Source organism: Muscardinus avellanarius (genome assembly GCF_963383645.1).
Source record: "Muscardinus avellanarius genome assembly, chromosome: 3".
NCBI lineage: Eukaryota > Metazoa > Chordata > Mammalia > Rodentia > Gliridae > Muscardinus > Muscardinus avellanarius.
Window position 1 is genome coordinate 33,197,284 of NC_137788.1, and position 69,559 is coordinate 33,266,842.

Below are 69,559 nucleotides of genomic sequence, written 5' to 3' on the forward strand. Positions count from 1 at the left end.
TGGGAGTGTAGCCCGGAGGTAGAAGGGCTTCCAGGAACCCCAGTACCACCAAAAAAAAAAAAAAAGAGGTGATAGCTGGGTGTGGTGGCACACGCTTGTAATCCCAGCATTTGGGAGGCTGAGACAGGAGGATCAAGGTTCGCAGACAGCATCAGCTACTTAGTGAGGCCCTTTGTAACTCTGTGAGATCCTGTGTCAAAATTAAGAATAAAAAATAGGACTGGGGGTGTAGCTCAGATGTAGAATGCCTTTGGGTTCAATCCCCAGTATTCTCCCCCAAACACACGCATGTGATAATCTCTACTTCTAAACACACGTGAGGTGCAGTGTGGTGGTGCACAGGAGGCTGAGGCAGGAGGATCACTGGGTCACTTAAGCCCAGGAACTGGGACCAGCCCTGGGTAACACAGCAAGACTATCTCAACAACAAAAAAAGTATGTATAGTCTGTGGAGATGTATTTCCAGCACAAAGGCTGATGAGTGTTTTGTATGGGTTCATTTTACCCACCTCCCCTTTCTAGTTGTACTACATCTTTTTAGTGTGTGTGTGTGTGTGTGTGTGTGTGTGTGTGGTGCTGGAGATTGAACCCAGGGGCACTCTACCTCTGAGGTACACCCCCAGCCCGATTTTTTATTCTTTATTTTGAAACAGGGTCTTACTAAATTGCAGAGGGCTTCACTAAGTAGCCGCAGGGAGGCTAGCCGCAAACCCGGATCCTCCTGTCTCAGCCTCCCAAGTTCTGGGATTGCAAGCGTGCACCACCACACCCAGCTGTGCACTGCCTCTTTCTATACATATGAATATATGTGGGACTCTCTATGGTTTTACATCACCACCACTCCCCCACCGTGGACTGAATGTGGTCAGGAACTATTGCCTTTTCTCCGCTTGCCCTGCCATTCTGAATGGGACCATTCGGGTGTCGGGGAGTTGGACTATCCTAACCTCAACACCATCAAGGATCCTTCCCTCGGTGTTATCCCATTGGCTCTCTAGGCTCCCAGGCACCCCAGCCCATGGTCCAAGTGCAGGGACAGTTGAACCTCTGACCACCTCCATGCTGGCCTTAGCACACCCTGAAGAACAGAAGTGGGAGCTAAGTGAGCTTCCCACATGATCCAGGGGAAGGAGAACCAGAACCTGGTGCCCACCTGGTCGCCAGTGTTCACTCTTTAGTGGCAGTTGACTGGTGTTTTATTAACTGCCCTGCCTCCAGGGAACATTTTATTTCTGCTCATCTAAATAAAGCACCTAAGCCTGGCTGGAAATATCACAGGGATGCCGCTGGAGAGCAACAGCTCCAACCTGCTGCACCTGCTGGGGTCCCTTGAGTCTCTCTGCTCCCAAGTGAGCTGCTTCCCAGACTCTGTGCTTTCAGCTCTCAGTTCTGAAGGAGAGGAAGGAAACTTGGATACCCAGGTACAACAGAGAGAGGTACAAAGGTACCTTTGTGCCCTACCTGTCATCTGGAGTCAATAAGAAGAAAGCAGGGCCTGTGGACAGACAGCAGTTTCCCACTGTGTTTCTCTCTGATGCCAATCAATTCTACAACTTTCTGACACCAACTGAATATCCATCAATTCAATTCAACTCAATTCTACGCTAACCAAGACTCTACAGGTTAAGGGCTCAGCCCACGAGACTGCTCCCATGTCAGACGCCAGCCATAAACACCACCCACCCTTCTGCCCAGCCAATCGCAAATTTGGGAGAGCCTACGACCCTACCCTCCTCAGGTTTCATCATTCTCCAGAACAACTCACAGAGCTCAAGAAAGAGTTATATCATGCCAAGAGTTTATTCTGAAGGATACAACCGAGGAACAGCCAAATGGAAGAGATGCATAGTGCAAGATGGGGGTGACGAGGGGGATGCCGAGCTCCCATGCCCTCCAAGCATGGCCAAACGGGCCATCCTCCAGTGCATCAATGCGTTCATCAACCTGAAACCCCCGAACCTCATTTAGAGTTCTTATATGGGGTTTCATTACCTAGGTTGTTCATTAAATCACTGAGCAATTGTGCTAGAACTGTTTCCAACCCATCTCCTCTCCCTGGGGGACAGGGGGTGGAGCTAAAAGTCCCAGCCCTCTAACCACGATGCTGGTTCCTCTGGTGCTCAGCCCTCATCTTGAAGCTATCTAGGGTCCCCACCATTGACTTTATGCTTAGCATAAAGTCAGGTGTGGCCAAAATGGGCCTACTCTAAGAGATACTCATATCACTCAGGAAATTCTAAGGGTTTTAGGAGTGTGTGTGTATGTGTGTGTGTGTGTGTGTGTGTGTGTGTGTGTGTGTGTGTTATACCATACCCACATAAAGAATACCTGATCAGATTCTCCTTGAGAGTGATCTTGTTCACTTGGAATAGTGTTGGGTATGCAAAGAATTCTCCTAATCAGATCTCAAAGCCTCATTCCTATGAGCATCATCTCCCTGGTGTGCCATGAGGCTGATGAAGTCAGCCATGTGTAGCCACTTCCTAGCTCTGGGAATATGAGGGGCGCAAGCATTGGTGTCCAAGACCTGGATCTCATGGGAAAGAGACACACCTGTCACAGGCTATGGTCTGATCAACTTCTGGACTTAGAGACCATGGACTGTGTAGGGGCTCGGTTGAGTGAGGGTAACTAGGACCTCTGACAAGGACTGATGGTACCTCCAGAAAGGAGAGAGAATGCACTGGGCAAGGGTAGAATGAGCCCCTTACAAAGGTGAAGAGTCTGTGCGTGCATGTGTGTCTGTCTGTGTGTGACTTGGGATATGCATGATGCATGGGCCCCTTTGCCAAGGGCCTCATTATTAGCAGCAGTGATTTAAGCTGGGAATTCCAGAGAATTCTGGTTTATCGTGAAGAAAGATCACCCTGTGAACAAGCTGGAGAGTGAGAGCGTTGGAGAGAGAACACCACTACTACCTCTTCCCTAGTCCCCTGCACTAACCTCCTGGTCTCCAGGGCTCCCCTCAGTCTATCCCAGGTACGGTGGTCACAGCACTGGGGCTTTTGTTTCGTGTATTAGTGCTGGGGATTGAGCCCAGGGACATTCTACCTCTGAGATATATCCTCAGCCCTAGTTTTTATATTTTATTTTGAAATAGGGTCTAAGTTGTGGAGGATCTTGCTAACTAGTTGAGGTTGAGTGTGAACCTGCGATCCTCCTGTCTCAGTCTCTCAAGTACTGAGATTACAAGCATATGCCACTGTTTTAAGACATAAATATGAAGTCAGGCATGATGGTGCACACCTCAGAAACTTAGTGTGACCCTGTTTTATAATAAAAAATAAAAATAGGGCAGGGGTTAGCTCAGAAGTAGAAGCCCCTGGCTTCAATTCCCAGTACCCAAACAACAATAACAACAAACAAACAAAACCATAAATGTGACCATGTAACTTCTCGGTTACAACTTCAGTAGCTTCTCAAAGCTCCATATCTTCCACAAAGCTTCTGAGGCCCAGCTGGTGTGGGCTCTTGCCCACCTTTCCTGCTAGATTTCTGTGTTAACCCCAACACACCCAGTTCTGATCTTTCAGTTCCTTGAGTGTGCAGAAGCTTTCTCCTCCTAGAAATGTTTTCCCTGCTTCCTCTTCTGTCTGGCTCCTTTTCCTTCAGGTGTCAACTTAAATACCACTTCAGGGAGGTTTTATCTCCCTGCTCTATCTAAAACAGATGCCCCCAATATTTTCTACTACTCAGCACAGCATGTGATTTTGTGTATTGGTTTAGTCCAAAAGGTAGCCGGCTTTCTTTCTGACGGGCCAAATGGTAAATACTATAGGCTTTGTGGGCTATAACTCTCCTAATCTTGTAGCATGAACGCAGCCATATTTAATGGAATGAGTGTGTCTGCGTCTCAATAAAACTTTATTTATGGACACTAATTTTTTTTTTTTTTTTTTGTGGTACTGGGGCTCCTGGAAGCCCTTCTACCTCCGGGTTACACTCCCAGACCTATTTTATACTTTTTTATTTTTGGAAACAGGGTCTCTTAAGCCGTCGCGGCTGGCTTTGAACCTGCGCGATCCTCCTGTCTCCGCCTCCCAAGCGCGGGGATTACAAGCGTGAGCCACCACGCCCGGCTTGGGCACTGAAATTTTAATTTCGTATAATTTTCACCTGTCAAGAAATTCTTGCTTTGACTCCTCTCCCCACCCTCAACTATTTCAAAATGTAAAAACCATACTCAGCTACCGAATTGTCCAAAACAAGTGTGGCTGGATGGCCGGGGGTCAGTGGACATTTCTTCCTCGGCTGATTAGGCGATTAGGTCAAAATTTATATCCCCATCACGCCTCCAGCACTGGGTGTGCCCTGTTTACAAGCCCGCTCGCATTAAGGAGCACCTCTCGGCGAAAGGGATGCTAAGCAGGAGCCGGGATTGGCCGGCCGAGGCGCGAGTGGGCGGGGCCTGAGAGCCCCGCGCGGGGCGGGGCCGGGGCGGCGGGAGTGGGCGGGGCGAAGGCCGGCTTCCGGCGGAAAGGCGCGGGAGCAAGATGGCCACCTCCAAGCGTGTGTTGTACGTGGGTGAGCAGGCGGGCGCGAGGCGGAGTCCTGGGCGAAGAGCCCCCGGGTGGGTCTGGACGTGGGGAGTACACGTTTCGGGTGGGGAGGGCGACGAGCAGCCCTCCAGGCCGGGTCTGTGGCGGGGTTGCTTCAGGCCGTTCTCGGCCTGTGAGCCCGGGACGTTGCGATGATTCCCGCTTCCTTCTTTCTCCGCTAAGCTCCATCAGTGCCTAGAGGAGTGTTGGAGATGTTTATGGTCTTCCACATCTTCGCGCCCATTCACTTTACATTCACAGCAGTGAAAGCTCAGCCCCAGCCCTAAAGGAAGGAGTTTCTGGACTAGTTAGAAAAAGGAATAACCTCAGTACCACGGTTTGATAAGCGCTGTGGTGGGAACGACGCGATGACAGGGGCTTGGGTGCAAGAAGAAATAAGCCATTCTTCTGGATGGGTTAGGACAAACTTTCGGGATGCGGTGACGCCGGAGCTGATGAGCAGGAGGAGTTAGCGGGATAGCCAAAGTAGAGGAAAAGTTGTTTACTACGAAGGAGCGGCAACAGCAGAAGCCCAGAAGCATTAAATAGCTGACACCTTGAAGCAAGTGGGCCATTTTTTTTGGAAACCCAGGGAATTGGAGGAAGTTAGACAGGTGGGCAAGGTTCGGGTAAGAACCTTGTGTAAATTACGTAAGAGTTTGCATTTTGTCCCGAGGTCAGTGGAGAAACTTTTGAAGGGCTTTAGGCAGAAAAGTGACGGATTCAAATCGACAGTTCCCAAGGTCTTGTGCGCTTGACAGAAGGAATGGAGGTGGGGAGATTGCTTATGAAGCTATTACAGGAATCTTGGAGTTAGATGAGGGTCTGAGGAAAGATGAAGACTTTCATCTTATGGAGTGTGCTTCATAAGTGCGGGGGGTAATAGAAGAGAGAGGGGTGTTTATGTAACCAGAGGACTGGCTGGAAACACCTCTTTCCTTGGTTAACATGCTACCTGGCTGCAAAGACTTCTGCAAGAGTATTGAGAACAGTGGCTCAAAGGACAGGTGGCTTATTTGCAGGTGGGCTGGCAGAGGAGGTGGACGACAAGGTTCTTCATGCTGCCTTTATTCCTTTTGGAGACATCACAGATATTCAGATTCCTCTAGATTACGAAACAGGTGAGTTTTTCCCCCCACGTTCAGATTACTCCTATTAAGAAAATAATTAGAAAAAAAGTCACATCACAATTCCAAACGTGCATTCTTAGGCTAGATACGTAGCTCAGCAATAGAATGCTTGCCTAACAAGCATTCTAGGGATTCCATCCCTAGCACTGCTCCCCTCAAAAAGATTATTCTAAATAATGGTTGGTATATAGGGAAGTTCATGAGGGTGCCTCAGTCAGAATGACAGTGTGTGGGGGGAGTTGAACTAAAGGGCATCCTACCTCTGAGCTACACTCGCAACCCTGTGTTGCACCTCCTTCTTTCTTTCCTTCTCTCTTTCTTTCTTTTTGTGGTACTAAGGATGGAACCCATAAGCATTCTACCTCTGGACTGCACTTCCAGAACTGTTTTATTAATTTATTTATTCATTTATTTATCTGTTTATTTTGCGGTACTGGGGATGAGCCCAGGGCCATTCTACCTCCAAGCTATACCCCCAGCCCTATTTTTTTATTCTTCATTTTTGAAATAGGGTCTCACTGAGTTGCAAAGGGCCTCCCTAAGTAACTGAGGTTGGCGGTGAACTGAGATCCTCCTGTCTCAGCCTCCCAAATGGTTGGATTACAAATGTGCGTCACCATGTTTGACTTGTTTTGTTTTTTTATATGAAAAAAAGGTCTTGCTGTGTTACTGAGAGCCTCACTAAGTTGCTGAGGCTGGCTTCAAACCTGTGATCCTCCTGTCTAAGCCTCTCAAATACTAGGATTACAAGCATGCACCATCATGCCCAGCTTGCATTTTGTATTTTGAAGTTTCTGGGGGCCTTGCTAAGTTGCCAAGGCTGTCCTCAAGCCTGCAATCCTCCTGTGTTAGTCTCCCAAGTACTGGGATTACAGGCATGCGCCACTGCACCTCACTTTGGCAGTGATCTTGATGCAAAAAGAATATTCTGAAGCCATGTGGTTGTGGGATAAGACAAAGTTTTCAATAAACCAATAGGAATGAACTACATTGAGATCTGAACTTTGTTTCAAACTATCTGCTGGCTACATCATCACTTCTTCCTTGACAGCTGTGCTATTAAATAAGGTAGCAGGAAAGCTTGGTCCTAAAATGGGGCCTCTGCTTCTGCACACCTGGATAGGTTTTCCTTCAGTTTGTATTACGGTTACAGTTCACTTTTCTACTGTACCCCCCCCCCCCGCCTCGGAACTGGTGATTGAACCCAGGAGCATTCTACCGTCAAGCTACACCTCAGCCTTTTTATTTTTATTTTGAAATGGTCTCACTAAGTTGCTGAGGTTCTTGATAAGTTGAATGGTCCTCTTAAATACTGGGATTACAAATGTATACCACCATACCCAGCTCTACTATATCTTTATTGTTTTTTGTTTTTGTTTTTGTTTTTTCCATTTTGAGATGCTAGGAATCAAACCCAGGATCTCACACAGGTTAAGCAAGTGCTCTATTAGTGAGCTATTTCCCCAGCCCAAGAACACAACCCCCACCCTTGCCTTTCTCTGAGGATAGAACCTAGGGTCTCCTGCATGCTAGGCAGGTGCTTTATTGCTGAGTTAAGCCCCCAGCCCTGTTGTAGTCTTTAGGCTGGAGTTTTAGGCTCAGTTCTGTTGGCTTTGCATATGATTGTTAGCAAGGTCTTTAAACTCTCTGGACCTGGGGAATCTTTCTTTGCAATAACCATAAGTTTGTATTAATTTTCTAGTCCCTAGCCCTCTAGTCTCTGAACTCTGTAATGAATACCATTGTGTTTGGCTTTTCTAGTTTGATCAGCATTTGCCTGACATTCCTTATCGGGTTTTAGGATTCATGTTTTATACACAGTTGATGCTGAAATTACATATTTGGATGAGTAATTTAAGGGTTACATGACTATTTTAGTGTCCGTGCATGCAAAGATTAAAGTTTAAGTTTGACTTTGGCAGAAGAATTAAATGCTCACTTTTTTTTTCCTTATGTGGCACTGGGGATGGAACCTAGGGGCATTCTACTTTCCAAACCACACACCCCCAGCCCTATCTTATTTTTATTTTGAAACAGGATCTCGCTAGGTATTGAGAGTCTCACTACTTGCTGAGGCTGTCCTCAAACCTGTGATCCTTGTGTCTCAGCCTCCTAAGTACTGGGATTACAAGCATGCACCACCACACTGGCTTAAATACTCACTTTAAAGATTACAAATATAGCTCATTATTTACCTATGCTCACTAAAGTTTATTTTTGCTTAAAATGTTGTTTAAAAGGAATTAAAGAATGAAATTTTTTCTCCTTAAATAGTGATTGGGCAGAATTTCTGGTGTTAGGAGATGGCATGTAACTCACTTCGCTTTCTTTGTGACCGACCATTCTGTTTCTCCTTTTGCCCCACATGGTAATAACTTGTTTTTGACTTTCCTTTTTGTAGAAAAGCACCGAGGATTTGCTTTTGTTGAGTTTGAGTTGGCGGAGGTGAGAAAATTCTGTGCCTACCTATGTTTAGTAGTTGCTTTGTGTTATTGTAACTGATTACAAAGAAAGCTCTTATCCATTTGGGTAGGTTTCTGGCTTTGGCTGATAATTCCAGAGGATAAGAAATGCTATTTGACCAGGCGTGGTGGTGCACGCTTGTAATCCCAGCATTTGGGAGGCTGAGACAGGAGGATCATGGTTCGCAGATGGCCTCAGCTACTTAGTGAGGCCTTTTGCAATGCAGTGAGACCCTGTTTCAAAATGAAGAATAAAAAATAGGGCTGGGGGTATAACTCGGAGGTAGAATGCTCCTGGGTTCCATCCCCAGTACCACAAAAAAGAAAGAAGGAAAAAGAAAGAAAGAAAGAAAGAAAGTTATTTGAAGGAAAGCTTTTCTCATTTAATGTATTTTGTCTCATTGTCCCAGATATGAAATCCCTATAAAAACTTAAGTATATCAAAATAACACATAATATAATCATAGAATAACAATATGGTTATATTTTAATAACTATAATATTAAATAGTAATGTAACATATACATATATGCTCTGGATTATGATTTCTGACCAATTTTAACACACCTGTGTCACTTTCATTGAGATAACCCCAGAATTGAAAATGTGGGACTTAATGGGTTAATTAGACTGTGAAGTGTGAATAACATCTCAGACCTTCTGCCAAGGCCCAGCTCCTCTGGCTTTGCAGGTCTCTCCTACCACCTGTTCATTAAGGGTCCTTGTCTGGCAGTGCGATTACTTCTGATGCCTTTAGCTAGATGGCAGATTGGGGCACCAATAGCTCAAACGCTAGCCAAGATGTGGTCTTTCTTAGACGCACAGCCTAGGCAGGCGGTATAGAAGTGACTTTTTCCTGTGTCATGTGTTTAGACACAAAAAAGAATTCAGCTGCAAGCCTAACTTACACCTTGTCTTTCCCTGGCAGGATGCTGCAGCAGCTATCGATAACATGGTATGGCTGGGAATCCTCATTCTATCTGAAGATGCTTTTTGGTGGTACAGAGGGTCCTTGTGCATATAATTTTTTTATGAAACTCAGGGTTGTATGGAGAGGTAAAGATTGTCTTCATGTAGAAGTATTCACTGTGAATCAATCACTTGTAAAATTTTTCCTTGCTCAGAGAAATCTTTCCCCATAGAACAATAGTAGAAGTCCTAATTATTGTTGTTGGCCTCTCTCACTTGCTGCCCCATGTCTAGGATAACAAATTATGAACATAGTGCCAACTGATTGCACAGTAAAACTGCATATTTTGCAAAAGAGGCAGGATTTCATGAAGAGAAATTCAATGAGGATAATGCCAGTATGCCACAGTGCCAGTGACTAGAATGTCCTGGAAGAGACCTGGGGAACGACGATGCTGCCCAGTCTGTGTGCTCTCCTTCAAAGCCTGTACATCATTTTCATGTCAGATACGATGTGCAAATATGTCTTATACTGTTGATAGGATTTTGTTGGAAAAAATACTTCAAACTAATTGGCTGTTGTTATTTGTTTGTAGTATAAATCAGTACATACGTAAGCCTGAACAGTAATTGTAAGGAACTTATATTTCTATTACTTCTAGTTTCATCACAAAGTCCCAGTCAAATTTTTTTCACTTCTTAGCTTGAAATTTTCATCACTGCCTCAGTGGATTCACACATTAAGTGACCTTTCTTTGAGTAGTGAAGTTCTCCTTTATTCTTTGTTCTCTCTTGTTCACTGAACATAGTCCATAGCTCTCAGAGAGCAATGGCTTTTTTACCATTTCAAAGGTCATCTTGGCTTTTGACAGTAAACCTGGGTTCTGGGAAATATGACAACAGTTTAAGCAGCTGGATTTTCAATCTTTTCAGAATGAATCTGAGCTCTTTGGACGAACAATTCGGGTCAATTTGGCAAAACCAATGAGAATTAAGGAGGGCTCTTCCCGACCAGGTGAGTGGTGGCCACTTGCAGGTTCCCTGTTCTGACCTCCAGTTTGACCTTAGTTGCATTTTGTCCCAGTTCACTCTGAAGTAGGTGCTAAATGCTGCTTCCCGATGGACAAGGAAAGAGGATCATTCATATTGGTGAGGGTTATACTACCATGTCTGTGAGGAAACTTGGAACTTAGCAGCAAATCCAGAGTAATTGTTTCTGTTATGAGAGAAACTGTGCCTGGTCTCTTACCTTCCCGGTTTTCTCAGCACTCCATCCTGAGGTGCTTTGCTTTGGAACCAGCAAAGGCTTATTTTATTTTCCTCTGGCATAGTGTTTTTTACTTAGTTCTACTAAGAGCTGGACCTCGGGGCATTTCAAGTGGGAACTTTTCTTTTACACTTGGGGAGCCTCACAGGGGACTTCTCTGGCCAAAAGGGCTACATAGAATCATACCTTGTTGACCAGAACAGGGCTTAGCATTGGCTAATAGTTTGAATTTCTTCCTCCCTCCCTCCGCATCTCCATCCTCCCCCACCCCTTCTTTTTTTCAATATTGGGGATTGAACTCAGGGGCATTCTACCTCTGAGCAACATCCTCAGCCCTTTTTTATTTTTTTATTTTGAAATGGGGTCTCACTCAGTTGCTGAGGCTAACCTCCAACCTGTAATCCTCCTGTCTCGACCTCCCAAGTGCTGGGATCACAATGTGCACCACCATACCTGGGTAGTTTGAATTTCTTAATATCAGTTTGCATCTTTTCTTTCAGTGTGGTCAGATGATGACTGGTTGAAGAAGTTTTCTGGGAAGACTCTTGAAGAGAGTAAAGAGGAAGAAGGAGCAGAGCCTCCCAAAGCAGAAACCCAGGAGGTGAGAACAAGGGCTTTACTTCCAGAGCAGAGATTGGTGCTTCTTATAAGTGTCTTATATTTTTTTATGGAGATTTGCAAATATACAGCTACTAAAGCAGAGAGCATGGGTATTAAACTTGGTTCTTTGCCAAAGGAAGTGTTGAATGAAAGAAAAGGAGAAGCTGTGCGTTCCTAATCCCTGTGCTCTGCTCATGAACATCCTGGCAATGCTGGCTGATAGGGGGAACCCTGAGGTGTTCCTCTGTCCCCTGCCTGGCAGCCCCTCCTGCACCGAGCAGTCTGGTACCAGGCTCTCTGCCCTCACACAAGGGAGACAGGACACAGTAGTGGTACCTCCCCTTCAGCCTGTGCACAGGTTCAGGATTCTTCTTTCTTAAGAGTCCTGCCCTGGCACTTTCCCTGGTTCTTAGCACACCTCCTGACCAGTGTTTCTTGGACTTCCCCTTCTATGCGTTCTTGGTAAACATTGTCATTCTTCCTGCTTCCTTCTTATCTCAGTTTTTGTCTTTTCTTTCACCTGAATCAGTAGCAGTCACTCTGATTGTGTGCAGCCGTCCTGTGCCATTGTCTTATGTTATGATTCTAATGCTGAGCTTCAGAGATTTCCGCCTGCAAATCTGGGTGGTAAAGTTGCTGAAAATGGATTCCTCTGTTTTCTAACCATGTCTTCCTGTGTTCTCCATCTTGGTAATTTGCCACCACCCATCTACACATGACTCAAGACAGAAATTTGGTTGCAAAGCAGAATGCCTAATGTGGTCCCTTAGGTCTTCCCAGATCCTCTTCTAAGATAGAGAAAATACACTGTCATAGTTGCTAAGTGTGTCTCTGGAATCTCCCTTGAAGTTCTCCTTTTGCACCAACACTGCGGTCTAGCCCCTTGGTCCTCACTGGATGACTGCAGCAGCTTCTTCAGTTGTCTGTGTGCAGCCTTGCTGTCCTCCAGCCTTTCCTAAGGAGAGCTAAAGTGACCCACACACTGGCGCAGTTATTAACTCGGGCACACAGGCCCTCCCACTTCTCCCCAACACCTGTTTCACAGGCGCGTGCAGGAGGGCTTCTCCAGGTTCCCTAGCTACTTGTCTCTTCAGTCTGGTTTCCCACCTCTCAACAGAGCAGTCCCCACCAGCTGCTCTTAGTAAATGTAAACTGTTCTTTGTATTTCCATGAATATCTTTGCTTTTGTGCAGGCTACTTAATTGCCAATTGCCCTTTTCTAGGCATTAATTTCCATGAAGGTAGGGGCCTTGTTTTATGTATCCTGTTAGTAAAAATGTAAAGTAGGGTCATACGGTTACTAGCATGGATTTGAGGGGAAAGGTTGTTTAAAGTTTTAGCTTACTGCCAGCCACCTTGGTGGCCTTGGACTAGTTACACACTCAGTGCTGCTGTTACTGTGCTGCTGCTCTTAGCAGACACCAGTAGCAGTATCCAGTGCCCACATGATGCTCAGTGCATGTTTGTTCAGCTGGACCAAAAGCAAGGTAATGTTTGATTTTTCTCTTTGGAACAAATGTGGTGGTTATATTAAATAGCCACTTGTTATCTGCTTGTTCCTACCTACTTGGAGCACAAATCAAGGCCCAGGCCACCTCTATTGTCCTGTGCGAACTTAGGCCCGAGCAAGAAGGCTCCCTCTTGCTTCCATGTACCCAGCCTGTGAGAGTGCATACTAGGTGTGGAGGAGAGCTGTTGGTACCTGCAGCTCTCAGACCTTTGTCTAGCCTGCTCCCTGGAGTTGTGTTCTGGGTGCTCTCCTAGTTGTGGGGGCAGGCAGGGAGCTCTGTCTAACTAGCAGTTTCCTCTACACCTAGGGAGAGCCCCCTGCAAAAAAGGCCCGGTCAAATCCTCAGGTATACATGGACATCAAGATCGGGAACAAACCAGCTGGCCGCATCCAGATGCTCCTGCGTTCTGATGTCGTGCCCATGACGGCAGGTGAGTGGGGCCCGTGGCCATGTTGGCGGGAAGCTGAGCAGTGAGCCTCTCCAAGGTTTTCACTACCTCAGTTTTTGTCAGTGTTTCTTACCTGAGTGAATTGAGGTACATCAGACCCCAAGGTCTAATAACAGAATAGTCCGGCAGGCAGGAAGCTATTTTAAGTGCTGGCTTACTATTTTTTAATAATAGTTTTCTTAAATACAAGCAAATTATATATTTACAGTTAAAGAATAGAATACCAGCCAGGTGTGGTAGGTAGTGCACACCTGTAATCTCAGTACTTGGGAGGCTGAGACAGGAGGATCACAGGTTTGAGGCCACCCTCAGCAAATTAGTGAGACCCTATTTCAAAATAAAAAATAAAAAGGTCTGGGGGTGTGGTTCAGAGGTAGAAAGCCCCTGAGTTAAATCCCTCCCCCAAAACAAAAGAGAAAAAGCAGAGAAAAAAGAATACCAGAATACATATATCTCAAAAATAATTACATCTAGTCCTATGCTGTAGAAATGACTAGTGTTATTTTAACAACTTCCTCATTTGTTAAATATTGACTTTTATTTACTTTTTAATGCAAATTTTTGTTGTTTTCAAGACATATAAAGTCAGTGTCTCAAAGCTTATTTTGAAAACTAGCAGCCCTGGTGCTGCCTCCGTGCCCTGCCTCAGGCAGCATCACTTGCTGCTCTGTAGAGGCAGCTGATTTCAGCTCTTCTCAGTTGTTTTGGTTTTGGTTGTTGCTTCTATATTGGTAAATAACAGGTTTCTATTTCTACTTTCTGATTTTTTAATATTAGACATTATATTTTGATTTTCTGCTTCAGAAGATAATTAGCTTTTTTGGGGGGTGCTGAAGTTTGAAGACTCAGTACCTCAATTTTGTGTGTGTGTGTGTGTGTGTGTGTGTGTGTGTGTGTGGTACTGGGAATGGAACCCAAGCACATTCTATCTCCGAGCTATACCCCCAGCTCTATTTTTTATTCTGTATTTTGAAACAGGGTCTCATTGAGTTGCAAAGGCCCTCACTAAGTAGCTGAGGCTGTCTGCGAACCGCAATCCTCAGCCTCCCAAGTGCTGGAATTACAAACATGCACCACCATGCCCTGCTAGTACCTCAGTTTAAAGGTACCCAGTACCAATAAATTTTCTATCTTTGAATTTTGGAACAGAGTCTCTCTCCATTGCTGATGGTGGCCTTGAACCTGCAGTCTTCCTGTTTTAGCTTCCCAAGAACTGGAATTGTAGGTATGGGCCACATGCCTGGCTAGGAATTAACTTTTTATTTTTATTTTTTTGCAGTACTGGGGATGGAACCCAGGGGCATTCTACCTCTGAGCTATAACCCCAGCCCTATTTTTTTTCTGGGTACTGGAGATGGAACCCAGGGGTATTTTACCTCTGAGCTATACCCCAGACCTATTATACTCCCAGACCTATTTTCTATTTTATTTGAAAACAGGGTCTCACTAAGTTGCTGAGAGCCTCACTAAGTAGCTGAGGCTGGCTTCTAACCTGTGTAGTCCTCCTGTCTCAGCCTCCTAAGAGCTTGGATTACAAGCGTGCACCACAACGCCCAGCTTATTCTTTTTTTTTTTTTTTTTTTTTTGAAACAGGGTCTCAACTGAGTTGCAAAGGGCCTCACTAAGTAGTAGCTCAGGCTGTCTGTGAACCGTAATCCTTCTGTCTCAGCCTCCCAAATGCTGGGATTACAAGCGTGTGCCACCACACCTGGCTGTTAACTGGTTGTGTGTGTTACTGCAGATTGAACTAGGGGTATTCTGTCTCCAAGCGTGTGTGTGTGTGTGTGTGTTACTGCAGATTGAACTAGGGGTATTCTGTCTCCAAGCGTGTGTGTGTGTGTGTTACTGCAGATTGAACTAGGGGTATTCTATCTCCTAGCTACTTCCCAGCCCCATTTTTATTTTTAAACAGGGTCTCACTAGGTTACTGTGAGTCCTCAAACTTTCAATCTTCCTGTCTTAGCCTCCCAAATACTGGGATTACTGGCATGTAAACCATGCCCATCTGGATTTAGCTTTTTAAAATCCCCTTCTGAGCCAGGTGTGGTAGCTCAGAAGGATTATAGTATTATAAGTACTCATAATCCTAGTACTTGGGAGGCTGAGAGGAAAATTACAGATTCGAGGCTAGCCTTAGGAACTTAGACACTATTTCAAAATTAAAAAAAAAAGTTGGGGGTATAGTTTGGAGGTAAAATGCCCCTGAGCTCAATCGTCAGTACCAAAAAAAAGAAAAAAACTCCTCTTACAAGTCATGATGGCACATGCCTGTAATCCCACATGAGGGTCACAGGTTCAAGGCCAACCTGAGTAATTTAGTAAGACTCTATCTCAAAGTAAAATTTTAAAAGGCTAGAGATATAGCTCAGTGGCAGAGCACTTGCCTAACGTGTGCGCCTGGGTTCCATCTCCAGTGTCACAAGAAAATGAAATCCCCTTCTGTGCCCCCGTCTTGCCTATGAGGTTACATAATTTTTGTTAGGTCATAGATTCCTTTACCTCTATAAGCATCATGTAACTTCCTTTCATGCCTACCACTTTGTTTGCCTGGAATTGATAATTGCCTGTGTTTATTCCTGATTCTCTCCCAGACTGGAGGCTCTGTGTTCAGCTGTCTGCCATCTTGGTGAGAAGAGATGGAGACAGGCTGAAAGTATTAACGCTTACTCTGTAAACTTCCATTTAATCTTCATTTGTCATTATACCTCAACCTTCAGCCGTGTGTAGGGTGCCCCACTCTAGAAGCCTTCTGCTTCAGCCCATCAGAGAAGGGAACTTTCTTGGCTGCCAGGTCAGAGGAGGGGCAACCCCCAGCTGTAGAGTTAGGAGAAGATCTTAGGGGTTAACTGCTTCCTTAAGCAAGGTTCAACCAGATTTTCCTTTTTTGGGGGAGGAGGATAATGGGGATTTGGCCCAAGGGCATTCTACTTCTGAGGTACACCCCCCCCCCATTATTTATTTATTTAGTGGTACTGGGGATTGAACCCAGGGGCCTTTACCTCCCAGCTACTCCCTCAGCCCTATTTTATTTTTATTTGGAAACAGAGTCTCACTAGGTTGATGAGGGTCTCAATACTTGCTGAGGCTGTCTTTGAACCTGTGATCCTCCTGTCTCAGCTTTACAAGTACTGGGATTTCAGGAGTGTGCCACCATGCCCAACTTTTTTACTTTGAAATGATCTCACTAAGTTGCCGAGGGTCTGCTAAATTGCTGAGACTGGCCTCAAACCTGGGATCCTCCTCTCTCAGCCGCTCAAGTACTGGGATCACAGGTGTGGGCCACGGTGCCTGAATAGATTATTTTTAGAATTACCATCACACTTGTATCAGAGCTTTTGGAGTGTAAATTGAGTTGAGTTGCTTTTTGGCTTTTAGCAGCTGAGGATTCAGCTTTCTCAGGGTTGCTTTATTTTAGTTGTGACTCATCTGTATTCTAGTTTTCAAGATTTTGTTGCTATCATCTTTCCCTTCCTCCTTTATTTTTTGGGCATTTTAAAGTATCGTAAGCAGCATTCCCAGTAGTAATGTGTGAGGGTTCCAGTTCTCCACATCTTTAGCAGTTGTGAAGTGATCTCATTGTAGTTTTGATTTCCATTTCCCTGATGACTAATGTTGTTGAGCATCTTTTTATAAGCTTATTGGTCATTTGTGTATCTTACTTGGGTTTTGCCATTTAGTAACTGGGATATTTGGTCCTTTTGTTGTTATAGAGGTTTGTTATATATGTGAATATTGAACCTTTATCAAATATGCCTTGCACATACTTTCTCCCATTCTTTGGGTCGCCTTTTACTCTGTTAATAGTGTCCTTTGAAGCCGGGCATGGTGGTGCACACTTGTAATCCCAGTACTTTGGGAGGCAGAGACAGGAGGATTGCGGGTTTGTAGCTAGCCTCAGCTACCTATGCCCTCTGAAATATAGTGAGACACTGTTTCAAAATAAAAGAATAAAAAGTAGGCCTGAGGGTGTAACATAGAGGTAGAGTGCCCCTGGGTAAGTGTCCTTTGATGCACATAAGTTTGTTTGGTGTGTGTGTGTGTTATTGGAGACTGAACCCAGGGACATTCTACCTCTGAGCTACACCTCCAGCCCTTGTATTTTTTTTTTTTTTGAAACAGGGTCTCACGAAGTTATGAAAGGCCTCACTAAGTTGCTGAGGCTGGTCACGAACCCGTTATCCTCCTGTCTCAGCCTCCCAAGTACTGAGATTACAAATGTGAGCCCCAGTGAGCCCCACACCTGGCCAAGTTTTTAATTTTTATAATATCTAATTTATCTCTTGTTCTTTTGTTACCTATGTATTCAGTGTTGTATTTAAGAAACCATTGCTGCCAGGCATGGTGGCATATACTTGTAATCCTAGTACTTAGGAAGCTGAGAAAGAAGGATCACAGGTTCGAGGCCAGCCTCAGCAACTTAGGTCTCTCAGAAACTTAGTGAGACCTGTTTCAAAATAAAGAATAAAATAGTGATGGGGGTGAAGCTCAGGGCTAGAATGCCTCTGGGTTCAACCTCCTGTACTAAAAACAAAATCATTGCCAAATCCAAAGTCATGAAGATTTGCCCTGTGCTTTTTTTGTACGATCCTTGGGTTTTCTTTTCAGAGATCACTTTGCCACCAATTTAGTGTGGTCTGGGGAAGCAGCAGAGCTATAATACATGCATCCACTTCTCCTTATCTGCTGAGAATGCCCGCTATTTCTTTATGAGATGACTATCACAAAGGTTTATAATGAACATTTATTTAAAAAAAAAATACAGGTGGACACAGTGGCACAAAGCCTGTAATCCCAGTAATTGGGAAGCTGAAACAGGTTCAAGGATAGCCTTAGCAATATAGCAAGACTCTCAGCAACCTATCAACACCCTGCTTAAAAACAAAAAATTTAATAATGGGGTGAGAGTGTAGCTCAGATTTAGAATGCCCTTAGGTTCAATCCCCATTACCACCAAAAAATAAATACAGTGACCCTTCCTATCCATAGGTTCTATATCTGTGATTCAACCATCCCAGATAAAAATTATTTGGGGAAAAAAATTGCATCTCTACTAAACATATTCAGACTTTTTGTCTTATTTTTATTCCATGGGCCTAAACAATATAATTTAACAACCATTTACATAGCATTTATGTTGTATTAAGCATTATAAATACTCTAGAGATAATTTAGGTATGCAGGAGGATGTGGATAGGTTATGAGGGATGTGAGCATCTCCAGATTTTGATATCCACAAAGGGTCCTGGAAGCAAGCCCATGTGGATACCAAGAGATAACTGTATTAGACCAAACACTGATTTTCAGAGGTTTTGTTTGTTGTCTTATTTTGTCTTGTCTTTTAACCTCAGCACCCTTTCCTTTCTCAACCCCAGAGAATTTCCGCTGCCTGTGCACCCACGAGAAGGGCTTTGGCTTCAAGGGCAGCAGCTTCCACCGCATCATCCCCCAGTTTATGTGCCAGGGCGGCGATTTCACAAACCACAACGGCACTGGGGGCAAGTCCATCTACGGGAAGAAGTTTGATGATGAAAACTTTATCCTCAAACACACGGGCCCAGGTAGGGCCGCCGGGGGCTTGGTGAGGCATGAGGCTGGGCCAGGGCGGATGGCTGCGCTGGCTGAGGGGCCTGCCCTGCTAGGGTGACTTTGCTTGCCTACATTCGTGTAATAGCCATCCCCGTGTCCACACCTATTAGCTTAGCTTAGATTCGGTGGTCTGCCAATGTCGGCTCTGATGCCTTCAACATGTCAGACTAACCTGTTAAAATCTCAGTGATTGTCCCCGTACAGCTAGAGGAAAACAGAATTCTACTTATTGGTTCCGCTTGAGATTTGTGACTGCATTCTGACCACACCTCCTTAGCTGGTGCTCAGTTGCCATCAGGGATGGCCATCCCACATCCGTCTTCACTCACAAGGCTTCTGCTGATATCATACGTACCTCATCTGACGCCTCGCTCCCTGCCGAGGCCACGCAGCCTGTTGCCAAGGCCAGCCCGCCACTGTGGCTGGAGCCCGTCCCTCTCTCCTGCTGAGGCTGCAGTGGCGGGCTGCTGGCTTTTTAGATGGATGCTGGTTCCTATAGGAAAGCTTCATCCTTGGACTCTTGTTTTCCAGGTTTCTGGTTTGTTCTTTGGCATTTTACCTCCAAGCGACACCCCCAGCACTGTTTTTTATTCTCTATTTTGAAACAGGGTCTCACTGAGTTCAAAGGTCCTCACTAAGTAGCTGAGGGTGTCCGTGAACTCTGATCCTCCTGTCTCAGCCTCCCAAATGCTGGCATTACAAGTGTGCACCACCACGCTTGGCCTTAGCAAAGCTTCTTGAAAAAGTGGCACAGACTTCTGCCTTCGTTCTCTCTGAGCCCTTGAGCGGGGCTGTGACCCAACCTCGTCAGTGAAGCCACTCTTACCAGAGACCACAGCAGCCTCCATCTTGCTGGTGGCCAGTTTGGGGGCCTCAGCCTCTTCTATCCCCTGCAGCATTTCATAGTGCCATCCCTGTGCTGTTTCAATCTTTCTTTGCTTTGTTGGCAGGACTTCTCCCTCTTACAGGTTTCTTTTTACCTGATTTTTTTTCTGTCTTTGCCATCTCTGTGTCCTGACCCTTAAAGGTTGAAGAGGCTCAGAGCTCAATCTTTATTTTTCCATAGAAACCTGTTCCTCCAAGGCCTTCTTTTTCTTGCTTGCTTGCTTTTTTATTTTATTCTATTTTTGTGATACTGGGGATTGAACTGAGAGGCATTCTACTTCCAAGCTATACCCCCAGACCTTTTTGTTTTGTTTTGAAACAAGGTCTCACTAGGTTGCTGAGAGTCTCATTACTTGCTGAGGTTTTCCTTGAACTTGGGATCCTCCTGTCTCAGGCTCCCAAGTACTAGAATTATAGGTGTGTACTTCCACGCCTAACCAAGCCTCCTTTTTCTGATAGTTTTTAGTTATCCTCTTCACTGTGCTGTATTGAAGTTCCTAGATGATCTATCCTAACTGCCCACAAAGAGTTATTTTAAAAATCAGTCCAAAACTTTGGACTTATTGTACAATAGAATTAGGGTTGGTTTTTTTTGGTTTTTTGATTTTTGTTTTGTGGTCCTGGGGTTCCTGGAAGCCCTTCTACCTCCAGGCTACACTCCCAGACCTATTTTTACATTTTTATTTGGAAACAGGGTCTCCTAAGCCAGCGCGCGCTGCTGGCTTCGAACCTGCGCGATCCTCCTGTCTCTGCCTCCCAAGCGCAGGGATTACAAGCGTGCGCCACCACGCCCGGCCTTAGAATTAGGTTTTTAGTGCGGGTAATAGTATGTTTTTTCAACTATACCAGTAAACTAGCAGAACATTTGAAATACCAAGAAGATATGAGACAATCCTTGAACAATTCTTTATTACTAGGGGCTTTGCAGAGTTCCAGGCCCCCACTTATAAATGCTAATAGTACCCACAATATTTCTGACACTCAAAAACAAATTCCAATGTATAAATAGTCCCTAGCGACAGAACCAACACCCCCCCACCCCCGAGCTGCTGCCCTGGCAGTCACGGCCTCCCCAGGACTTCCCCCAGATCTCCGAGTTGTTTGTCTACACTTGAGCCTCCAGGCTGATCACTCCTTGCTTCCAGCCCCGTGGCCCGCTGCCTGCCCGAGGCCTTCATGGGCCCCTCACGGCACAGGCAGCTCTCATTCTTCTCTCCCAGACGCTTCCTCCTCATCGTCTCTGTCTGAATCAACGACACCACTGTCCACCTGGCCGCCTGGTCAGAAACACAGGGCTCGTCCTCCACACCCGCTGTGTCACCATATGTTATAGCCATCTGTCTTCAGGTCCCTTCCTGGGTGCACACACAGGTGCACACACATTCTCTTATGTGACTGCTTTCGCTTTCATGCTCGCACAGATGTCCCTGTCACTGGGCTTCACTGTGTCTTAGTTGTCACAGCACAGCACAGTTTTTTGTTTGTTGTTTGTTTTTGTTTGTTTGTTTGTACTGGGGATTGAACCCAGGAGTGTTCTGCCTCTGAGCTACACTTGCAGCCCAATTTTATTTTATTTATTTATTTATTTATTTATTTATTTATTTTGGTGGTACTGGGGATGGACCCCTTCTACCTCTGGGCTACACTCCCAGACCTTTTTTATATTTTTATTGGGAACAGGGTCTCTTAAGCCAGCAAAGCTGGCTTTGAACCTGCCCAATCCTCCTGTCTCCACCTCCCAAGTGTGGGGATTACAAGCGTGTGCCACCACGCCTGGCTTATTTTTATTTTTGAAACAGGGTCTCATTAGGTTGATGAGTGTGTCACTACTTGCTGAGGCTATCCTTAGACCTGTGATCCTCCCATCTCAGCCTCCCAAGTACTGGGATTACAAGCGTGCACCACCATGCCTGGCACAGTCATCTTTTAAATAACGTTTTCCACTGATGATGAGATCCAGCAGGTTGGGACTGTGTTTTGCTCACTAGTTTTTTAGGGTACTATGCACTTAATAGTTGTTGAGTAAGTGAAACAATGGAAGGACACGAGTCTAAAATGATTGACACGGCCCTGCTCCTCTGTCACCAGTGAAGGACGAGGTGGTCACACCCCAAGGCCTGTGTGGCCCAGAGCCTGAACTGCCTGCCGAGGGCTGGCAGCTGCACAGACGTGCTTCAGGGGCCATGAGCCGGGCAGAGGGAGCTGACGTTGTTCTCCCCCACAGGCCTCCTCTCCATGGCCAACTCCGGCCCGAACACTAATGGCTCCCAGTTCTTCCTGACCTGTGACAAGACAGACTGGCTGGATGGCAAGCACGTGGTGTTTGGGGAGGTCACCGAAGGTCTGGATGTCCTGCGGCAGATCGAGGTAGGTGGCCGGAGGGTCCCTCCTCGCGGGCCCTAGGCGCACAGCCCCATGGGAGGGCGGAGAGCACGCTCTGGCGGGGAGGCTGGTAGGACTGCCTCTGCTCAGGCTCCGTGTGTGGTGGTGCCCTCAGCGACTCTCGAGTCTCCTTCCTCCCTTCCTTACGTCTCTTCTGTTCTTCCCGCAAAGGCCCAGGGCAGCAAGGACGGGAAGCCGAAGCAGAAGGTGATCATCTCCGACTGTGGGGAGTACATGTGAGGAGCCTCCTCCCTGCCTGTCTGACCCGCCTGTGTGCCCAGGAAGGAGCCTCAGCAGCGAGGGAGTCTTGTGTGAAGCCAGTGGCAGCACTCGTGGCTGGACCTTTCTCAGGGTCCTCCTCTAGGCTGGTTCCAAGCGTGGCTGTGGGCCTGGAGCCAGCGCAGGTGCCACCTCCCCACCATGCACAGCTGCGCCCGGCCACTGCCTTCCCGCCTGCTGCTGCTGCCAGGGTTGGTGTGGGGCCTCCTGGGGCTCCTGGCTGGGTTCTGTGCCAAAATAAACCCTGGTATCTTATACCACTGCCTCCAATGAGGTTCTGGCAGTTGTCAGAAATTGCATCTATGGCTAAGCTATCCCATGAGGCAGGCAAGTGGACAGGCCTAGCACCAACCCCAAAGCTTTCTTTCCTTCCTTGGGCCAGTTCTTAGATCCTAGGTGATAAGTCTTACCAGATGTCCTTGTCAGACCATGTCAGGAAAGTCAAAATCAAAGGTAGCATAACATTTTCTGTCTTCCGCTGGCCGCAGTGACACATGCCTATTAGCTCAGCTACTTGGGAGGCTGAGGCAGGGGTACCACACATTCCAGGCCTACCTGAGCAACTTATTGATGTCCTGTTTTAAAAAACAGGGCTGAGCATGTAGCTCAGTGGTAGAGCATCCCTGCTTTCAATCCTCAATACAGTAAAATTTTTTTTTTTTTACTGTTTTCTGCTGCCTGTGCTTCTAAACCCTTGCTGCTAGCCTTGTAGCCAGCGGGTTACTGATAAGCCTCAATGGTTCACTTATTACTTCTCACTTTTATTCCATAAATTTTAAAATTATACTTTATAACTCAGTGTTTTCTCTGTGCAAGGTACTCTGCTTATTACTTGTCAGGACACAGCCTATCAGCAAACCATATAGGCCTAATCCAGCCCACTGCCTGTGTTTGCGAGTAAAGTTTTATTGAAACACAACCACATCTATTTGTTTGCATATTGTCTATGGCTGCTTTCTCACTATAGCAGCAGAGTGGAGTAGTTGGTGCAGACACTATGTGGTCCCTATATTTGTTAGAGTTCTCTAGAGAAACAGAATCAATAGGGTATTTGTGTATGTATATAGAGAAAGAGATTAATCTTAAAGGATTTGACTCATGCAACTGTAAGGACTGGCATACCTAAAATCTGCAGGGCAGCCAGTCAGCCTGCAGACCCAAGAAGACATTGATGTTGTAGCTCAAGGTCAGAAGCAGTCAGGAAACAGAATTTCTCTGGTAGCCATAATCTTTTTCCTCTTAAGGCTTTCAGCTGATTAGGTGAGGCCAATACACCTTATAAATATTAATCTGCCTTGCTCCACTGTTTTAAGTTTTCATTCATATAAAAAAAATACCTTCAAAGCAATATCTCTGCTGCTGGGTTCCATGGGTACCATGACCTGGCCAAGCTCCTTATGCACAGGCCAGACACAAGCATTAGGGCAGGCAGTTTTTGTTTTGTTTTGTTTTGTTTTTGTAGTACTGGAAATTGAACCTAGGGGCATTCTACCTCTAAGCTATACCCCCAGCCCTATTTTTCATTCTTTATTTTGAAACAGGGTCTCACTAAGTTGTGGAGGGCTTCAGTAAGTAGCTGAGGCTGGCCAAGAATCTGTGATCCTCCTGTCTGAGTCTTCCAAGTACAGGCTTTACAAGTGTGAGCCACCACACCCTGCTAGGGCAAGTATTTAAAGCTGGGGACGACATCACTGACCTCAGAAACCAAGAGATGCCAGGTGTGGTGCCACATACTATAATCCCTATAACTTAGGGGGCTAAGGCAGGAGGATCATAGGTTGGAAGCCAGCAAGACCCTCAAATTTAGCAAGACTCTCTCAAAAAAAATAAAGGGCTAGGTGTGGTGCACATGCCTGTAATTCCAGTACTTGGGAAGCTGACACAGGAGAATCATAGGTTCAAGGTCAGCCTCAGCAAGTAGTGAGACTTTTAACCTAGTGAGACCCTGTTTCAAAATAAAAATAAATAGATCGGGGGGTGTCATTCAGAGGTAGAATACCCCTGTGTTCAGTCCTCAGTACCACAAAAAATATATATAAAAAATTAAAAGGTGTTGGGGATGTAGCTTGGTGGCAGAGCACTTGCTCAGCATGCACAGCATCCTGTGTTCAATGTTCAGTACAAAAGAAAAGAACCAATGTGTATAAAGAAGTTGGCAGAGGAGCTGGGCATGGTAGCATACATTTGCAATCCCAGTACTCGGGAGGCTGAGACAGAAGGAGTGCAGGTTGGTGGACAGCCTCAGCTACTTAGTGAGGCCCTCTGCAACTTAGTGAGACCCTGTTTTAAAATAATAAGCCAGGCATTGTGGCTCACGCTTGTAATCCCAGCATTCGGAAGGCAGAGATCGGAGGATGGTGGTTTGCGGACAGCCTCAGCTATTTAGGCCCTTTACAACTCAGTGAGATCCTGTTTCAAAATTAAAAAGACTAAAAAATCTAGCGCTGGCAGTGTGGCTTGGAGGTACAATGCTCCTGGGTCCCATCCCCACTACTGATAAAATAATAGCCAGACATGGTGACTCATGCTTGTAATCCAGTACTTGGGAGCCTGAGACAGGAAGATCACAGGTTCATGGCCAGCCTCAGCAACAGGTGGCTCTCCACAACTTAGTGAGAGCCTATTTCAAAATAAACAAAATTGGATTGGGAGTATAGCTCAGAGGTGGAATGCCTCTGCATCCATCCCTAGTAACCACAAAAAAGAAAGGAAAAAAAAGGAATTAGCAGAGCCACCACCAATGAAGGCAAAGACCAGGAGTGTGTGATCCATATCTGCCTGCTGGGGTTTACTCTCCAGTGGTGAGATTGCCACCCCAGACTCGGCTGTAAGTCATAGCAGCCTCACAGCACCCTCCCAGGAAGGAAGCAGGGCACAGGTTTAGTGGTAAAAATGGAGTCTTGTAGCCGGGCATGGTGGCGCACGCTTGTAATCCCAGCATTTGGGAGGCTGAGACAGAAGGATCATGGTTTGAGGACAGCCTCAGCTACTACTTAGGCCCTTTGCAACTCAGACCCTGTTTCAGTATAAAGAATAAAAAATTGGACAGGGACTTTCGCTCAGAGGTAGATGTCCCTGGGTTCCATCCCCAGTACCCCCCCCAAAAAAAAAAGTCTCGTGGAGTTGAGGTGATGGGAACTTAGAGAGACATGTTTTCAAAAAATAGTAACAGGGAAATTCTCACGATGTAAGAGTAAAAATTATATCATTACAATAAAGCAGGAAAGCACATTACAAAGCAACTTATATATTATAGTATGCCCCCAAGTAGTAAAATTGTCTATAATATGTAAATGTATTTATATGTATGTATATATAATTGTATGTGTTTGTGGCACTGGGGATTGACTTTTGGGCATTCTATCTCTTTTTACATTTTTTTTTTTAATTTTGAAAAAGGGTCTTGCTAGGTTGCTGAGTTGTATGTGTATTTTAAGGAAAAGACCTAGAAAAGTGGCCAGAATACTATTGGTATTTATGAGTTAGGACTGGTGATCTGAGCTGTTATTTTAGTTTTTATTTTGTGCACATTCTTCCAAAACTGCATTAATAAATGGGGGGAAAAAATGAAATGGGTCAAGGGCTTGCATGAGGAACCCCTGGATGGGCAGTTCCCCCACTGAAATTCCTGTGTGAGCACCTAGTGGGGGCAGGTGGCCCTTAGCCTGCTGTAGGTTCTTGGTACTTCTGGAAGCACCAGAGCAAAGTTTCAAAGCCCAGCCACCACCCACCTCACGAGATACTTACTGGGCCTTTAAAAATGGTGAAAAAGCCAGGCATAGTGGTGCACACTTGTAATCCCAAGGCCTGGGAAACAGACAGGAAGATCGCAGGTTAGAGGTCAACCTCAACAACTCAGTGAGGCTCTCAGTAACTTAACAAGAGTCTGCTTCCAAACAATAGTATAGATCTGGGAGTGTAGCCTGGAGGTAGAAGGCCCCTGGGTTCCATCCCCAACACACGTGCACGCGTGCACACACAAATAATATTAAAAAATAATAAAGGCGGTGAGAATACGAGTCCCACTCTCCAAGGAATGCCATGTGTAGATTTAGGAGAAAGCATAGCTCCAAAATAAATACACCATCACTTGTAGAACCCACTTTAGTTTAATGGACAGAAGCAGCTCCAAATGAGCAAATTCACTTGTAATAGTAACAGGATTGATTGTTAAGCATTTATGTACCAGATGTCTAATCTTGTATACCTCTGGGAGGCAAGAACCAATACCCTGCTCTACAGAGAAGCAGAGCCTGAACTCAGGCCCTTTTGGTTTCAAAATCTGCACTTGGGCTACTTTCCCTCTTCCATTTCCTAGGGGTTTTCAGGCACCTGTTACTTCCTTGCCCTGGATACAGTGAACACTAGTCCTAACAAGGGGGCTCAAGGCCCGTGTGGCAGGGCAGCCTCAGGACTGCTGGGCGTTTGTGTGTCTTCCCTTCGTGTCAACTGCCGTTTTCCCGTTGCTGTCAGTGGATCTGAAATGAGCACCCTCATTTAGGCCCCTAGTCAGGTGCAACGAGATAAACAGGCCCTGCCCTGGGCAAGGAAAGGGGCAGTGGAGGTGCTGGCGCTGCCAGCCAGGCTCACCCATTTCAGCTGCTGTGCTTAGCAAACAGGTACTCCTGTTTGCTAACTTAACTTTGTGTCCATTCACAATTGTTTTGCCCTTAAGGCCTTTTCCATTTGATGTCATTTGGTGACCATCTGGACGGCAGAAATGGCTGGGAGTCTGACTGGGTGGCCAGGTGATGCCTTTGTGTTTCCAGTTCTTCATAAAGGATGGCAACTGCCATCTGCTCCCGCTGTGCCCGGCCTGATTAACAAGGTGCCTCCACACCTCTGGATGATGTGACAGATGTTCCGGGTGCTCCTAAATATGTCAGATCATTGGCTGGGCACCAAGGATACCAGGAGAAAATTTTTAAATCAGTTGTTAATATAATTGGCCAAGTTAAGATTTACAATTGCCTAAAAGACAATACTTGATATTCAGAAGAAAGAACTGATAAAGAAGTATTAGAATGGCGACTAGGTCCTATGTTCTGTGCCAACTCTTGTTTTCTGACAGCCACCTGGACTCTGAGTCAGGGCTGTGAGGCTGCACCTGGGCCCAGTGTGAGACAGCCCTGCTGGACAGACTCCGTGGCAGATGGCTTTTTGCGAATAAAATCCAATTCCCTCATGTTAAAGAGGGAACACAACCAAGATAAGGCAGCGACCTACAAGTCAGGCCTTACATCTAAGGCTGGAGCTGAGATTCCCACATTGATGAGGCGCTCACACACAGGAGGGTCTCTTCCTCTGCACTTGCCCCAGGACGCCTCCCTGGTCCAGCTGGAGGGGCTGCTGTCCCGCAGCATGGCCCCAGCCTCAGGCCTGCCCTCCGTGAGGTCTGTCCTCAGGGCACAGAGTGTGAACTCCAGAGATGTGCATCCCTGAGCACAGCCACCTCGGCTGGGTGTGCCCAGGGACAGGGCGGGCCCAGGATCTGCTTTTAATGACACAGTTCGGCCAGCTGGACTCTGTCTGTCCCAGCAGGTAAATTACAGGCTTAGCAAGTTCAGAATCAAATAAACACTCTTAACTCCCAGTGGCTGCTCCAGGGAGAACAGTGGTTTCCGGGAATGGTGGAGGCTGAGACAAACCTCCCCACCCCACGCAGCCTAATTACCACCTGTCACTCCCCTGGGACAGGGACCTTTTCTTTGACTCACAGGCCCTAGAAACAGGACAGGGCTGCTGGGACGCAGCCTTCTGTGACCACCCTGTTGATGACAGTGCCACGAGCAGGTGCTGACCAGCCCCTGGCCTCACCCCGGGCCTGGTCACAAGCTGCCCAGCGTTGCAGACATAGCATAGCAGAAGGTGGCAGTTCTCACTTCAAAGACCAATGGATCTGTTGGCAGTGGCTGCCTGGAGACCTGTGCGTTTGGAAATTCAGTCCAGAATTGGGAGAAAAATTGCCGAGACTGGTACTGACGTCTTGCCTTGCAGAGGGGAAAGGAAGATGGTGTTGTGCATGCTGTGCGTTGGTGTTCTGGCCCACCCAGAGCCATGATCGTGCTCACGCAGCATCAGAAGCTTTTACACAAACCAGAGCTCTCGATGTGTGAGCTGGGAGCCCTCGAGATTGTTGTTTCTCCAAAGCAAAATGTCCACAGGCTGCATGTCTTCCCCAGAAAGCAGGGCTGACCCAGGGCAGGTAGATGGGGAGGTGCACCCCATTGGCTGTAGACCTGAGTCACTGTTCATTCGGCTTTCTGCTGAGTTGACTCCACATGGCCATCTGCAGCCTGCAGTTTGGTAATTCAGATCCATAAATATACAATGATAAGGGCAGGTCCATGCGTTTAACTATTATCCAGCAATGCCCAGTTTTGCATCTGAGCGGGGTGGGGGGAGGTAAGCAGGCAACAGGGTTGGACCTGAATCTGTCTGCACTTTCCCCGACCCTTCAGTGGCTAGTAGAGAGCCCAAGGTGATCAGTCGAGGGTCCAGGTGCCTCTCAGGTCATGCCAGCTTGACCATGGCCTGTGTAAGTAATGGGCATGGGTGGGTCCGAAGACGATCCTCAGAGGGAAATGGGCTGGCTGGGGTGTTGCTTAAGGCTTCAGATTACCAGGGGTGGAGGCAGAACCAGCCCTCCATCCTCAGGTGGGAAGAGGAGCAGAGGGGCCTGAAGAGGACCAACGCCTGGCATGAAGGGACATGTGGTTAAAGGCCTTCCTGCCAACCTTGTCTTATCTGGCTAGGTTCGAGGGTCTCCAGCCTCTGGAGAGGGCGCCATCAGATGTGGGGAGCCATAGCAGGGCCTCAGTGGCAGCCGCAGGCCTTGACCACCATGTTGCGGTGCTTGCGCAGGATGACGTTGTTGCTGCTGTCGTAGTAGAGCACGGAGGTGGCGCTCAGCTTGGTGGGCGCGCAGCACGCCTTGGGCACCGCGTCTGGCTTCATCAGGTGCACCTGACCAGGGAGGGGATGCGGAGAGGGGCCTGAGCCTCGGCCTCCTGCGAGGACCCACCCGGCCCAATGCGGCTCCCGCCTGTTGCCCGCCCACCTGCCCCATCTCAGATCTCGGCCCCTTCTCCACCCGAGGCCATTCTCCACCTGCAGCCAGGCAGGACCCACAGGCACATCTGGCTGCCCACCGCCCCCAGGACACAGCCCAGGGGCCAGCATGGCTGTGCAGGTCCTGCCCACCCCAGGCACGAACAACACCACTGCCCCAGCACGCCATGTGCTTGGGCGCGGCCCCCACCACCCGCCTCTGCTTGCCCGCTCTTCCCCGCGCTCCATGCAGCCCAGCGGTCTCCTCATCGGCTGCGGACAGGCCTGTCTCCCCCAGACTGCCAGTCAGGGAAGGTTCAGCCAGTGGATAAGTTCCAGAGCTCTCCCGATGTGCCTCCCGCTCAGAGCAACACCCAAGGCAGAGACTATTCCGTGCAGAAGGTAAACTGAGGCACACAGGCCACGTGCGGGCTACCTGACGACCCTGACCGTGCTGCAGGACTGGAATCAGTGCCAGAAGCTTCTGCCCCTCTCCTAAACAGCTCTTACCCACCAAGGAGCTGAGCTGCACTTGGTGCCGGACTCCTCACAGGCCCACACCAGAGGGCCCCAGGACGGCGCCGCTGCCTCCCAGGGGAAGCCGAGGGAAAGGAACCCGCGTCCATGCCGTGCGTCCTGGCCGCCTGGACGCTCCCAGGCCTCACAGATGTGGCCACCAGGACCTGGGCAAAGCTGTGCGATGGGCGCCCTGTCCGCCTTCTCCCAACCTTTGTGCCAAGTCCCCAGTCGGAGCCAGCCCCCTGATGAGGACTGTCACGTGACGCTGGGCTGGCGTGGGCCACAGGGAGCCGCGTCTGGAGAGGTACACAGTCACGACGGGACCTGAGCTGCTGCCCCAACTTTCCTCCTATGGCCCCACGTGAGAGAAGCCAGGAGACGCGGCCGCCTGTGCAGGCCAGGGCTCAAGTGATGGACGCGGGAGGGCGCTCCCCAGTGGGGACAGAGAGGGCTCGGCGTTCCCCTCTCCTTCCACAGCCCTGAGCTTGCCGCACAGGGAATGGCCTCATCCATCCCGCACCACTGTCGATCTGGGGGCCGTGAGGTGCCGCCATTCAGTACATTTGGGGCCAACACCATGTGGAAGACGGAACCAGAAGCCCCGGTGCTCTCAGGCTGTGCACCCTTGGGGACAAATCCCACTTCTGTGGACCACAGTTTCCTCTGCCAACATGCAGAAGTACATTTCTCATTCCCAATGCAGGTGTGTTCAAGCAGACACGCCAGGAGGGGGCGCCAGGTTGGCCCCAGGCAGCCACGCTCTCTAAGCCTCAGCAGAGGTGGACCCTGGGAAAAGGCGGCCTTTCAGAGGGCACGTGGGATGGTCCAGTGGCAGAAGCGGGCGCAGTGCCCTGGAGCAGGGCCCTGGGGGCCAGTGAGCACAGGAGGACACGTGGCTCGGGACAGGTAGGTGGGATGGCTGAGGAGGGCCGTGTGTCCCAGGCCAAGGGCCAGACTTCCTCTGGGAAGCGGGAAGGGCGCAAGGTCTGGACTGAGCGGCACGGGCAGGCCTGTGTTGTAGGAAGGTCCCGCTGGCTGCTGCGTGGACAGTGGCCCTGGGGGTGGGCCTGGAGGGACCGGCTGCCTCTCCTGGCCTTCAGCCCCAGACCCTCCTCGTCCCCAGGCTCTGCAAGCCCCGCCTGTCCTGGGCCGCCCTTCCTGTGCGGCCTGGTTCTCTCCCAGTCTGTCTACGCTCAGGATTGAAAGACCATCCACATGCTGCATCGCTGAGTCCTACCGTCACCGTGGACCTCTGCACTGCCCGCATGGTGCTGCCCGGCCTCAGCAGGGGCACCGCTGCCCCCATGCCGCCTCTGTCCCACGCCAAGGCCTCCTGTCCTGGTCCTCAGGCTGCGACCAGAGCCTTGTCCTTGGAATTGCTCAGCCCTCTGCCCCTCCACCTGTCCTGAGCGGGATGGTGCTCGTCCCCGTCCACCCCCAGACTGCCCGCACTTCCTGCCCGCCCGTCACTCCTCACCCTGCGCCCTCTACCTGCCCTGCCCCCGCCAGAGCCACCACAGAGGGATGGCTAGACAGGCACCGTCCCGGCACTGCTGCTGTAAAACCCCAACAGCGCCTCAGTTAGAATAAACCCGCCTCCTGATGGGAGTCCGGCCTGCCCAGGGCAGCCGCCCCAGCCTTGTCCTCCACCCCTCTGCCTCCCCCTGGGCTTGGGACCCCGCTTGGCCTGCTCCTGGGCCTCTTTCCTCTAGCTCAGAGCCTGGCTGCTCCCAGGGCAGCAGGAGGTGGGCCCAGCAAAGGGCCTTACCGCAGTCACCCTGAGAACACCCCAGTCACCCTGGCACTGGTTTCCTCTATCACCGCAGCCTCTTAGAGGCAACAGAGCTCTCAGCAGCTGCTTGGCAGGTGGTGCAGGCTCTTTTGCTGAGCTGCTGCAGGCGTGGGGCCAGGCAGTGGCTAGCTGTGGGGGGAGGGGCGAGCCCTGAGAGAAGCAGGTGCACACGCAGCCAAGGGCCTCCCTCACCTGGGGCCGTGAGACCCACGCAGGGCAAAGGCTGGGCCAACCACCCACACACTTCTCATCACCCTGAGCTCCACCCAGGACGCCACAGGGGCTCCAGTTGGCGCTGGTAAACTCGTGACGCTCGCTGTGGGGCATTGCCTTTGAACTGCCTCCTACTAGGAAAACAGAAGGCCGTGGGACCCGGCACCAGGGCTCCAGATAGAAAGCTCTAGAAGGAAGTCTCCACACCAGCATCAACACACACAAATGCTTGCCCACAAGCCAGGCGTGGTGGCACAGGCTTGTAATCCAGCATTTGGGAGGCCGAGACAGGAGGATTGTGGTTCATGGCCAGCCTCAGCTACTTAGTGAGGGCCTTTGCAACTCAGTGAGACCCTATATCAAAATAAAGAATAAAAAATAGGGCAGGGGTGTAGCTTGAAGGTAGAATGCCCCTGGGTTCCATCCCCAGACCTGAAAAAAAAAAAAAAAAAAAAAAAAAGCCTGCTCATAGCCACAGGGCTTCTTCCACCACGGACAGTAGCCTGGACACCAAGGCATCACAGCCCTGCCACCGAGGAAACCAACAGCCAGGAACAAAGGTAGGAAAGGCCAGGGAGCCGCGCCCAAAGGTGCAGAGGACACAGCTGGGGCGCCATCCAACCGGGTGGGGTGGGGGCGCCCACACGTCACACACCAGACATGACTGAGCTCACAGGCACACCCTGGACTGTTGTGTGGCCTGCCTCCCACCAGAGGGACGGAGCCTGTGTCTGTGGGGGCATCCCACTCAGGACCCAGTGTCCCACATGGGGGTGTGCAGGGCAAGGATGCGTATGTGTACGCAGCTGCCCAGCGCAAGGGTGTTCCAGTGCACGCGAGCCCCTGTGTTCCCAGGGGTGTTCCAGTGCATGGGAGCCCATGCACCCAGGAAGGAGCCTGTTTCTAAGAGCTATGGGGACCCCACAAAAAGCTCCTTTCGGCAGCCACCCTCAGCACCCTCCTGGCTCAGCCCCTGGCTTCAAGACCCCATACAAACCAGGGACTGCAGTACTGACCAGGGACTGCAGGATGGCGTGGTTGGTGGCGTTCATGCAGGAGTCCAGCGGGAAGGAGCACTCCCCCTCGCAGTAATAGGCCGAGTAGCCTTGGGGGGCGATGACCCAGTCCTGGGGAAATGGCAGGTGGTGACTTGCGTCCTTGTGCCTCCTCCACCCTCAGGCCAGTGCCTGGCACAGTACACCAGGGCTGCCCCTGACCATCCCTGAGCCTCAGGCCACCACCCATCTCCCCTCCCCGGCAGATGGGCAGACCAGACGGCAGGGCTTGAGCTCTGTCCTGCACACCCCAGCATGCTCGGCCTTCCCCTCCCCACCTGCCCTCCTACCCAGGCCTCCTGGAGCTACAGTCCCAGGCAGCACCTGCCCCCAGCCTCAGTCTCAACTGCATTGTTTTGTTTTGTTTTGTTTATTTTGGTGGTACAGGGGATTGAACCCTTCTACCTCTGGGCTACACTCCCAGATCTATTTTTATATTTTTTTATTTGGAAACAGGGTCTCAAGCCAGCGAGGCTGGCTTCGAACCTGCTCAATCCTCCTGTCTCTGCCTCCCAAGCATGGGGATTACAAGCGTCCGCCACCACGCCCAGCTCAACTGCATTGTTTATATATTTATTTTATTTATTTATTTTTTTTACAGGTCTGCGAATGGAACCCAGGGGCATTTGACCTCTGAGCTACACCCCCTGCCCTATTTTTTATTCTTTATTTTGAAACAGGGTCTCACTGAGTTGCAAAGGGCCTCACTAAGTAGCTGAGGCTGTCCGCAAACGGCGATTCTCTGGTTTCAGCCTCCCGAATGCTGCGATTACAAGCGTGTGCCACCATGCCCAGCTGTTTTTATATATTTATAAAGGACTCTTTCTAGCCACACGTGGTGGCGCACACTTGTAATCCCAGCATTCAGGAGGCTGAGACCAGAGAATCGCCGTTTGCGGACAGCCTCAGCTACTTAGTGAGGCCCTTTGCAACTCAGTGAGACCCTGTTTCAAAAATAAAAAGACTAGAGCTGGGCATGGTACCACACACTTGTAATCCCTGTGCTTGGGAAGCTGAGACAGGAGGATCACACAGATTCAAAGCCAGCCTCAGCTACTTTGTGAGGCTCTCAGCAACGTAGTAAGACCTTGTTTCCAAATAAAGTATAAAATAGGTCTGGGAGTATAGCCCAGAAGTAGAAAAGCCCCTGGGTTCCACTCTCAGTACTACAATAAATAAATAAATAAATAAATAAATAAATAAATAAATAAATAAATAAATAAATAAAATAAAAAAACTAAAACATAGGGCTGGGGGTTTAGGTCAGAGGTGCAATACCCTTGGGTTCCATCCCCTGTACCGCCAAAAAAAAAAAAAAAAAAAAAACACTTTCTGACTATAAAAGAAAGCTTGGAAAACCCAGAAGACACCCTGAGAAGGAAATGGGTAGATGACCCTGCCCCGCCTGGGGAGCCAGGCAGGATCTGCAGATGGGGTCCCAGTCCAGGAGAGTCAGGAATTACCAGCCAGCCGAGGTCCTGGAAGCTGACGTAGAGCTCGTGTCGCCGGCACACCTGCCGGCCATGGGAGCCGTGGGTGTCATCTGCAGGGAGAGACGGTGCAGGTGGCATGGGGTGCTCCCAGGGCAGGGGACACCCCAGGCACACTGGTGGAATAAAGGAATAGCAGGAAACCAAGCCACTGGGTCTTATCAAGCCCCAGCTCAGCTGCCTTCAATGCCTCGTCACTAGAGTCACCTGTGTTCAGCAAGACCCCTCCCGTCTTTCAGCCTGTGGACCCCATGACCTTTAAGCAACTTCCCAGCAGCGCCCTCGGCCACCCATGGCTCTGCCCCCTCCAGGGCACCTCCAGACTCCAGGCCTCCCCACCCTGCTCCCCCATCCCACAGGTTCCAGCTCCACACAGACCAGTGAAGGAGGCCTCACCAAAGATCCCCGGCAGTCTGTTGGGGTGCGGCAGCTCGTTGGTTTTCTTTGGCTGTCTCCTCTTCAGCGGCCTTGCGGCCCGAGGGACACGCAGGGGGCTCGGGCTGGCCCTGAAGAAGGTGACCATGAAAGGCTGTCTGGAGCGTGGTGCCCGTTGCCCCAGCAGACCCGCCAGGCCAGGATCCACGCTGTGTCCTGAGAGAGGAGAGAGGGTCACTCATGGGCAGTGGCCCTGCCAGGGACCCAGCAGGGACCACTCTGCTCCTCAGGGGAGCTGGAGGCTGAGGACCTATGGGACCCCGGAGCCTCAGTTTCCCCATCTGAAGCCAGGTGTCCTAAATCTGGCCCAGCTCCCTGGAGGGCAGGAGTAAGGGGGTGGGGTGGGGGGAAGGGCCTCGGCAACCTCAGTTCCATCCCCAGAGCCACACACACAAAAGAGATCACTGGGGCACGGACATCTGAAGTGTGTGACAGGACTGAAAGGTGTTCTTACCCTACTGATCATCTCATTCCATCTTTACAGGAACCCTGAATTTCGTGTGTATTTGTGTGTGTGTGTGTGTGTGTGTGTGTGTGTGTGTGTGTGTGTGTGTGGTGGCGGTGGTCCTGAGGACAGACCTCAGGGACATTCTTTTTTTTTTTTTTTTTTTTTTTTGCGGGTCTGGGGATGGAACCCAGGGGCATTCAACCTCTGAGCTACACCCCCTGCCCTATTTTTTATTCTTTATTTTGAAACTGGGTCTCACTGAGTTGCAGAGGGCCTCACTAAGTAGCTGAGGCTGTCCGCGAACTGCGATCCTCCAGGTCTCAGCCTCCCGAATGCTGGGATTACAAGCGTGCGCCACCACGCCAAGCTACTTAGGGACATTCTAACTCCAAACTACACTCTATCCTATTTAATTTTTTTAATTGGAAACAGGATCTAAATTGCTAACAGCCTCACTACTCAGCAAAGTCAGTTGCTTAGGCTGACTTTGAAACTGATCATCCTGTCTCAGCCTCCCAAGTACTGGGATTACAGACACACACACCACCACCACACCCAGCTATATTTTTCTTTTCATTTCTCTTCCTCCTCCTTTTTTTTTTTTTTTTTTTTTGGTACTGAAGATTGAACCCAGAGGCTACACCCCAATCCTTATTTTATTCTTTATTTTGAAACAGTATCTCACTGAGTTGTAGAGGGCCTCACAAAGTTGGTGAGGCTGACTTCAAATCTGTGATCCTACTGTCCCAGCCTCCCAAGTACTTGGATTATAGGCCTGTGCCACCATGCCTGGCTCTGGCTCTGTTTCATACTTTACAGAAGATTCCTCAGGGTCCCTCAGAAATGACCAGAGTTCACTGCTGGTGATGCTCAGAGACAGGGCTCCCAAATCAGTGAGGACCAAGTGTACAGTATGGTTTATAAAACCAGCAGCTCCTAGCACGGCCCAAGAACAGGCATTCCCTGTCACCCCGGTGCCCATAAACAAGGCATCAGACTCAGCAGGGCAGAAACAAAGTCCCAGAGAACAAAACCCCAGAGCCGGGGTTCAGCCTGGGCCGCAATAAACAAATTAATTAATTAGTTAATTAATTAATTAAATAAAAGGGACACAGATCTCTCCTTTTTGCCTCTGTGTGAGATTTCTTACATGGAGCCACAGAAGTGTGCCAGGGGCATTCTACCTCCAAGTGACACCCCCAGTCCTATTTTTTATTCTTTATTTTGAAACAGGGTCTCACTGAGTTGCAAGGAGCCTCACTAAGTAGCTGAGGCTGTCCGCGAACCCGGATCCTCCCGTCTCAGCCTCCCGAATGCTGGGATTACAAGCGTGGGCCACCACGCCCAGCCATTTTTTGTCTCTTTAAACATAGTGCCCATGGTCCAGTTGAGAGGAGAGTATGTTTCACCTCCATGTTACCAGCCCGACATGCACACACGCACACACACGTGTGTGCACAAACACATACATACATATTTATATGCACATTATACGGACAGATTTATTCACTTGCAGCCTGCCCGGATCCCCATTACATGCTATGGGTCAAAGACACTGCTCACGCCCCATCCCACCCCAAGCTCAGCCTATATCAGCCAGGCCTTGGACCAGGTGACAATGGCCACTCGACGAAGCCAGACAACTTTGACCTCTGCCATCCCCTGCTCAGATAAATGTACTGCACTTGTCAGGAACATGGCTGAGAACTGCAGAGAAAGTGCTGGCACAGGGATCAGGCCCAGTGAGAAGCCACACGGGGCATGGGTCCCAGCAGTGGAGGCTACGGGAAGAGCCTCACTGTGAGGAGGCCAGGCTGCAGGTGCAGGCGCAAGGTAAGGAAGGGAGGGTCACCACGGGAGCAGATTGACCACCCTGGGGTGGCCCAAGGCTGGCTGACCCAGCGTGCCTCCAACCTGTGTGCCCCTGCACCCTCCCGGAGCCCTGGGCCCTGGCTACCTGGCCATCTTTTGTACAACTGGCTGGGTTCAAGCGTCTTCTGGGGTCTGCTGGGCACAGAAGACAAGACACATTACACTGCTTATTCAGCAGCCCCTGGTGGAGCTGGCCTGGTTCAGGGGTACTGGGGACCTCCAGGCTCTCACGGCCAGGTGCGTGGGACCCAGGGCTTGGAGGCTGCTAATCCAAGGGCTCAATTCACAGAGGCAGAAGTATGGCCCAGAGGGAGCAGCAGGTGCTCAGGGGCCAGAGAAGCAGCTGCAGAGACAGGGTGGGCGACCTCCCCCGCAAGTGGCTGAGGCTGGCTGATGGGCAGCAGGGTGCAGGATCGGCCTTACAGCCCTGCCTCTGGCAGGCCCAGAGAGGCCGCCACTCCAGAGCCCCAGAGCCCTGGTTCCCAGCTCTGCTCTGGGCCCGCCCCCAGGGCCCTGGCTCCAGCTGGCTGCAGGGAAGGCCCAGGCCGGTCAGCTCTGGGTGGATCTCGTCCCAGCAAAGCAGATGTGGGGCAGCAGGTGCCTCTTGGGCCTGAGCCACTGTCTCAGAGCCGACCTCATGAGGTGCTGGGGTCCGCCGCCTGCTGTACACTCGCCCAGATGCCCCGTGAACCCCAGCCTCGCCGCAGGCCTGTCCAGTCTATCGGGGCCACATAGGTTGCAGCTCGCCTGCCGTCTCCCGCCCCCAGGCAGGTGCTCAGGCCCTCATCCATTCCTGCTCCCCAAATGTGCCCTGCCACATTTTGCCCCATCTCTCCACAAGGCTTCTTTCTGCTCTGGTGCCTTTGGCAGCTTCCTGCAGTGCCTCCCCACCTCCACTCATGTGGGAGTGACCCTGGAGCCACAGTGAAGTTCAGTCAGAGGCCTGGAGGGAATCTCAGTTGTGGTCGGGGTCCATTGATCACCTGAGATGCTCACCCCAGGATGGGGAACCCTTGTCCTCCTTGCTGCTCTCCCGTGGCCTTCCCTCCCGCCTCCCTGCCAGCTCCTGGAAGCTCTGCCTTTTCCACATTGCAGCTGGAGGCTTCTCCTGACACCCAGGACAGATGGGATGCCCCAGAAGGTGCTGCCGGTGCCAGCGACTGCCCACCCTACCTTCACCAGGCCCTGGTCCTGCCACATCTGTCACACCCCAGGACGTCCCCCCCCACCTCTCCATTGCAGGGTCTGGCCTTCCATGGGGCAAGGTAGACTGAGGCCCAGGATAGCCACTGCTGCAGCTGGAACCTGCTGTTCTGGTGACTGAGGGACCCCTGGAGCTGCACTTGCCACTGCAGGCTGCAGGGCAGGATCCCCCTGCAAAGCTCAGGCCCCCACTCACACATGTACACTCACACACATTCACACCATGCACACACAGAGACACACACATGCACACTCACACATGTACACTCACACATGCACACAGAGACACACATGCACACACACGTACACTCACACACATGCACACACAGAGACACACACATGCACACACTCACGCATGTACACTCACACGCACATACACTTGTACACTCACACATGTACACTCACACAGAGACACACACATGCACACACTCACGCATATACACTCACACAAATGCATACATGTACACACATGTACACTCACACACATGCACTCACACACACATAGACACACATGCACACTCACATATGTACACACATGCACACAGACAGGCACACACATACATTCACACACATGCACACACACATACACACATGTACACTCACACACATGCACTCACACACATGCACACACTCATATTCACACTCATACACAGGCACACACTCACACACATGGACACACACATTCACACTCACACCTCTATTCATTTTTTTCCCATTTGGCTTGTGCAGTTTTAGATCTAGGTGACACATCCCTGAGTCCCTGCTGGGCCAGGAGGAACCACTGGACATGTGAGCAGAAGGGCGACCTCAGGTCTGGCTGGCCAGCTCGGGACACCGTAGTACATGTGGTGAGAGCCATCTGGGCCATCGAGGAGGCCTGTAGGACCCTCCTGTGATAGCTGTGGCCTTTGGTGGCGCAGAGGGACTTGATATAGGCAGGCTCCTTCCAGGTGGATGCTGGCACTGCCGTCCCCCTCGGTCTCTCCCACCAACAGGTCCGTCCCAGGGAGACGTCCTGCCTCCCCTCTGGGGACCTCTACGAGCCACAGCCAGGAGGATGAGCGAGCGAGGGAGGGCACCGGGTGAACCTGGCCCCGGGCTCGTCTCCCTCTTGGGTTTTTCTGCATGTCATGGGTCCTCTCTGAGGGAGGCGCTGGACTGAAGTCCCACTGCAGGATCCTCTCGGGTGGCGCCTCGGCCACAACATCGCAGAAGGTGGCAGGGCACGCAGTGCCTCAGCGGTCACAGCGGAGCGCACTGCAGCACTAACAGGACACACCAGCTGTGCACAGACGGTTTTTCTTTTCGTTTTAATTAAAGTCGCACAGCTCTTGGGAGGACTCTGCTGGCCGCAGATGGCCGGAGGAGCCACAGCACACTGGTCAGCAGGACCCGGTTTCTGGCTTCCTCTTCCTGGGAGGCTGGCCCCGGAAGCGCACACTCCGCCAGGGTTGCTCTCTAGTCAGGGTGCCACCTGCTGCATGGGCTTGAGGTTCGGGGACACGGCAAAGGAGCAGCCCGTGCTGGCCTGGACCTCGTCCACCGTGCAGCCTTCCCAGAGCTCCACCAGCGTGAGCCCTCGGTTGCTGTGCACGTCGAACACGCCCTTCTCGGTGATGATGCGGTCCACGCAGTTCTTCCCCGTGAGCGGGAAGGTGCATTTGTCCAGGATCTTGGGGCTCTTTGCCTTGGTGCAGTGCTCCATGGTGACCACCACTTTGGTCTTCCCACTGGACACCAGATCCATGGCGCCGCCCATCCCTTTCACCTTCTTTCCGGGTACCATCCAGTTGGCCAGGTCGCCGTATTTGGAAACCTGCATCGCACCCAGCATGGTCAGCTCGATGTGTCCCCCGCGAATCATGGCGAAGGAGTCGTCACTGGCGAAGAAAGAGCCCCCGGGGATCAAGGTGACCGTCTGCTTGCCGGCGTTGATGACATCCGCGTCCACCTTATCTCTGGATGGAAAAGGGCCCAAGCCCAGGATTCCGTTCTCGCTGTGCAGATGGACCGTCATGTCGGGGCTGATGAAGTTGCTGGCCATGAGCGGGATGCCGATGCCCAGGTTGGCATACATGCCGTCCTCAAACTCGAGGGCCGCCCGCTTGATGATGCGCGTCCTGATGTCGTCTCCCTTCAGCGCCTGCTCTTCTCCCTGACCCTGCACCGTCAAGCGCTCGATTCTTTTCTCGTACTTCGGCCCCTGGATCACGCGATCGACATAAATGTTGGGCACGTGGATGTCTTCTGGGGGGAAAGTGCCCACGTCCACGATCTCCTCCACCTCCACCACGGTGACGTCGGCAGCCTTGCACATGGGCACGTTGAAGTTCCTGGCGCTGCCCCTGAAGACCACGTTGCCCGAGCGGTCGGCCTTCCAGCCCTTGACCAGCGCGAAGTCGGCCCTGATGGCGTGCTCCAGGAGGTAGTGCTGGCCCCTGAACTCCCGCACCTCCCGCGGCTGGCTCAGGATGGCCAGGTGGCCGTCGGGGTAGTACCTGATGGGGGCGCCGCCCTCCTGCACCAGCGTGCCGTAGCCCGTGGGCGTGTAGAAGGCGGGCACGCCCGCGCCGCCCGCGCGGATGCGCTCGGCCAGGGTGCCCTGCGGCGTCAGCTCCAGGTCCAGCTCGCCCGCCAGGTACAGCCGCTCGCACAGCGCGTTTTCGCCCAGGTACGAGCAGACGATGCGGCGCACCTGCTTGGCGGCCAGCAGGAGGCCCAGGCCGAAGTCGTCCACGCCCACGTTGCTGCTGACCACCTTCAGGTCCTTCACGCCGGTCCTCAGCAGCGCGGCGATCAGGTTCTCGGGGATCCCGCAGAGCCCGAAGCCCCCGAGCATGACGGTCGCCCCGTTCCCGATGTCGCTCACCGTCTCCACCGGGTCCCGGTAGAACTGGGCGCGGGCCCGGGGGCTGGTGGCGAAGCGGCGGGCGCAGCCCCGGGGCCCGATCGCCCACGCCAGCAGCCGCAGCGCCGCCATCCTCCTGGCTCCAGCCCTCGGCCGGGACCCACGCGGCCCCTGGACGCTGCCCGCGCCTGCGTCACAGAGCGGGGGGCGGCGGCCCTGGGCCCCGCGCCTGGGGGACCCGCACCTGCGCGGGTCCGGGGCACCAGGGCGCCCTGGTGGGGGAGTCAGGAGGTGATGGCCACCGAGGCCAGGCCTGTGCCCTCGTTAACCCTGCTGGCCCTTTAGATGCGGCCGGCCACCGGACAGCTCGGGGAAGGGCTCAGAGTTAAGCTCCCCTCCTTGAGAGCAGCTCTCAGAGGATCTTTTAGGTCAAGCTGGGCGTGGTGGCGCACGCTTGTAATCTCAGCATTTAGGAGGCTGAGACCGGAGGATCGCGGTTCGCGGACAGCCTCAGCTACTTAGGCCCTCTGCAACTCAGTGAGACCCGGTTTCAAAATAAAGAATAAAAAAATAATGCCGGGTGTGGTGGCGCACTTTTGTAATCCCCGCGCTTGGGAGGATGAGACAGGAGGATCGCAGGAGGATCGCACAGGTTTGAAGCCAGCCTCAACTACTTAGTGAGGCTCTCAGCAACTTAGTGAGACCCTGTTTCCAAATAAAAAATATAAAATAGGTCTGGGAGTATAGCCTGGAGGTAGAAAGCCTCTGGGTTCCACCCCCAGTACCACCCCCCCCAAAAAAAAAAATAAAAAAATAGGGCAGGGGGTATAACTCGGAGGTCAAATGCCCCTGGGTTCCACTCCCAGACCCGCAAAAAAAAAAAAAAAAAAAAAAAAGTTAAAAAAAAAACCAGGTCACCCTGGAGTTTGGGTACCCACTGCGTGACATGACCGTGTCCTTTGAAGACTCTTGCTCCCTGTGGTTGTATTCTTAAAATATTTTAATGATGCTTGGTAGTAAAATGTTAAGAAAAAACTAGAAATTATGTAAAAGCAGGCTTCTTGTAATACAGATGATGTTAGCGATTTTATCTTAGGCACCTGTAATAAATAGTTCATACACCTGAACAGATCACCAAACATATTTTAGTGCTCAGAGTTAAGTGAACTGAAAATAGTGTGCCTGATGACAGTGCTCCACTGAGTGGGGTGAAAAATCAATCCCCCCAAAGTACTCTGCTTTCTAGCACTCAGAAACCTTGACAAGAGTCATTCAGGTGACCTGGAAAATACGGGGTCAGTAGAGATAAGTTCTATAGAAGAGCACCTTTTTGGATAACTCATTTTTCAATTTTGAAGACTTGACCTGGTAAATAATTAGCAAAATTGATATTATCTACATTAGTAGTGACAGTATGGAATATAGCTATGGAATGCTTCCTTTCAAATGCATTTTAATGTGCTGTTTTGCCTGTTTGTATATCAATTGCATACTGATAAAAACAGAATTCTGTTTTGTTATTAGGGGACACCTGCTACATGACTGATACTCATGACCAGCTGTATGCTCTGTCTCCCCACCCCACCCTCGTGGCACTGGGGATCGAACTCAGGAGCATGCTCTCTCTAACCTATATCCCCGGCTTTGTTTTATTAATTTTATTGTTTTTTTGTGGTACTGGGGGTGGAACCCATGGGCATTCTACCTTCCAGCTACACTCCCAGCCCTATTTTTTATTCTTTATTTTGCAACAGAGTCTCTCTGCGTTGCAAAGGGCCTAAGTAGCTGAGGCTGGCCACAAACCGTGATCCTCCTGTCTTAGCTTCTCACATGCTGGGATTAAAAGCATGTACCACTGCGCCGGGCCTTATTTTACTATTTTATTTTGATACAGGGCCTCGTCTTGCTGGGTTAATGAGAGTCTCACCACTTGCTGAGGCTGTCCTTGAACTTGCAATCTTCCTGTCTCAACCTCATAAGGATGGGATGACAGGCTTGTGCCATCACACCCGGCTGCTATGTCATGTTGATCTTGTGCACGAGCCTGTGTGGCAGAGGACCACATTCTAGAAAGGAATGTGTGGAGATCGTTTGTCTATATTAAGTTGTATTTCCTCTGCACATACAAGATGTGTGTGTCAATTTTACTTTCACTAGCAGAATTATTATTAGTAGTAGTAATATTAGTATTGTACTAGAGATGGAACCCAGGGACCTTCTGCCTCTGGGCTATACTCCCAGACCTATTTAATATACATATATATATATGTGTGTGTGTGTGTGTGTGTGTGTGTGTGTGTGTGTGTGTGTTTGTGTGTGTTATTTTTGCAGTACTGGGGATGGAACCCTGGGGCATTCTACCTCCAAGGAATACCCCCAACCTTATTTTTTATTCTTTATTTTTAAACAGGGTCTCACTGAGTTACAAAGGGCCTCACTAAGTAGCTGAGGCTAGCTGCAAACTTTCAATCTTCCTGTCTCAGCCTCCCAAGTACTGGAATTACAAGTGTATGCCACTAAGTCTGGCTTCTTATAATATTTTTTTCTTTCCTTTTTTTTGGTACTGGGAATGGAACCTAAGGGCATTCTACCTCTGAGCTCCACCCCCAGCCCTATTTTCTATTCTTTATTTTGAAACAGGGTCTTACTGAGTTGCAAAGGACCTAAGTAGCTGAGGCTGTCCTCAAACCCAGATCCTCCTGTCTCAGCCTCCCAAATGCTATTACAAGCATGTGCCACCACGCCTGGCTTGGCTTCTTCTTCTTCTTCTTATTTTTTTTGGTGGTACTGGGGGTAGAACCCAGAGGCTTTCTATCTCCTGGCTACACTCCCAGACCTATTTTATATTTTATTTGGAAACAGGGTCTCATTAAGTTGCTTAGAGCCTCACTAGGTAGCTGAAGCTGGCTTTGAACCTGTGCAATCCTCCTGTCTCAGGGATTAAAAGTGTCGCGGGGATTAAAAGTGTGCGCCACCACACCAGCTTCCGGCTCAGCTTCTTATAATATTTTAATGATACTTGCTAGAAAATGTTAAGTAAAAAACTAGAGATTATGTAAAAGCAGGATTTTTTATAATACAGAATGATTTTATACATTTTATCTTAGGCATCTGTAATAACTACCACACATATCTGAACAGATCACCAAATGTAATTTAGTGCTCAGAGTTAAGTGAACTGAAAACATGTCTGACGGCAGTGCTGCAGTGAGGGCACCAATCTCTAACAAGTATCTGTTTTCTAGTACTCAAAAACCTCAGCAGGAGTCATTCTAGTGACGTGGAGAACATGTGGTCCGTATAACATGTGGTTCTACGGAAGAACAACTGTTTGGATAACTCACTTTTCAATTTTGAAGAATTGACTTGGTAAAGAATTAACAAAGTTGATATTATTTATATTAGTAATGACAGGATAGAATATAGTTATTGAAATACCTCCTATTTCTCTGAACATTTCAAATACATTTTTTTTTTTTTTTTGGTGGTACTAGGGGTGGAACCCAGAGGCTTTCTACCTCTGAGCTACACTCCCAGACCTATTTTATACTTTATTTGGAAACAGGGTCTCACTAAGGAGCTGAGGCTGGCTTCAAACCTGTGTGATCCTCCTGTCTCAGCCTCCCAAGCGCGGGGATTACAAGCATGCGCCACCACGCCCAGCTCATTTCAAATACATTTTAATGTCCTGTTTTGCCTATTTATATCTCAATTGTATCCTGATAAAAACAGAATTCTATTTTGTTATTGGGCAACACCTGCTACATGACTGATATTCATGATCTCAGCTGTATACTATGTCTTTTTATTTCCCCTGTGGTACTGGGGATCAAACTCAGGGGCATTCTACCTCTGAGCTATACCCCTGGCCCTATTTTATTGCTTATTTTGAAACAGGATCTCATCTCACGAGGTTGATGAGAGTCTCACTTCTTGCTGAGACTGTCCTTGAATCTACAATCTTCCTGTCTCAACTTCTCAAGTACTGGGATTACAGGCATGCGCCACCACACCCCACTTGTATGTTATGTTGATCTTGTGCTGGAGACTTGTACTTTGCGGCAGATGACTACATTCAAGAAACAGAATGTGCTGATATCTGTTTGTTTACATTAAGTTGTATTTCCTCTGCATATACAACTTGTGTGTGTCAGTTTTATTTCACCAGCAGTATTATAATAAAGAAATTTTCTGAACCAAAAAACAAAACAAAAACCCCAGGTCAGATCCTGTCATCCCGCATTTTATTAAATAAACTACCCTGAAAACGCCAGGCACCTTGGTGGGTTTACACTCCCTCGGAGTGACCTGGCTGTGCTCCTTCCCGGCTCTCCCCGCACACTCTGCTCCCCCTGTGTGGCCCTCTTGCTAGACCTCAGGCCAGTCTTCTGCCCACCTCAGCCTTTCTATCCACTGTCTGGAATGAAAGACGCGCTCCCCAAACACCTGTGCATGAGTGAGTGCTTGAACTTCGTCCTGTAGACAAGGGAGTGGAGGCTCAGAAAGGTGAGCAGCCTGTCGAGGTCCCCGGGTTAGGCCATCGAGAGCCAGGGTCTCAACCCAGGGGCTCGGGGTGCAACCAGTTGGCCCTGAGGCCCTTCCAGGTTCAGAAACTGCCAGTGTGGAGGCCGCTGCCAGGGAGGACTGCCCACTTCCTGGGAGCACTGCACGGATGCCCTCCTGCAGCTCGATGGTTTGAGGAAGAGAGGAGGGAAAGCAGCCCTGGCCGAGGGCCTCCTCCTGTCCAGGACCTCATCTCCACCCATCATGTCCTCACGTGGGCACAGCGAGAAGACCAGGCACCAGGGCCAGAGAGGCCACTCCAGGGCCCGCTGGAGGCCTCTGCCCCAGGGGTGCACTCCCAGCACAGCACTGAGCCTCACCGTCCTCAGTCTCCACATAGAGGCGGAGTCCCAGGTCCTTATTACGGTTCAACAGCCAGCGGTCACTGGCTGCCGTGACGTCCAGCACCAGCCAGCCCTCGTCCCCAGCTCGGAGCGTCTGAAGATCCAAAAAGAACAAGTCAGACTCCCTGTGGACATGAAAGAACAATTAACCGGCGGCCGAGGGTGGCACAGCTGCCTCTGTCCCTTGCTGCCCCGGGGCCACTCCTGAAGCGTCTGTCCTACTCTGGCTCTGGGCTGCACTCCTGTCCTTATCTCACTGACAGTCAACCAAAACCACGTGACTGCCCATGTGCTTATGCGGGTGGGGAAGCCAAGACTCCACGGCGTGGTGGCCCATCCAGCTCTCAGCCGTGATGGCAGGGCGAGGACGCTCTGGCCAAGCATCTTTCCCATCTCTGAGGCTCTTTTCCTGGGAAGCTCGCCTTTCCTCCCCTGGGAACTGGGCAGGATACATACTGGAGCCTTTCCCAGGAGACCACTTGGGGCCCGGGCGGGGAGGCACCTGTTGGAGTGCTCCTGCAGCACCTCGAACACGCTGACGTGGAGGCTCGTGTTGAGCGGGCGGCTGCTGGGCACCTTATACATCCGGAACTCCGCAGCTGTGACAGCCTCCCCGGCTGGGATCTGGGTCAGATCAAAGCGGAACTCCTTCCAGTGGGGCTCCTGGTGGCCCAGGGTGCGGTCACGCTCCACTGGAAGACAAGTGGGAGCCAGTCACTGGCGATGGGTCCAGTTCAGGCTCCAGACGCAAAGTCAGCTGCCACACCCATGGTCTCCCAGGGACCTGGGCAGCCTGCGTGGGGCAGACCCAGGCTTTGCCTCAGGGTGGAGACGGAGCTCCCCAAGGTGGTGCAAGGAGGAGCGCCCTGAGCTCAGAGCCTGGACCACCGGCACTCAGCGGGCCCGAAGCCCCAAACTCACCCCTCCTTGGTGCCCTGCTCACCCCAGAGTACTCAGGCCTTCCTCTGGGAGCTCCCAGGGAAAGGGGAGGTGGACATAGGACCCAGGTGGAAAGAGGCTAGAGTCCCTGGGGAAACCGGTGGATAGTGACAGAACTGCATTTCAGTGGGACCGGCCATCCCAGAGTTCACCTTGTGCCTGGATGGCAGGGGTGGAGGGAACTGAGATCAGAGGGCTGAGTCCCACCTGGAGGGCTGGGTGCGATCTGGCCTCCATATCCAAGGCCTGGGGGCAGGGAGGGAGAGCCCAGAGGACAGGAACCAGGTCCCTTCTGGGGACACGGGGAAGCAGGAGGGAAGAAAATGTGAGGAGCAGCAGGTAGGAGCGGTGAGCACCTTGGGAGGCCATTCAGGTGCTGGGGAGTGTCATGGCCCTCCTGGATGGGGAGACCGGGGCAGCCTTCACAGAGACAGTGACATGCAACCAGCCTTGACATGCGATGAGGGGCAGGCTGTGCTCTGGCAGAGAGGAGCTGGCATGCTCTTGTGAGGGGCCGGGAGCTCTGTGGGTGCAGCAGTGGCCTGCCCGTGGGGGCTGGGACGAGGCTCTGCCTCTGGCCAGAGGGAGCAGCGCTCTGAGAGGTGAACTGCAGGGAAAGGTAAAGGGAGAAGGTTGGGCTGGGGCGATGGGGGTTGGCCAAGCTGTCTGGGCAAAAGCCCTAGTTATGGATTCAACCCCACATGTGCCCAGCTGCACAGAACTGCCCAGGACAGTATATTTCTGGGAGCCTCACTTTAGCCTCCTGTCGATTGCAAATGCCAGAAATCTGTGTTTCCGGAAAGCAGAGGCGCGAGCCACCCCGCACCTTCCCCAAAACCCAGCACTGAGATGTTAATGATAGGTTTCTGAGTGTTTCTAAAAATCTCCTCTGCGGCTACTGGGCTCAGTCACCACAGGTCAAATTTTAAAAAGCACCAGGCTTGGCAGCTGGGCGGATGTGGACAGCACTTCCCGTCCCTGCAGTAGGGACCTGGTCCAGGAGTGGATGGGCACACAGCTGTGCTGGGTGGGGCTGGACAGGCATGCTGGGGCAGGAGCAGGTGGAGGCTTCATCCCAGGCCAGGGAGGAGAAGAAATGGAATGTGCAGTGTCCTGCAGCACTTTAAACTGTTCTTTGAAGTTTTACTTCTAGATCAGAACAGGAATTTTAGATCTTTTTTAAATAGATCCATTCATTTATTCACATACAACTCTGCTCTGGGAATTGGAAATATATCAGTGAACACGGCAGATAAGATCTCTGCACTCATAGAGAGGGGATATAATTTAAAAAACAAGTGAAATATAGAATGCCATTTCTATTGTAGATTGGTCTCAAGCATTATGAGGAGGGCAAGGTGCTTTTCATACTGGTTTTTGAAGTCTGAGAAAGAAACAGGTAAGATGAGATGTGAGTATTCTCATATGATGTGGACGGCAACACAATGTGTAGGAATTTTGCAATACCAACAAAACTATATATGGATTTACCCTTTGACCAAAGAATCCCAGAGACATGCTAGCAAAACTTCAAAAAGACATATGCAGAAGGCAATTCATTGTCACAGGGAACAGACCAAACTAAGCCTGGTTCCATAGGATTCTCTAAATGTTTATTTTCCATAAAATTATAAAAGCGGCCCAAAATGTTCAAACAGTGAACCAACTTTTGTCTCGAGAAGCAGCAAATGGGTTTGATTTCTGAACTGCCTTAATGTGGCTCCCAGAAATATAAACAACCATGAATCATCAACATGTGCCAAGGGAACCCTCGGCCTCCTCCTGCAGCCTCTGACAGAACCGCCTCCGGAGCCCACACTTCCAGGAAAGGCCCACTATGGGCAGCAGGCGGCCTCCCGGACACGGCGCCCTCCACATCCTGCCAGTCCACTCACAGGCTGGACCCTCAAATGCTAAGCCCTGTGCCCTTCACCTGACACTAACAGAGCTTCGGCCATTCTTGTTCCCTATGCAAAACTAGACTCACCCAGGTACCAAAATGCCTCTTGCTTCTCACTAAAAGTTAGACTTCAAAAGCCCCCCACCCAGCTCAGATGGAGTCAGGAGCCTCTGCCTGGCTGCCTGCTTCCAGCCCTCAGGGCCCCAGGAGGAGCCCTGCTCAGCAGTGCCCAGGCCCTCCCTGGCTGGTCCCAGCGTCTGTCTGCCTGTGTGTATTGGCCTCTTGTGCCTGCTGCCTGCAGACAGCTCCCCCAGAGGCCCCTGAGCCAGTGCTCTCCTGAGTCGCCTTCTCCAGGTCTAAAGCCACTTTCCCTGTCGTCCCGCTGTGCAGCCTCCTTGTCCTCTGACCTCACAGACCAGCCAGTGGTCCGGCTGTCCTGTGCCAGCAGCTCCTGGCCCTGGCCCAGCTGCCTTTCAGGACAGTGAGCTGAGGGCGGGGGCTGAACACGGGGGTGGCCCAGGAGGCTCCCTGTGGCCTGCTCATCAATTCCTCTGGTTCCAGGGCCTGGAGGATGGGGGTGGCCAGGCTGCGCTTCCTGGGGCTGCCGGTCCCAGGTCGGAGGCTCCCGTCAGCACTCACACCCGAGTCTGGGGCTTCGCTGTCGACCTGGGAGCAGCGTCCTCATCACATCTCCATCAGAGGCCACCTAAGACGTTTCATGCTCCTGTGGGACTCGCCTCCCCTCCCAGCCTGGCCCCTGGGTGGCTTCCCAGGGCCCCAGAGGCGGACAGGCTGGGCCTGTCTGGCTAGTCCTGCAGGTAAGGAAGGCTGAGGGCCCACAGCAGACTACAAGCAGACCCTGGTCTCTGCGGCCCCTGCGGGCCCTGGTCGGCCACAATGACCTGTAGATTCTGCCTCCTGACCAGGTCTCTCCCACCGGAAACCACAGAGGTGGAGAAGAGGCCAGGTTTGTTTCTGAGGTATTTTCAGCCGGTCTCTTTATTGACTTTCTTCAAGAGCTGTGTCCATAAATGGCTCTGTACACATAATTACTGGTCCAGTCCTCAGATGGCTTCAGACCCCAAATTAAAAGGGAACACCCGCACAGGCCACCACATCAAGCCTGCCAAGGTCAAAAATAGTCCCAGGAGATGTGAGCAAGAGGATGCGATTCCTCCAGCTGAAACCCGGGAAGAACAGAACTGTGGGAATTTTCCAGAAAGACGCTGTCAAGGTGCCACACCCCTCCTGCCCATGGGGAAGAGGTTCTCATGAGGAGGTGGCTGGGTGTTCCTCCCCACCCTGAGACTTACCCCTGGAGGACCCTCATAATGGGAAGGGGTGGGATGGGCCTTCAGGCAGCCATGGAGAGATGGGAAAACTGAGGCCCAGAAGGTTCAGGGGCTTTGTGGACATCCAATGTGAAGTTAGAGCCCCATAATGTGGACTTTCAGACCTGGAGCCTTATGAGCCTTTCAGACTTTCAGACCTGTGAAATGAGCAGCCCTGGAGTCCAACAGGCAGCCATGCTGGGATGGGGAGGCTCATCTACCTGCGAGGTCCTTCCATCAGCAGGTGCCCTAGGTTGCTGCTGGAGCCACCTCCCCGGGGGCAGGGCCCCATGAGACTCGGGCTCCCAGGGAGGACTCAGGTGCTGCACCCATCGTCAGCGCCACAGAGACAGGAGGGCCAGCCCCACTTCTCTCCCACCTGAAGGGCTCAGGCTCCCTCACTGGCTCCTGGTGCTCCCTCCTCCAACCTCGCCTGTCTGCCCTGAGCACCTGCTATGCAGGAGCTAGGTGTGTGGTGGGGTGGGTGCCATGAAGACCTAGATCTGGTCATTGTTTTCCAGTTGTTCAGGGCTTCCTGAGGACCCGGAGAAAGGGGCAAGATATGCAGACAGGTAGAGAGAGACTAGGACCCTAAGAAATATATATGCAATGAAGGATGAGAGCTCCATTCACATAGAGCCCCATTCGGGAGAAGTAGTCAGACAGCACTTCCCTAGAACCATATTCATGAGTGGTAGAGGACAGGCAGAAATGGAAAAGAATCATCTAGGCAAAAACTAGAAGAAACAATATGCTGCTCCCAGTGTGTCAGACACATGTTAGACATATTAGAAATGCCACTTCAGTGAATGCTTCTCTCACTGTAGTAGTTATCAGTTGCTGTGTAACAAATGACCCCAAATGTAACAACTTAAAACAACCAACAATCACTTCACATCATTGCTAGCTGGGTAGGTCTAACTCGGGGTCTCTCCCGAGGTCACAGCAAAGCTGTCAGTGGTGCTTCATGCAGTCTTTGAAGACTGGACTGGGCTCTTGGCAACAGGCTTAGGCTTCTTACCATGTGAGCATCTCCTAAGGTTTACTCCTAAGGTTTATCTCCTAAGGCTTTGAGTCTTGTCACTAACCTGAGGGCCTTGGGTCAAACACAAACCAAAGAAGTTGACATTTCCTAAGCATCTACCAGGCATTCTTTCCAGCACTTTATAGACGAACTCCTCTATTACTCCTATCCATCTCATCTCCTATGCCGCAGCTGAGGAAATGGAAGCACAGCTCATGCAATAACTCTAACAAAATCCTATCGGTGGGATCTTAGGTTGGGCTTCCTGGGTTACAGACTCTGGGTGGGAAAGTTTAGTGGAGAGTACTCTTTGTAAGCATGAAGGGAGCAGGTCTGGACACAGTGAAACAGTGATGCAATCACAACAAAGGCCTCAGCCAATTTCCACTCAGGAGCTCCAGGTTCAGTGGCCCTTCAGAATCGTCTCTCCCTGATGCAAGGAACAGATATTTTTACTCTCATAGACCAGTTGTTGGATGTGAGATGCCCCAAGGGAAGGTGCCTAATTTCCAGCCAGATGGCTCCTTTGGGCTGAATTAATGCTCTTAGGTTTGAAAGAAAAATGTCCCTTAAATCTCATGCTCTGGAGGCAGCCATGCTCAGAGCGGGGTCTCCGGGGGTGTGGCCTCTGAAGGGCGAGCATGGCTGGAGGTGGCTCCCGGGCTGAGGCTTTGGGAACTATATATATCCCTCAGCCCCTCTCCTTGCTTTCTCCATCGTGCCCTGAGGACCTGTAGCCCCGGCTCCTGCCTGGCAATCAGTGTAAATGGACTATCTACATGAACTGAAATCTTCAGACACACAGGCAAATAAAACTTCCTTCCTCTAAATATTTAATGCAGTGTTTAGATTTCAGTGGTGAGAATGCTAACTGAAACAGTGCCTAGAGAAGGACTCTGCTGTGAGCTGTCAGCAGCCTGAACTGCAGGCAGTTGGAAAGTGAGTGACACTATGCTGAAGATCAGGGCAGCACCACAGTGTCCACTACAATAGTCAGTGGTGCAATAGGATTTGAGCCAGGCCACCTGATCCTGGGGCAGTGCTCTGTACCTGCCCCTTATAGGTTCCTAAACAAGTGATTGGCAGTGGAAGGCTAAAGAAATACCGCAGTCTCCTCCGCCTCCTCTTCCTCCTCCTCTCCTCCTCCTCCTCCTCCTCCTCCTCCTCCTCCTCCTCCTCCTCCTCCTCCATCACCACCACCACCACCACCTTTTTGGTACTGGGACTGAACCCAAGGGCATTTTATCTCTAAGTTATACTCCCAACTCAACCCTTTCTTTTTTTAATTTATTTTAAAATAGGGTCTTGCTAATTTGATGATAGGCTCACTAAATTGCTAAGGCTGGACTTGAATCTGTAATCTTCCTGTCTTAGCCTCTCAAGTACTGGGGTTACAGGCAAGCGTCACCTCACCCCACTAGTTCTTCTGTGTGTGCTGGGGGTGGGTGCTGGGGATTGAATCCAGGGGCATTCGACCTCTGAACTATACCTTTAGACTAGTTTTACTTTTTACTTGGAAACAGGGCCTCACCAAGTTGCTGAGACTGGCCTCAAGCCTGTGATCCTCCTGTCTCAACCTCTCAAGCACAGGGATTATTGGCATATGCCACCAAGCCTAGATCTCTTCTAATACTGGCTGCCAGTTATTCAGTAGTGCCAAGTTTACATTTGCCAAGTTTTCATGTACCTTAACTCAGCCATTGCACTGATAACAACGGCATTATTATCCTGATTTTAAAGGCAAGGAAACTGAGATGCAGAGATCTGACCTGTCCAACACCTTGCAGCCGCCCCACCTCCAGAGCCAGCTGCCCCCCCACCGCTCCAGCTTTCATATCTGGTCCTATGGGTCTGGGTACCCAGAGCCTGGGGCCAGTCACTTACACTCCTCCAGCTCAATTTCCTCTGGTCAACAGAGGGCAATAATAGCCATTTCTTCTCAGAGGTGAGAAAACACAGCAGAAATAGGGAGGATCAGTCACTAGAACCTACAAGGCCACACAATCCTGAAGGCCAGACAGGGTTTGGGGGAAAAGGGACCTACCTTCAAGTCATGGAAAGACGTACACTTTTGGGTCATTCTAACAGTTTTAAGGTAGATAAAAGATTTACTGCTAAATGAAATAAAAAGTAGCAAAACAGTTGGTATTTGTCTTCCACGTGGTTGAAAATATGAATATAGGCCGGGCGTGGTGGTGCACGCTTGTAATCCCCGCACTTGGGAGGCTGAGACAGGAGGATCGCGCAGGTTCGAAGCCAGCCTCAGCTGGCTTAAGAGACCCTGTTTCCAAATAAAATATAAAATAGGTCTGGGAGTGTAGCCCAGAGGTAGAAGGCTCCTGGGTTCCATCCCCAGTATCACCAAAAAAAAAAAGAAAAAGAAAATATGAACATAAATCCTAGTATCTGTATTGATAAACAACTGGGGCTGACTGGGGGTAGGAGATGCTACACCAAAAGATGAAAACGCTGGCCTTCCCTGAGGACAGGGAAGGCAATATATGGTCTGAATTTTCTTTTTGTTTTTTAGTGCTAAGTACCGAACCCAAGAGAATTTTACCTCTCAGCTACACCCACAGCCCTATTTTATTTTTATTTTACTTTTTTGGTGTGGTACTGAGGATTGAACCCAGGGGCATTCTGACTGACTCTAAGTTATACCCCTAGCCCTATTTTTTTTATTCTTTATTTTGAAACAGGGTTTCACTAAGTTGTAGAAGGCCTCACTAAGTAGCTGAGGCTGGCCACGAACCTTTGATCCTCCTATACTCAGCCTCCCGAGTACTGGAATTTAATTTTTATTTTGAAACAGGGTTTCACTATGTTGATGAGAGTCTCACTACTTGCTGAGACTGTCTTCGAATCCAGGATCCTCCTGTCTCAGCCTCCCAAGTACTGGGATTATAGGATTGTACCACCATGCCTGACTTGTCTTAACTTTCTTTTCTTTTCTTTTTTCTTTTTTTGTGGTACCTGGAATGGAACCCAGGGGCACTGTACCTCCGAGCTACACCCCTAGCCCTATTTTTTAGACTTTGTATGTTTGAAACATGATCTCACTAAGTTACAAAGGGCCTTGCTAAGTAGCTGAGGCTGTTTGCAAACTGCGATCCTCAGGTCTCAGCCTCCTGAATGCTGGGATTACAAGCATGTGCCACCATGCCTGGCTTTGTCTGAATTTTCTATAATAAAGTTCTGTGATTAATCTAAATGTCTGAATTAGCTATAATGAATATGCATTAATAAATCCAAAAACAAAGAGATTTTTTTAAACAAGAGTCTCACTTAACTTCACATGTTCTCATTCAACACAATCCATCTTAGAGGCACTTATTACATCTAACGATGGCCAGGTCCCGGGCGGGCTGGCAAGCCCAGGATGTGGAGGCAGGGAGATGGCTTGCCATGTGGCCTTGGAAAATCATCCAGTTTCCTCTTTTTAAACCAAGATGTAACAATACTTGAAATGAAGAAATAGCTGTGGAGGTTCTAGGCAAATGGACATCACTGGGTAGCATCTCACCTAAGCCCTGACAATCCTGTAAAATTAGTATCTCCATTTTACAGAAGAGGAGTCTGAGGTTCAAAGAGATGGACAGGAAAGCCCAGATCATGCTGAGAAGAGGTGCTAGAGTCAGGATGCAAATTCTGTGTGACTCTCAGGTCAGAATCTCTCAACCCAGTCCTGTCTGCCTCACCACTGCTCAGCCCCTCCTCTTTTTGGGTGGGGCAGTCTAGCACAACAGACAATTGTCTTTAGGGCTCCTGCATTTATTATTTGTATCTCCCACGAAAGCGTTGGCACCATAAAGATACTGACTTTGTTCTGTTCACTGTTATAATCCAGCAAGTGAAACTAGGCCTGGCATGTTGTAGGTGTTAATAACTATTTGGGTTTTTTTTTTTTTTTTCAGTACTAGGGATAGAACCCAGGGGCATTCTACCTCCAAGCTATACCCTCAGTCCTATTTTTTATTCTTTATTTTGAAACCGAGTCTCACTGAGTTGCAAAGGGCCTCACTAAGTAGCTGAGTCTGGCCACGAACCATGATCCTCAGGTCTCAGCCTCCCAAATGCTGGGATCACAAGCATGGGCCACCACACCCAGCTAATATCTATTTGTTGAATGAGCAAATGAATTAATGAATGAATGAATGGGGAAATGAAAGAATTCCCTGGTTAAGAACGCAAGGACATGGCCCTGAGGCCGTGAGGAAAGCACTACCCTTCTGCTCACCCTGATTCTCCAAGTCGGACACCTCAGCTCATCACCACCCAGTCTGCTGCCTGCGACCATAGGAGTGGATTTGTCTTAGGAAAGGGTCAGGACAAAAGTGAAGATGGGCACTGCCCCACGAGTGCTGCTGTGCCTCGTCCCGGGCTGAGGCGTGAGCACGCACCTCTCCATCCACAGGATGAGGTGGAAGGACTTGTGCAGAGGTGTCCTTCCACTTCCCTGCGCCCTCAGGCAGGCCGAGGCCACCAAGCCCAGGGAACGGCGGTGTGTGAGAAGGCGTCTCCCACACGGTGCCACAGGACAGTGGGAAGCACCTCTCCTCTCTACCACCATGACTCCAGACTTGACGAGAAAGCAGAGCCCAGGGAAGGGAAGGGAATGGAGCCTTGAGGGAACCGAGGGCCGGGTCTGGCTGCTTAGCTCAGGGCTCTGCCCTCCCTCCACAGGAGACCAGGGACAGGGCCTGCCTGCCACACACAGTAACAGCCCCTTGCTGCACCCAGACCCAGGGGAGCCGAGCTCTACAGGACGGACAGGCAGGAGGGGCAGGGCCACCGGCTCCGACCACTCAGCCTGGCTCCCAGTGCAGCTCTGCAAACCATGCTGGCCTTCCTAAGGCACACGCTCCTCTCGGAGAGTCCTGAACCTCACGAGAGGCCCTCAGGAGACCAGGCCAGGGCCCTGCAGGCCACCAACAGTCAGGGGCCGGCAGGAAGATGAGGCTGGCAGGAGAGCTGAGGCTGAGGTGGCAGGTAGGGAGCCGGGCGTGGGCACCAACCCCACAGAGACTCTTCTAGTAGACTCTGGAGATTCTGAAACTGACCTTTGGGGTGGGGCCTGGGCCTCTGAGCATGGAGGGAATCCTGGTTCTAGTCTGATCGCCACGCACCGCCCGCTAATTAGCAGTTCACACTGCTCTAGCTGAGCGGGAGTTCTGAGAGTTCTGCTAGGCAACCAGTGCATCGGAACAGAGGTCCTTCCACAGCCACCCACAGCCCGCTGCCAGAAAAAAGCCCTGGTGTTAACCCCACAGGTCACAGGCCCAGGTCCCAGTGGAACACGCAGAGAAAGTGTGGGACGAAGCTGGGATTTGATCCACAGCTGTGAACATCATCCTGGATGTGCTGTGTGGCCCCAGGCTGGCCGTTTGACTTCTCTGAGCCAGTGAAACAGTGTTGGCAAAACAGTGTCACGTGTTGTTTCCTGGACTCAGTAAGGAGTTGAAGGGTGTGAGTTTGAATGGTGGTTTCTCTTCTAAACATAGATACACACACCTTTTGGTTGGTTTGGTGAATCCATTTCATGGTTCATGTGTTTGTGAGACATGTGGAGATGTTCCTGGCACATCCACACCAAGGCTGGGTCACAGCTGGCAGGGACCAGGGTCAGCAGCTGCCAGGAGCAGGTTTGTCCCCCAGGGGAGTGGGGCTGGCTTTCTGCTCCTGCCCCTCTATTGACCAATCATGTAACAACCCTGAGGACAGGTCACCAGGAGCCCCATTCTACAAGAAGGAGCCAGAGACAGGGCTAGGGACACCCCAAGGTCACATAGAGGGACCTTGCTCCACTGGCTGCGTCAGCTCCCCCAGGGCTGTGTGTGCCTTGACCGACCCAGAGGGCCCTGGGGGAGCAGGACAGGGCTGGGCAGTGACGGCGCTGTCCTGGGGATGTCTTGGGCAGCTCCAGCCTCAGCTCTTCTGGTCCTGAGTTCCGGGTCAGCCTATCCTAGGGACAAAGCTCTAGTTCCATTCCCACATGCAATTTCATCTGTCCTGAGTTCCCCATTCTCTCAGCAGTGCCTGCCTCCACCTGGCTAACGCTGCCTCCTGCAGCTCACTCCCATGCAGCCCCAAACCAGTTCTATGTTGAGGAGCAGAGGTGTCCTCTTCCCTCAGCCCTAGTGTAGGAAACAAGTGGGAGCTGTCTGTTCCTGTGTTCCTCTGCCCAGACCTCTCAGAGAACTCTCTCCACACTGAAAGCCTGACCTGATGACAGAAGTGTCACCTCCCTGCGCACTGGTGTAGAGCCAGACAACCTGGGCCTGTCCTGACTGGTCACTAGAGGCTGTGCTACCTACCCTAGGGTGCTGCTACCTCTCTGGGCCACCCTGTCCTCACCTGGAGGTGGATGAGGGTGGAGACTGTGATCGCAGGGCTGCTGGGGGATTTGGAGCAAGACAGTGGGTGGAGGGGGCTGGTCCCGGCTCTCAGCCCAACCACCTGCTCCCCAGACTCAGCCTGTTCCGCCCAGGACACTACCTGTCACTAGCCACAGGAGGCAGAGCTGCCAGAGACACGATGCTCATGACCGTGATCAAAGAGTAGAGGGGAAATACCTCCAAGACCTCTCGGATGAATGGGAGGGTGGAGACAGCTCAGTGGTAGAGCTCCTCCCAGCATGCTTGGGGTTTCTGGGGTAGTCCCCAGCACTGCAAAACCAAGCCCCAAACATAACTTAATTAGATCAGCCAGAGCCACAGTCTGCAGAGAGGAAGAGTCAAGCTTACCTAGAGAAAGAAGAGGGTCCAATCTGCCCACAGTCCGTTCACAGGTCTGGACTCTCCATGCCAGGCCACGGCCGGGCACGGGGGCCCACAGTGCTCACTGAGCTGAGCCTGTCCACCTCCCAGCCCTCCCTGACAGCGCCCCACCCACAGCTCTGCTCACAGGGAAGGGCCTCCTGTGTGGACTGGGCCCGCGGGTCAGCCCTGGTCACTCAGGTGATGTGACCACAGGTTTCCACGCTGAACTTTGTCCCTCTCCTCAGCACTGCCCTTATTACAGTGACAGCACCATAGCTTCTGTTTACTGCCCGGGCTCCTCAGGTCCCAACTGTCTTCCTGGTGCCACCCAGGTGGGCCCAGCACCATCAGGTTCCTACTCCTGGGTGTGGCTGGGGGCTGGGTGAGGGAAGCCCTGGAAGTCCACAGGACGGCTGCTCCTACCACCCGCAGCTCGGGGAGCCCAGGCCCCTCAGTGCGCGCAGTCCGGTTCCCCTGCAGCCGGGTCCCCCCCCCCATCCTGACCCCGCCCGGCCCGGCCCCTTCCCTGCGGCCGGAGCTCACTCCCGGGGCCGGCGGGAGGGCTCCATCATCTCCCGCAGTCCGTCCTCTCCTCGCCCGCCCGCCCGCGGGCACTCGGCCCCCGGCCCCGACGCCGTCCTCCGCGGCCGCGCTCACCCATGTTGACGAAGCTCATGACCAGGTCGGCGCGGCCCAGGCGCCGCTCCGGGGGCCCGCCGTCGTCGTCGTCGTCGCCCGCCATGGCGTGGTAGAGGTCCAGCATGAAGAGCGGCGCGGAGGCGGGCAGCCGGGCGGCGGCGGGGGGCGCGCGGGGCCGGGGGCGCCCGGGCAGCCCGAGCACCGCCAGGATCTCGCGCTGCATGTCGCGGCGCTCGCGGGCGCCCAGGCGGCGCTGGGGGCAGCCGTGCGGGGGGCGCGGGCCGGGGCCGCCGCCCAGCGCGCACAGCGCCAGGCCCAGGAGCCAGAGCGGCCCGGGGCGCGCGGCCATGGCGGCCCCGACGGCGGCCGGCGCACCTGTGCGGGCTCGGCGGGCGCCCGGCGGGGGCTCGGGCTGGCGGGCCTGTCCCGGGCCCGCGCGTCCCGCTCAGCGGAGGTGGCGCAGCCGGCAGGGCGCGGGCGGCCTCCCCGACGCTGCGGGCGCCGCGACCCTCGAGCCTCCCGCCGCGGCCGCGGCCGGCGCCCCGCCCCCTCCAGGCTGACCAATGGGCGCGCGGGGCGGGGCCTCGGGTGCGGCGAGGGGCGGGGCTACAGGCGGGGCGGGGTCTGCGGCCGGGCGGTGTGAACGCAGCCCAGCCTCGGTGCGCTGGGAGGCGCCACCTGTCCCGAGGGAGGGGCGGAGTGGGTGCCAGCGGGGCCCCGAGGGTGGGTACAGCCAGCGTCGGCTCCTGGCAGCGGCCCGACGCCTTCCCCGCGGTCTCGTGTGCGCAGCTGTGGACGACACACGTGCGCTCAGTCATTTCTCCCGGCTCGCGCTAGCCGCTCACCTGGCTCCCTGGTGCTCTTGAGCTGCGCTGGGGCTGTCGTCCCCGCTGCAGCCAGGCTCGAGGCCCGCCCCGCCAAGGATCTCTGGGACCGTCCAGAAGCGTCGGGAGTCACCTTTGCGGGCCTTCTAGGTTGTCACGGCCCCCAGCGGCTTGCTAGGGAAAAGTCCTCTGCACATCTGCCCTCCCCTAGCGGCTCTGTCAAGGTGTTGATTCCTGGATGGCGAAGGCATGGGTCTGGGGAGAAGTGACAGCTAGACGGAGCTCCAGAGCCTGGAGGGACAGACCCGACAGAGTGACGGGAAAGGTCAACGGTAGGAAGGTGAGAATGGCTGTGGTCAAGGCCTGCAGTTGCCACGTGCCAGGTGTGGTTTTGGTGTGTCCAGTGCCAGTTCTGTAATGTTCACTCATGTTATGGGTACACACCCTTGGAACCGTCTCTTTTTAACAACTAAAGAAACTGAGGCCCCCAGAGGTAAGGAGCAGGTGGGCACTTGCTGGTTAGCTGTTCAGTGGAACCTGGGAAGCTAAAGAGTTGAGGGCGGGATGGCTGCCACAGGATGGACCACCAAGGGCCATAGAGGCACCTGGGCACCTAGCTATTACTGTGTCTTCTGTGTGGGTTCAAGACTAAATCTCCAAAGAAAGGTATGGCGCTCACCAAGAGCATATTTGGATGTGATCTCCTCAAATACATAAACATCATCTAAATTCTCAACATAATCATTTATTTTCTGGTGCCTTAAGCACATGCCTGATCTGTATTTTACCCAACCCACACTATTTACAGGTCTCACAAGAATACCGAACTTGGCTGGGCATGATGGCACATGCTTGTAATCCCAGCACTTGGGAGGCTGAGACAGGAGGATTGTTCAGGTTTGAAGACAGCCTCATCTACTTAGTGAGGCCCTTTGCAACTCAGTGAAACCCTGTTTCAAAATAAAGAATAAAAAATAGGGCTGGCGGTGTCCCTCGGAGGTAGAATGCCCCTGGGTTACATCCCAGTACCGCAAATTAGTCACAGAAAGAAGTGCTGGAGGCGAGACCAGGCTGCAGAGGAGAATTGTGATTCGGGAGGAGACTGGAGTCAGGGTCTGGAGTGGAGGCAGGTACAGTCGTGGGGCAGGGGCGGGGGACTGACAGTGAGCCTCTAATGGTGATGGGATGGAGGGGCAAAGGGAAGCAGTTTTGGAGGCTGAAGCCACAGGGCCTGAGGCTGAAGGCAGAGTGGTGGGGCTGTCTTCATCGGCTTGGTCAGGGGCTCTGAGTCTCTTGCCTGCTGGGGGAGGCTCCCTCTCTGCAGCCCGGCAGCCTTCTGCACTCCCGAGTCCATGCGGGAGCATTCAGAGCCTCCGGTCCAGCTGGGAATTCCTGGGTTGCGTCCTGTGCAGAGCTGCCCTCCCAGCTGGACTGCGAGCTGCCCCGTGATGGCTGCTTTGTAGGACAGAAGCCACTTACCACAGTTTAGGATGAGTGGAGAGAGCTGCGTGCTCTCGGCAGCTTCACAGTCCTGTAAACCTAAACAGCAGGTTTTAGCCACCAAAAGGCTCTCAGCAATTCAAGTCAGCACCAGCCTGAGTGGGCTGCCTATGCTGCACCTGAGCCCGAGATGAAGCAGACAGGCCCCTGTCCCCAGGGTCTCTGCTCCAACAGCGGTGGCATTGGTGAACTTGGCCATTTTATTATTTTGTGTGTGTGTGGGTGTGTGTGTGTGTGTGTGTGTGTGTGTGTGTGTGTGGTACTGGGGTTCCTGGAAACCCTTCTACTTCCGGGCTACACTCCCAGACCTATTTTTTATCTTTTTATTTGGAAACAGGGTCTCCTAAGCCAGCAAGGCTGGCTTCAAACCTGCACAATCCTCCTGTCTCCGCCTCCCAAGCGCGGGAATTACAAGCGTGCGCCACCACGCCGGGCGAACTTGGCCATTTTAGAAAGCAGAATGAAAAGCAGCTCCCAGAGGAGCTGACAAGTGCCTGGAAGGAAGGAGGAGCTGGGGCGTGTGTGTGTGTGTGTGTGTGTGTGTGTGTGTGTGTGTGACTAGGAATTGACCCAAGAGTGTTCTACCTCTTAGCTACATCCACAGCCCCTTCCTTGCTTCGAGCAGAACTCAGATTGAGGTTTCTGAGAGGTTTCCCACAACAGGGCTTGGTAAATACTGTCCCCTGCATCTCTCCCTTGGAAGAGCCCAATGCAGTAGGCACTTCATCAGCTCCAAGTCCTACAATAATAAGAAACATGTAGCTTTCACTTGATATCTTCCAAATGCATCTATCTGACCATGGCCTTCTATTTTCCTGAAGACCACATCCTGGGCACCAGGTGGGCACTGTGTGGCCCCGCACTCGGTGGCCTGGCATCCGTCACCTGGTCCTCGTGGCTGACCCCTTATAGTCTGATCTGGTCACCAACCTATACACTTTGCCACCATCACATAGGCTAGCTGTGGTCTTCTATGTCCTGTTGTGACGCTCCTGTTCACCTGAACCAGTGGCTTCCTGGAAGGTGAATGTCCAGATGCCCTTGGCCTGTCTGCCCAGTGCCGCCTGTGTCCTGATGCCCTCTCCACCCATGTGGTCAGATCTCCCCTGGCTCTCCCAGGCACCCCTGCAGCCACTCAAGCGCATTTCTCCACTCCACGTTCACTGTTGCAATGGGCTAGGAACGCCTTGAGGCAGGGGCATCATCTTAATTCACCTTCAGACACCAGTGCTGGGCTAACATTCAGGGTCTCAACCAGGGTCTGTGAAACCAGCAGCCTCTATTTCTGAAATAGCCTCTGAAGATGGAGTAGATCCTCTCTTATTTCAAGAGTTGGATCTCTAGACTTTCTTGGGACTGTCTATTAAGAAGCCCTCCCTATCCCACAGGCGTTAGGGACAGATGCACGGAGCTGTGTGCAGGGTGGGGGGCGGGCAGGCTCCCCAGCCCTGTGACAGGCTCTCTGGCCTCGATACAGGCCCATGAGGCTTCATTCCTGAAACCACTAGGTTAAGTTCACGCCTTCCAAGAGCTACTGTAGACAGAATAGGAAAAGAACTAGCAGCTAAACAGAGCAGAGAGAAGAGTTTTCCATAAGAAAAGTCTACAAGATGATCCAATGTTGTCACTGTTAGCGTTGTGTTTTGGGGTGTGAAACCTGCCTAATCCTATCACAGGATCCTTGTCAGACCCAGAGGTCGCCATGGGGCAGGTGCCCTGCACCGTCATGAGATCACCATTGAGAGGCCCACAGGGGCCTCCCTCTCTGGCCTTTCCAGCGAGGTACACACAGGATGCTGGGAAAATCCAGTTTACCATGTTCCCAGGCTGTCTTACACATTATAAAGAAACAGGCAAGCCAGGGACAGTGGTGCACACCTGTAATCCAGCACTTGGGAGGCTGAGACAAGAGAAACACAAGTTTGAAATCAGCCTCAGCAACTCAGCGAGACCCTGTGTCAAAATGAAAAAGAAAAAGAAAAACGAGCTGGGGATGTAGCTCAGTGACAGAGTGTCCCTGGGTTCAATCCCCAGTACCAAAATAAAAAGTAAAACATAATGACATAGTAAGGCCTGGGGTTCAATCCCCAGCACAAAAACAAAACAAAACATAATGACACCATTCTGTCTTCTTGGGAAGTTTCCAGCCAATGGGTGAGGTCACCTCCTGTTAATGGACTAAATATTCCAGTTAAAAATCAGATATTGTCAGATGTATTAATGAAAAAGAAAAGCAAGAACAAGTGATATAATGATGTCTATAAGAGATACATTATAAAGACAAATTGAAAAAAGAATCATATAAAAGAGCAAAAGTCTATCTTGGTTTCCTCTCTCTCTTTCTCTCTCTCTCTCTCTCTCTCTCTCTCTCTCTCTCTCTCTCTCTCTCTCTCTCTCTCTCTCTCTCTCTCCAAGATCCAGGCATAAGGAACATTAGCAGAGGTGATACCGGTCCCCTGAACAGAATTCATACTACTATACCAGGAGGACATGATGTACTTCAACAGGACAAGCTCAGTCTACACTAAAAATGGTTGAGTCCGATTCAAAAGTGGTTAACAAGTCTTATTCATTTGGGAGTCAGTGGGAGTGGGTGTCTTTGAAGGTTTCTACCCAAAACTAAACTCATTTTGTGACAGGCCCCACAATAAGAAATACCAATGGATGAATAGACTGGAGGGAGTGGGACCTCTCAAAATGATGTTTACACATTGCCAAATCTGAATCAAACCAATTTTGGTAAATTCTTTGTGACTTATGCAGAATCCCAGCTAGAGTTTGTATAAACATGCACAGAGCAGGAGTCACCATTCTGTGGGACAGACACACAGGCTGTCCAACTTGCTCTCTCCCCTAGATGGTGAACATGAGCTGTGGCACCCAACAGCCTTCCCTCCGGATCTGCCCCTCACCTTACAGGAACCATTGAGGTCCATGCTTGGGTCTAGGTCCCTACGCATGGGCTGGTTCTCAGTGAAGCTCAGTGGAGCTGGGGCTCCAATTTGTACCACAGTGGACCAAGGCAGGGCACCCACAAACTGGCTTCAATCCAGCAAGCTTGTGCCCACGAGAAACACACAAACCCCAGTTTTGAGGGTTCCGTATTAATGACTGGCCCAGTGGAAGGGGAAAATTGTTTGGATGTTATATAGAGAAGAACCTTCATGTTAGAATAGTTAGATATACAGTTAAGAGTGACCAAGATGATATAAAAAAACACAGACAACAAAAGAAAAATAGATCAACTGGACTTTCAGAGTTCATCAAAATTAAAAACTTTTATGAATCAAAGGAAGCTAACAACAAAGTAAAAGGCAAGCCACAGAGTGGGAGGGAAATATTTGCAAATCATATATCTGATCAGTGATTAATATCCAGAATCAATTTTTTCAGGAATGAATCCAGGAGCGTTCTATTTCTGAGCTACCCTCTAGCCCTACTTTTTATTCTTTATTTTGAAACAGGGCCTCACTAAGTACCTGAGGCTGACCACAAGCCCATGATCCTCCTGTCTCAACCTCTAAAGTACTGGGATTACAAGCATGTGCCACCACACTGGGCAATATCCAGAATAAATCTTAAAACTACAGCTCAAAGGCAATAAAACAAACATACCAATTTAAAGATGAACAAAGCTGGGCATGGTGGCTCATGCTTGTAATCCCAGCATTTGGGAGGCTGAGATAAAAGGATCGCGGTTTTTAGCCAGCCTCAGCTCCTTAGTGAGGCCCTTTGTAACTCAGCGAGGCTCTGTTTCAAAATAAACTATAAAAATCAAGGCTGGGGATGTAGCTCGGAGGTAGAATGCCCCTGGGCTCCATCCCCAATTTCAAAATAAATAAATAAATAAATAAATAAATAAATAAGAACAAAAGAGCTAGGTATAGTGGCATATACCTGTAATCCAGTACTTGGGAGTCTGAGACAAAAGATTGCAGGTTCAAGACCAGCCTCTACAACTCATCAAGGCCCTCAACAACTTAGCAAGATCAACTTAGCAAGACCCTGTTTCAAAATAAAAATAAGCTGGACATGGTGCTGCACACCTGTAATCCCAGTATTTAGGATCACGGGTTCAAGATCAGTCTCCGCAACTTAGAAAGAGTAACCTCTCAGTAACCTGGTAAGACCCTGTTTCAAAAACACAAAAAATAGAAATAGGGTGGGGTGTAGCATGGAGGTAGAAAACCTTTGGGTTCAATCCTCACTAAATAAATAAATAAGTAAATAAATAAATAAATAAATAAATAAATAGGGACCAGACATAGTGGCATATGCCTGTAATAAAAGCACTAGGAGGTTAAGCAGAAGGATTGCAGGTTCAAGGCCAACCTCAGTAATTTAGTGACACCCTGTTTCAAATTTGTTTTTATTGGTGCACTGTATTCATACATCATAATGGTATAAAGATAATACTTTTGTATACATACATGCACACATCGCCCAGTCAGCCCCTACCCGATCCCCATCCCGTTCCCTCCCCATCCCTCCTTCCCATGCTTGGCTTAGTGGTTGACATCTAGTATTATTATAGCAATTTATCCAATATTAACGATGATAATCTCACATAACAGTTCATTTGTCTGATACCAAGCTTTTGATGACTTAACGATAACATTTCAATATTTCTTTTTGCTTTCTTTCTTACCTGAGAATATTTTTTTTTAGGTGAAACTATCATACATTTATTTATTTATTTTTCAGAAAAAAATCTATCCTGATATGGAATATGGACTCTAGATACCCAAAACAATCTCGAAGAAGAACAAAGCTAGAAGATGTATATTTTCTGATTTCAAACCATATAAAGCTACAATAATTGAAACAGTGTAGTACTATTCTAAAGGCAGATATATAAACCATTGGAGTTAAATAAAAGCCTAGAGATAAATTCTTCCATATATTGTCAAGTTATTTTTGACAAGGTTTCCACGAATATTTGGTGGAGGAAATAATAATCTTTTAACTAAATATTGTTGAAAAATAATAATTACATGGAAAAGAATAAAATTGGACCCTTACCTAACACCATATACAAATATTAACTCAAAATAGATAAAAGACCTAAATATAAATCTTAAGACTATTAAGGTCTTTTATCTATTTTGAGTTAAATATAAATCTTAAGACTATTAAGGTCTTTTATATATTTCTGGTTTGAAATCAGAGCCTTCGGGCTCTCATGACTTGGTTTGGGAAGTCTGGAGTGATTCTAATTGGTTTGCCTCTGAATGTCACTTGGCCCTTTGTTTTTGTTGCCTTTAAGATTCTCTGCTTGGCTTCCACATTGGTCATTTTGACAATTATGTGGTGTGGGGATCCTCTTCTCTGATCCTCTCTAAAGGGAGTTCTATCAGTTTCCTAGACTTGTGTATTGACCTCTTGCTCTATGTTTGGAAAATTTTCTGCTATTACTTCCTTGAAGAGATTGTTGATCCCTTTGGTTTCACCTTCTTTTCCCTCCTCTATTCCAGTTATTCTTAGGTTAGCTTTCTTAAAATGGGCCCATATTTCTTCAATGTCAGATTCCTGCTGTCGGATATTTTTTTTCTAAATTAGACACTATGCATTCATTTTTTGAATGATCATCTTCTAAGAGCGAGATTCTATTCTCCATGTGGTCTAATCGGTTGTTTGTACTTTGAATTGAGGCCTTTACTTCATTAATTGCATCCTTTATCTCTTTTTGGCTCTCTCTGAATTCTTTTCGAAACACCTCTATTATTTCTACAGTTATTTTCCTGATTTGATCTTCTAGAAATCTCTGGATTTCTGTTTTATCAGGTTCTGATGTTGTGGGGTTGTGGGCATTCATTGCTCTATTGTTATTCCTCTTTCCCATGATTTAGGAAGTTTGTGCCTTCTCTGGGTTCTTCCCTTGGGTCGCTACGACTTCACTTAAGGTGCTCTGGATCTCGAGTCTGTGGTATCTCAGTCCCCACTACTCCTGTACTAGGTTGTATCGCAGAGTCTCAGACCCAGGGAGTCAATCGAGGCTGCTTTAGACCATGGGGGGTGCCAGGTTGGGTGTTCTCCTATGGTGTGATATCTCTGCCACCTCCACTCCCCCACTGGGTCAAGTTCCTGGGAGTACAGTACTGGGATTTCTCCTCTAGAGGCCACAATTTGACTCACTGTTGTTGAGTGCGCAGATGGAGCTGTAGTGGACTTGGTGAATTCGCTGCTGTTGCTGCCGCCGGTGGCAATATGGCGCTGCTGCCACGCCCTCGGCCGTGAGGCTGGCGTATTTCTTTTCTGTTTTTGAGCTCTGCTATGAGTCCCTGCAGGGTGTGCTGAGCCCAGCCTCTGGGAGCTTTAGACGCTCCCTGCGCCGAGAAATCTGCCGAATTCCTCCCGGCTGATCCGCAGCGGCTCACCTCGGCTCGTTGTCCACCGCTCCTCTCTGGAGCCTGCTGGGCTGTTGAGTGCGTTGGTCTGGTGCCGTCTGGTGAGCTCGCCGCTGCCGCCGGCAGTAAGGCGCTGCTGCCGTGTCCTCGGGCGTGAGGCCAGCGTATCTCCTCTCTGGCTCTGAGCTCCGTTCTGAGTTCCCCTCCTCTCTGGAGCCTGGTGCTGCAAGGGAAAATGGCGCCCACCGCTTCACGCCGCATCTTCGGGTGCAGCACTGCGGTCTGGTTTCTTTCTGGTTCTCTTTTTCCAGGCCTCTTTTTCTCTGTCCCTTGTAATCACATTTTTTGTTTCTCTGCTGATGGTGTTTTCTGGCTATGAAAGGCGCTGATTTTGTGGTAATAGAGATTGGTTGTTAGCGGGGCTCATAAGCCCCGCTTTTCTTCGTCGCCATCTTCCCGGAAGTCCTGTTTCAAAATTTAAAAAAATAAAATAAAATGGCTGGGAGTGTAACTCAGAGATAGAATGTCCCTGGATCAATCTACATTTCTTTTTTTTTTCTATATCTTCTCTTCCTCCTCCTCTTCCTCCTCCTCTTCCTTCTTCTTCTTCTTCTTCTTCTTCTTCTTCAAGTACTGGGGATGGAACCCAGGGACATTCTACCTCTGAGCTATACCCCCAGCCTTATTTATTTATTTATTTATTTATTTATTTATTTATTTATTATCTATTGGTGGTGCTAGGGGTGGAACCCAGGGGCTTTTCTACCTCCAGGCTATACTCCCATACCAATTTTATACTTTTATTTGGAAACAGGGTCTCACTAAGTTGCTGAGAGCCTCACTAAGTAGCTGAGGCTGGCTTCGAACCTTTGCGATCCTCCTGTCTCAGCCTCCTAAGCGCAGGGATTACAAGCATGCACCATCACGCCCGGCCTTTTATTCTTTATTTTGAAACAGGGTCTCTCTGAGTTGCAAAGGGCATCACTAAGTAGTAGCTGGGCCTGTCTATGAACCACAGTCTCAGCCTCTCAAATGCTGGGATTACAAGCGTGCGCCATCACACACGGCTCCAATCCACACTTTTAAAATAAATAAAAATAAAAGTAAGAGGGTTGAGGGTATATAGCTTGGAGGTAGAATCCCCTAGGCTCAACCCCTACTACCATCTCACGAAGACACAAAGAACATATCTAGATGGCCAATAACCACATGAAAAGATGTTCACTGTCAGTAATCACTAGAGAAATACAAATCAAAACCACATCATTAGCCATCAGTACCATTGCTACTATTTAAAAGGAAAAACAGAGAATAATAAGCATTAGTAAGAACATGGAGACATTTGGAGCTTTGTGCATTGCTGGTAGAAATGTAAAATGTTATATAGCCCATGTGGAAAAAAGTATGGTAGTTCTTTGAAAAAATTAATTGGATATATGCCTGGTTCCACTACTAAGTATAAAGTCAAAAGAACATAAAGCAGGGAGTCAAGGAGATATTTGTACATCAGTGTTCAGCACATCATAATTCACAATTGCTTAAATATGAAGGCAACCCAAGTAACATAAAAAAAACTACCTGGTGTATATAAAATGGCATCTTATTCAGCCTTCACAAGCAATGAAATCTGACTCATGCTACGACTTGGATATTGAGGACATTACATTAAGTTATTGCACAAAAGGATGAATGTTGTATGATTCCACTTCTAAAGTAGAGTGGCCATTGCCATGGACTGAGAAAAGAGAAGACAGGAGAAACATGGTGTGGAGTTTAGATTTGGGAAGAGGAAAAAATTCTAGAGTTGGATGATGGTGATGTTGCACCCCGCGTGAAGGCGTCAGTGCCACTGAACCATAACCTAGAAGCGAGTAGAAAGTTAATTTTATATTACATTATAATAAAGGAATGACCACAGGCGGGCCATGGTAATCCCAGCATTAGAGAGGCTGAGACAGGAGGATCGTGGTTCGCGGCCAGTCTCCGCTACTTAGTGAGGCTCTTTGCAACTCAGTGAGACCCTGATTGAAAATAAAGAATAAAAAATAGGGCTGGAGGTGTAGCTCAGAGGTAGAATGTCCCCGGGTTCCAGCCCCAGTACCTCAAAAAAAATAAAGAATAAAAAATAGGACTGGGGGTGTAGCTCGGAGGCAGAATGCCCCTGGATTCCAGCCCCAGTACCTCAAAAAAAAAAAAAAATTAAAAATGACCGAGAGTAATGCTTAGACATTTGTACTCAAGTCACTCTCTGGAATGGAGTTAGAGCGCAGGGACAGACTTCTCCGCACGGCGGACACGCCCTGGGGACCCCAGTTCTGCACCCATCCTTAGACCACCCATGCAGTAGAGGGCGATAGTTGAGGAGGAGTCCTACAGTCAAGGGCAGGGGCTCTGTAGTCAGACAGAAGTTCACGGCAGAGCTCTCCGTCGGCAGTGTGGCAGGCCCCGGCCTCCTCGTGTGTACGAGG

At 50.3% G+C, this 69,559-nt stretch overlaps 3 protein-coding genes across 6 annotated transcripts; 1 reads left to right on the forward strand and 2 right to left on the reverse strand.

Annotated features, from left to right (window-relative positions):
• Positions 1–4,493: 4,493 nt before the first annotated feature.
• PPIE (peptidylprolyl isomerase E) lies at positions 4,494–34,120 on the forward strand (the record flags this gene model as incomplete). 3 transcript variants are annotated; one of them, XM_080692265.1, is made up of 10 exons in its annotated part: positions 4,494–4,524; positions 5,561–5,659; positions 8,070–8,113; positions 9,059–9,085; positions 9,973–10,054; positions 10,807–10,907; positions 12,724–12,847; positions 18,238–18,423; positions 21,561–21,707; positions 34,074–34,120. In XM_080692265.1, 10 exons carry the CDS (start codon positions 4,494–4,496, stop codon positions 34,118–34,120), a joined length of 888 nt encoding a protein of 295 aa, XP_080548391.1. The 3 variants fall into 3 exon arrangements, with proteins under 3 accessions (XP_080548391.1, XP_080548392.1, XP_080548390.1); XM_080692266.1 differs by having other exon boundaries at positions 12,763–12,847; XM_080692264.1 differs by lacking the exon at positions 34,074–34,120 and adding an exon at positions 21,890–21,958 and having other exon boundaries at positions 21,561–21,703.
• Positions 28,814–58,769, reverse strand: BMP8B (bone morphogenetic protein 8b; the record flags this gene model as incomplete). Of its 2 annotated transcripts, none has more annotated exons than XM_080692260.1 (7): positions 28,814–28,963; positions 32,588–32,698; positions 34,090–34,169; positions 34,513–34,707; positions 45,806–45,954; positions 46,332–46,521; positions 58,439–58,769. In XM_080692260.1, the coding sequence occupies 7 exons, from the start codon at positions 58,767–58,769 to the stop codon at positions 28,814–28,816; spliced, it is 1,206 nt and encodes a 401-aa protein (XP_080548386.1). The 2 variants fall into 2 exon arrangements, with proteins under 2 accessions (XP_080548386.1, XP_080548385.1); XM_080692259.1 differs by having other exon boundaries at positions 32,558–32,698.
• OXCT2 (3-oxoacid CoA-transferase 2) lies at positions 39,537–41,054 on the reverse strand (the record flags this gene model as incomplete). Its single annotated transcript, XM_080692693.1, has 1 exon — positions 39,537–41,054. One exon carries the CDS (start codon positions 41,052–41,054, stop codon positions 39,537–39,539), a length of 1,518 nt encoding a protein of 505 aa, XP_080548819.1.
• Positions 58,770–69,559: the final 10,790 nt, after the last annotated feature.